Source organism: Carica papaya, chromosome 3, assembly GCF_054855325.1.
Source record: "Carica papaya isolate Zhongbai chromosome 3, ASM5485532v1, whole genome shotgun sequence".
Classification (NCBI taxonomy): domain Eukaryota; kingdom Viridiplantae; phylum Streptophyta; class Magnoliopsida; order Brassicales; family Caricaceae; genus Carica; species Carica papaya.
This window is the reverse complement of record NC_142311.1, coordinates 6,498,349-6,564,948: the sequence shown is the minus strand read 5'-3', so window position 1 is coordinate 6,564,948 and position 66,600 is coordinate 6,498,349. Positions and strand designations below refer to the sequence as shown.

The 66,600-nt window shown below is 34.3% G+C and overlaps 1 protein-coding gene across 4 annotated transcripts; it reads right to left on the bottom strand.

The window, feature by feature from the left end:
* Positions 1-7,471: 7,471 nt before the first annotated feature.
* Positions 7,472-64,949, bottom strand: LOC110813979 (putative triglyceride lipase). 4 transcript variants are annotated; one of them, XM_088215328.1, is made up of 18 exons: positions 64,496-64,947; positions 63,592-63,650; positions 63,356-63,437; positions 63,086-63,153; positions 53,878-53,947; positions 51,988-52,069; positions 35,424-35,488; positions 32,523-33,569; positions 32,326-32,388; positions 32,195-32,241; positions 31,151-31,196; positions 30,977-31,056; positions 30,567-30,680; positions 22,147-22,228; positions 19,413-19,538; positions 17,467-17,547; positions 7,880-8,005; positions 7,472-7,756 (listed from the first exon to the last, which is right to left on the bottom strand). In XM_088215328.1, the coding sequence occupies exons 1-18, from the start codon at positions 64,862-64,864 to the stop codon at positions 7,685-7,687; spliced, it is 2,679 nt and encodes an 892-aa protein (XP_088071454.1). In that variant the 5' UTR covers positions 64,865-64,947; the 3' UTR covers positions 7,472-7,684. The 4 variants fall into 4 exon arrangements, with proteins under 4 accessions (XP_088071454.1, XP_088071457.1, XP_088071456.1 ...); XM_088215331.1 differs by lacking the exons at positions 53,878-53,947; positions 63,592-63,650; positions 64,496-64,947 and having other exon boundaries at positions 63,356-63,400; XM_088215330.1 differs by lacking the exons at positions 7,472-7,756; positions 7,880-8,005; positions 17,467-17,547; positions 19,413-19,538 and having other exon boundaries at positions 22,147-24,355; positions 64,496-64,948.
* Positions 64,950-66,600: the final 1,651 nt, after the last annotated feature.

Sequence of the window (66,600 nt, the reverse complement as noted above, 5' to 3'; positions counted from 1 at the left end):
TATAGCATTATAGGTTAGGACATTCAAATTTTTAATATACAAAACATTTGTTACCAAAATTATTTATGAATAAATATATTTTTAATTTTCAATGTGAATCGTGTGAATTAGTAAAACATCATTGTACTATTTTTCAGACATAATTATATAAAAAATCTGCATCTTTCACAATGATTCATAGTGATATTTGGAGTCCTCTAGAGTAGTAACTGCTATTGAACAAATACTGGTTTATTACATTTATTAATAATCACAATAGAGTTACTTAGGTTTTTTTATTAAAAAATATTTTTTATTTTGAAAAATTGTTCAAAAGGTTTTATAATATGGTTCAAAGACAATTTAAAACTCAAATTAAGATTTTCAGAAGTAATAATGGAAAAGAGTTTTTTAACACTATGTTAGAAATTTTTTTTTGTTGAAAGAGGAGTGGGTACATCAAAATTCCTGCAACAATACACCCCAATAGAATGGGGTCGCTGAATGGAAAAATAGGATCCTCCTTGAAGTAGAAAGAGCTATAAGTTTTAAAACTAAAGTACCAAAATTTTTATGGGATGAGGATATTTTAACAACCACATATTTAAGCAATAAAGTACCTACAAAAACCTTGAATTTTCAAACTTCACTTCAGGTTTTCTCAAAATATTTGCCTACCATTCAGTTACAATTGGATGTTCCCTTAAAAACCTTTGGAAGTGTTGTTTTTTTTTCATAATCATGATCTAAAACTGTCCAAACTTGATCCAAAGGTACGTAAATACATTTTTATAGACTATCCTGCAAATAAAAAATTGATACAAATGGTTTGATTCCATTTTGAGAAAAAAAAATTGCGTTAATGGATGTTACTTTTTTTTAGAAACAATTTTATTATAACAGTTCTCATCTTCAGGGGGAGAACTTAGGTGAAGATTATGTTTTTAGAAAGGAGTATGTTTTTTTTAAAGATGACGGTTTTAGAAAGGAAGATGTTTTTTTCAATGATTCAATCTTTAATTTTGTATATGAAACCAAACAGCATGAATAAGATTCTAATATGCATGAACACAGCTCTGATGGAAATAATCAGCAACAAAATTTTAAAGGAAATGATGTGGAGATAAATGAGTTAAATAGTGAAATTACAGAGTGCAATAATAACCAAGAAACACTGCCATCTCAAAATCAAAATTCTAGAACAACAGAGATAGATGCAAAAAAAATTAAAAGTCTTGTCTACTCAAAGGAACATCAAAATGAGAGAAAAAAGGCACCATTCTTCAACATTGTCTGCCTTCTAACTTGGGGTCAGATAATGAAATTCATGAAAACTCAGTTCTCCCTCATAGCAACTCTTCATGTAAGCCAGAATCCTATTTTCCTAGTCAATTTGATCTTCGTATTGCTCTTAGGAAAGGTAATAGAATTTGCACAAAGTATCCTTCATCAAATTTTGTATCCTATAAAAATGTTTCTCCTTTCTATTTTAGCTTTATCTCACAAATGTCCAATGTAGTCATTCCCAACAGTGTTCAGGATGCTTTACATGTTCCTGAATGGAAGACACCAATACATAAGGGGATGAGATCTCTTGATAAGAATGCTAATTGGAACAATGTAAATCTCCTAACGGGGAAGAAAGTTGGTGGTTGTAAGTGGGTATTCATAGTTAAGTACAACTCGGATGGATCTTTGAGAAGTACAAAGCTCGTCTTGTGGCAAAAGATTTTACCAAAATATTTGGAGTAGACTACTTAGAGACTTTCTCCCCAGTGACAAAGTTAAACACGGTGAGAGTATGATTGCAAATCCTAACTGACCTTTAAGTCAACTTGATGTAAAAAATGCATTTCTAAATGAAGACTTGGAGGAGGAAGTTTACATGGGACCACTATTTAGGTTCACAAATAGGTTTTGAACCAAGGTATGTAAATTGAAGAAGGCTCTTTATGGCCTCAAACAATAAAGCGTGGTTTGAGAGGCTCACAAGACTTGTTAAAGGTCAATGTTACACCAGAACAATCAGATCACACCCTCTTCACACGAAAATCTATAGAAGGCAATGTTGCTATTTTAATAGTCTATATGGGTGATATATTTTAATTGGGGATGACTTGGACAAGATTATGAGACTTAAGAGGAATTTAGCCAAAGAATTTGAAATTAAAGACTTGAGCTAGCTTAGATATTTTCTTGAAATGGAGGTAGCTCGATTGAAAAGACAAATAATGGTATCACAACAAAAATCTATCATGGACCTTCTAAAAGAGACTGGAATGAGTGGGTGCAAACTGGCACAAACACCATTTGAAGCAAGTAACTAGTTTTGGGATATTAAAGAAGGTATTTCTATAGATAAAGGGAGGTGCCAAAGATTGGTTAGGAAATTGATTTACTTATCTCATACTTGCCATGATATTGCTTTTGTTGTGAGTGTGGTGAGTCAATTTATACATTCTCCTTGTGAAGAACATTTAGAAACAATTTATCGTATTTTGAGGTATTTGAAAGGTACACCTAGAAATGGACTTTTCTTCAAGAAAAATGAAAAAATAGATATTGAAGTATATACAAATGCTAACTAGGCTGGCTCACTTGTTGATAGAAGGTCAACCTCAAAATATTGTACTTTTGTGTGAGATAATTTAGTTACTTTGAGGAGTAAAAAATAAAGTGTTATAGCAAGGAACAACACTGAGGCAGAGTTCAGATCAATGGCTTCAGGTATATGTGAAGTCTTATGGCTAAAATGAGTTCTAAAAGAAATTGAAAAACTTGCAAGTCTACCTATAAAGCTGTACTAAGACAATAAGACAGCGATCAATATTGTACATAATCCAGTCCTATATGATCGAATTAAACATGTTGAAGTTAATAGACACTTTATAAAAAAAAACTTGAATAAAGGATAATATGTATTATTTTTGTGCCTATTGTATAGCAGATTGCAGACATATTAACCAACGGACTGTTGAGTCAACCATTTGAAGATCAAGTGAGCAAGTTGGGCATGATAGACATCTTTACACCAATTTAAGGGGGAGTGTTGGTAGATATAAGTTTGGAAAGTTATGATTTGTTTCTAAAATATGAAAGTTTGAAATAAATCCCAGATTTTATGGGATTTGAATAAATCCCAAAAAATTTGAAACAAATATGTTAAATATGATATTTTATTATTTTAGTTTATTATTTAATTAATTGATATTATGTAGTTAGAATTCTACTATAATAGAAATATCATGTAATTAGCATTTTAGTAGAATAGTTATTTCCTAATTAATAGATTAAAAATTCTATAAATACCATAGGTATAATAATTTAAAGAGTCAGAAATAAAATTATTTTTGCTCTTAAAATTAATATGGTATCAGAGCCAAATAAACCTATTTTAGAGTTTTTATTTCAAGATTTTTTCAAACCCTAAAACAACAAAAAAATATGCTTAATAAATTTTTCCTGAATCTTCTCTCCGATGAAGTGACAATTAACCTTGATATGTTTGGTTCTCTTATGATACACAGGATTCAAGACAATATGAAGGGCAGTCTGATTATCACACCAATGGTAAGATCAAGGTCTTGTGAGACAGAATCAGATGACGACGAAGCTAGTGGAGGACGTGTATCATTAGTTTGTTATTTTCTGAAATAAATATGAATAACTGGTGGTGGTAATTAGGTCAGAGGTACACTAATACAATCGTTAACTTACTCAACTAGGACTGGAGACACATTATCTAAATAAGTACCATTATCTGTTTGCTTAGTAGAGACATCTAGTATGAAACTATAGATGAGCCACTCATTATCCGTCCTCTAACTTGTAAACTTGTACATTGAGGATAAGAACGGTATATTATCTGAAAAAATCACATCAGTTGATATCAAATATTTATTGAGATCTGAAAAGTAATACCAGTATCATTTTTTAAAGTAAAAATATCCAAAAAATACACACTTTAAGACCTTTGGGTTCAATTTTGTCACATTAGATTGTACATCTCGAATATAACAGGTACTACCAAATATCTTACCTTGTACCAAAAATAAAAAATTGTTTAAAAAAAGAAAACTGTAAGCAACATTCCATAAAATACTATAGATGACATAGGATTAATCAAGAAACATGTCATGAAAACAACATCAACCCAGAACTATTTAGGGAATTACGTTTGGAGCAAGAGGGTTCAAGTTGTCTCAAGTAAATGTCTCCTTTCTCTCAATGATTCTATTTGAGATGGTGTATCCACGCACGAGGATTGGTAAAGAATCACACGTTAAATCATATAGTTCATGAATGAGTTTGACATATATTTCTTGACATTATTACTTCTTAATAAATGCACAAAAATATTAAATTGTATTTTAACTTTAACACAAAAAGCACAAACGTGAGAAAATACTTCATAACGATTATTCATAAAATATATACAAGTAATTCGAGAAAAGTCATCTACAAAGGTAATGAAATACTTAAACCCAGTTTTGAACGAAATAGGATAAGGGCCCCAAACATCAGAGTTAACTAACTCAAAAGCAAACTCAGCTCATCTATTGATCCTTGGACCTGATGGACTACGGTGATATTTTGCAAACCACAATGACTCGCAATCTAATGACAGGACATCATGACACTAAAAACATAGTTTCTCCAACACAGGTAAAGAAAGATGTCATAATTGATAATGTGCTTCAAATGCAGAGATAACATTGAGCAGACAACTTATCGATTAGGAGATAAGATATTTTTCTTGTGATTTGGTAAGAGCATAAATATTTATTCAAATATTCCTAATATTGAATGAATTTAGCACATTCGTCAGCTGAAATCATAACAATTTTCTCAGAAGATGTGCTAGCAATAACAACAACAATATTAGCGGTTTGTGTCATCCGATTGCGATTATGAATTTTCTTACAGTACCACTTTATATGTCTTTGTTCACGGAAATAATAGCAGATAATATTATCATCCATTTCAATCGAGGAATTACAAAAAATGTCACTCATAATACTCAAAACACAACGGTCAGAGATACTAAGAAAACACAACTAATATACCAAAAATATAAGAAAACAGAGTACCTCTTCATGTACGGTTGACAACAATCCGACCAGAACTTCACCACCAACCATTGGAGTTCATGTGCCACCACTGCTGGAGTTCACGCACTGCTGGCGAAGAGCTATGTGTTGCCGCTAGAAATCACAAAATACCTCATTTCGACCGAAAATCACCACAGAACCCAAAGACACGCCTGAATCTAGAATAGTGTTTGAAAAATCATCTCAAATTGCATCGAAAAGTTGAAAAAAGCTTGATATCGTGCAATCTGCTCCGCCTCTACTTTTTCCACTGCGACCTTCTAGTTTCTTGCTCAGACCAGGTTGGCTGAGCTTCTTTCAGGTTCTGAATTCTGGCTGAATGTGACACCCATGCAAAACGGCCGAACGTGACTCACTCAACGTTTGAAGACCCAAAAACTGAGAGAAAAAGGCTTCCTCCAACTCTTTTGCGTGCACCATTGTGTTGGTCGCAATATGAACTAGTCAGAGGACGGTGGTCGATTTTCTCGGGCACCAAGAATGGGTTCAACCCTTATTTGGTATAAAACTTAAAACCCAAACCTAAACCCTAACTCTGATACCATATAAATGGTTAGGGAAGAAAAATAATGAATATTTACTTGTCTATTATTGAATTGAGAATAGAGATATATATACATGTAGAGAGATTCATATATGGTAACCAACATAAATTACCCTATTAATTATGCAGTTGAGTCAAGCTATTTTGAGCCAAGTCGAGCTCTCTTTCTAGACAAATCTACTTCCTCCGTGTGCGAACCACTTTGACTAGCCTTTTCTGATCCTTTTTTGAGCTCTTACGCACACAATCGCCTCTGATTTCATAACTAGGCCTTCTTTGCGCGTGAATCGCTTTGACTAGCCTTTTCTGATCCTTTTTTGGCTTTTTCTTGTGCGTACGCCTTGAGTTTGCAACCTGACCTATAAGTTGAACATTTGTAATATCTCTATACCAATTTGAGGTGGGTGTTAAATAAGATATTTTATTATTGTATTATTTAATTAGTTAAAATGACGTAATTAGAGTTCTATTAGAATAGTTATATCATGTAATTAAAATTTTAGTACAACAAGAATTTTTTTAATCAATAGATTAAAAATTCCATAGTAAAGTTCTTTTCGTTCTGCACGCGTACGTCTCGGGCTTGCAACTTGGTCTGCAAGTTGCGCATGTGTAATATCTCTGCATTAACTCATATGAGTGTTGAATAAGATATTTTATATTATTTAATTAATTAAAATGATATAATTAAAATTTTATTAAAATAATAATATCATGTAATTAAAATTTTAATAAAATAAAAATTTTCTAATCAATAAATTATAAATTTTATAAATATTTTAAATGTAACAATTTAAAAAGTAAAAAATAAAATTATTACTTTTTCTCTAAAATTAAGTACCTAACTTTTGTTCTCCACAACCATCTTCAGCTCTTCCTTCACAGTAGTCTTCCATAAAATTACTTTGAGGCTTTTTCTACAGGTAGATTTCAGCAAAACAATGTGTCTTTCATAGATGTCCTCCCTCCAAGGTCCCATTGCCACTCACTGGAAAATCATCATAATCATTTCTAGAATTTAGTGTCTCCTCCTCAATTGTTGCATTTTATTCTTAAAGAGCATTCCTCATGATAAAATTGTTGCTTAATGTAACTGAACGTAAAAATATTACTTTTTGATGATCTTATTCCAATATGTTTAAGATATATAAATATATATACATACAGAGGGATCTATATAAGATAACTAACATAAATTAGTTTATTAATTTACTGCCTATGATTATACTAATATATATAAAAAGTCTAACTACCTATAATTATACAACTAACTAGCTATACCTGACATTCTCGTCCTGTCAGCTAAGAAGATCAAGAGAATTTGCTTCCACTTCAGGAACAAACACCTAAGGGACCACATACATCCATATGCATGAGATGCAGCTTGCTTGTAGCTCTCCATGCTTTGCCTTTTGGGAAAGTAACTTGGTTTATTTTATTACTTTGACAGATTTCACACACCCCTTTTCTTTTGTGGCATAAATATTTTGCAATAAATCCTTGTTATGCGAACTTTTAAGGGATTGCAGGTGGCAATGCCCAAACCTTTCCCACAGTGCAGTTTCATTCTTATAACCATATGCATGAGCTTGTCATGCAATGAGAAACATTTATTCTTCAAATACAGAAATCAAAAAAGTTTTTCATTTCTTTACATTCTTTAATCATAATTGCTTCAGAATACATTTGCCTAGTAGCAAATTGAAAAGGAAACAGTTGAGGTATTATCATAAATAGGTTATAGTTTTAGGGGCTAGCCTCTAATAAGCGAGGAGATATTTTCATTACCACCAATCAGATGCAGTAAAGTACTCGAAATAAAATGAAACCAGAAATCTTAAAGTGGCAAAAAATGATAATATGATTTTATCTGTACAAAAACCTATATTGAGATAGTTTTTGTAGGAGTATCTTAACAAATGTAACTTCAGAAAAAAATGTTAAAAAGGCTGTACAACCAGACCTTATATTAGTGGAAACATGAAATGGCTTGCACCAGTATAGGAATATTGCCTGATAAAAGGAATTTATGAACATTGCTATAGCCTCATTAGCTAATTGATGCACTGCCTTCTTCATTGTTTTGTACACGCGCAACATTTTGGTAATTAGATCTCACATTCTGATAAAAACAATAAAATTCAATGTCATATGTTCTGATTACATAATCCCACAGAACAAGTCAAGGGATCACAGGAAAAACATGGAAAGTAGTGGAAAAGATATAATTCTCTGACTACACTACCTCTAGTAATGTGATATAATAGAAATCCTCCATATGCTGCATAAGTGCGCTTCCATCTCGAATTGCACGAAATATATTTATTTCAGTTTGCAATATCTTTTCAACAAGTTCCTTTTCACCTTTCATCTGTAAAGGCATTATCAATCAGAACCAGAGCCATAGTTCTCAAAGTGGATAAACTGAAAAATATGGTAGTTGGCTGTAACAGAGGTTGTCAAAGAATCCTAAAACAGTAATGTAACATGTTCACAATCGTTTGCAATATGCTTAAAAGCTCATGCCATCTAAATTTATAACACTTGTTACTCATAAGCATAGATATTGATGCTCCCTAAATTTAACTGACCTGGGTCTATACCTTATTTTTGGTAAAATGACAATAAAGGAGAACTTAATCTTTGACTTAAAAATTGTTTTAATATAAATTTTAGTACTATAGGGTATGTTAGTCTGAAAATAGGTTAAATGAGCTGTTTGTTTACTGCCTAAAAAAGTAGGAAAGCAGCGAATTAATCTGCATCGAATTCATAAAAAAATGTGAAATGAAATACTTATATTATACAAAAAAAAAGTGCGAGGGAATTAAAAAAATTAAAAACAAATTTATCTGTTTGGCCAGTCAAACATGAGCTGGTTCATAGATTTTTAGGCTTTGCTTTTAAGCCCTACAACTCTCAACCATTCTGGAATGCATCTAAATACTCCTGAGCTGCTCCTTTTTTTCCCTTTTCCATCAAAATCAGCTTAAAGTTGGTTGGTGCAAAAGTTTAATGAATAAAATCACAATAATATTGTCTTATGCAGTTAACCTTAATTGGAACTTGCAACAGTTTGATGTCAAGAATACCTTCCTCTATGGAAACTTAGAGGAAAAGGTATACATGAAAATTTTTCCTGGATTTGAAGATGAAAGAACACAAGAAAATCTTTACAAATTAAAGAAGACCTTATATGTATTGAAACAATCTCCAAGAGCATGGTTTAAAAAGTTTAGAAGAATTATAATATCTTTTAAATATTAATAAAGTAATGTTGATCATACCCTATTAATCAATTATTGTGAGAGTAGGATTATTTTTCTTATTGTTTATGCAGATGATATTCTGTTGACTGAAGATAATACAAATGAGATGATTCGATTAAAAGAATTTTTTTCTCAAGAGTTTGAAATAAATAATTTAAAAAAATTACAGTATTTTTTAAAAACTGAAATTGACAAATTTAATAAAAAAATCTCCATTTCTCAAATAAAGTATCATAAACTTATTATAAGAAACTAGTATGATGAGTTGCAAGCCGACAGAATCTCCCATTGAAGGTAATCACAAACTACAAATGGATAATGTTACATCAGTTAACTTGAAAAGATATCAAAAATTAGTTGGAAGACTTATCTATTTCTCACATACCAGATATGATATAGCAGATGCAATTAACCTAATGATTTATTACTTACATGATTCTCATGAAACTCATTCACATGTCGTCTTCTACATATTATGATACCTAAATTTTGCACCAAGAAAATGTCTATTTTTCTCCAAAAATGGTCATCATAAGATAGAAACATTTACAGATATTGATTGGGTTGAATCTACGACTGATAGAACGTCAACTATCGGTTACTGCACATTCTTAGGAGACAACTTGATTACATGGAAAAGTAAAAAACAAAGTGTAATTATTCGTTCCAGTGCTGAAACAGAATAAAAAGCAATAGCCAAAAGAATATATGAATTATTATAGTTGCAAAAGCTAATGAAGGAATTAAAATTGTTTAAAGAAGAGAATATATCATTGTTTTGTGACAATAAAACAACTATTAGCATTATTCAGAATCCAGTTCAACATAACCGGACAAAACACATTAAAATTAATCGACATTTCATAAAAGAAAGTGATTGATAGCTTCTTACACTTATATAACGTGTCTTCTAGCGGTCAGAGACATATTTTCACTAAAGGATTTTTCAACAAATCTCTTTATAACTTGATCTACAAGTTGAGCATGTGTGACATATTTGCACCAACTTGAGGGAAAGTGTTGACTAAAATATTTTATTACTTAATTAATTGAGATATTTTGCCTGTATACTTCTTTCTCATAATAATGTAGTTAATTAGAATCTCTACCATAGGGTAATTTTCTTATCAGTAGATAGAAATTTTATATATTACTTCGTATATGACGACATAAATTGTATAAGAAATAAAAAAGAATATTCTTCTCCAAAATTCTACAATTGCAACCTCTTGTAACTAAATGCGACCGTCTCTGTTGCAACGTGGTTCTGCCATCAAAAATAGAATCAAGCTTAATGTTGCTATTGCCTACAATAGTATTGAGAGCACCATCTGCAGTGACATCTTCTTACTATTTGGATAGGGAACATATATATGAAAATATTTATAAGTATTGATCATATGATCTGTACCTATTGAGTTTACAATTCAAAAAGTTTTCAAATATTTTATTTAAGACATTTAAATCGTATGAAAGTCAAAGTATGCCTGGGTGTTTTATTACAGTTGCACCACGGGCTTCTCATGGACCTCTAGTTGACTTTATAGTTGTCCAATCTTAACTTTGAAAGCAGTGAGATCGACATGTATTCTTCTTCATGTTGGTTAGTGTAGATTTTAGAGAAAAAAATATTAACTTTATTTCTTACCTTTTATATTATTATATTTAGAATATTTATATAATTTCTAATTTACTGATAAGAAAATTATTATTTTAATAAAATTTTAAATATATCATCTTAACTAATAAAATAATAAAATATCATAATAAACACCTCCCCTCAAGTTGGTAAACAATATCACATACGTCTAACTTGCAAACTAAGTTGCAAACCAACAGCGAACGCGTGCAGAAGAGCTAGAAAAAGGACTAGAAAAGTTTGGTTGGAGGAGCTCGCCTGCTGAGAAGCTAGATAAGTGCCAGTTTGCGAAACTAAAGGCAGACACACGCTGAAGAGCCGAAAAAATGACCAAAAAAGGTTGGTCAAAGCGGCTCGCGCGCAAAAAAAGAGCTAGATTAGCGTCGGCATCGCGATACCATAGGTGGACATGTGTTAAGGAGCCGAAGAAAGGACCAGAAAAGGCTGGTCGGAGCTGCTGGTGCGCGAAGAGGCTAGATCAAGAAATCAAAGGTCGACATGCGCGGAACAGCTGAAAAGGACCAAAGAAGGCTAATCGATGCAGCTCGCATGCGAAGAAGGCCTATTTGTGTGCAGACACGGCCAGAGAGCCAAAGAAGAAGACGATCTGTGGCGGCCAGGCTCAGTAAAGCAAGATTCGAGCAGTTTCAGCGTGATTTTCACCAGATCCATGCCAGATCTGAACCCATTGGCAATTTCTGTGGTGATTTCCGATGAAATCATGGTAGATCGTGATGGCCAGCAAGGGTGCGTGTGGCGGCCAGCGGCAGCTAGTGGCAGCGCATGTAGCGGCGCTTGCAAAAATCAGTAATCTAAGTCGGGGTAGTCCGGCGGTGAGGCTGCAACTCCGTATAGAGTAGTGATAAGATTAAATCTTAATAGGTGAATCCCAAATCAATCTATTTTACTATTTTAAGATTTAAAAAAAACTCTAAAATTAAAAGCCTAAAATAATTTTATTTAGTTTTGATGTAGATTTTACAAAAAAAATATTAATTTTATTTTTCATTCTTTATATTATTATATTTTAAGTATTTATACAATTTTTAATCTATTGATAAGAAATTATTATAAACTAAAATTTTAATTATATTATCTTAATTAATTAAATAATAAAATATTTTAGTCAATAATTAGCCATATAATTTTGTGGTTCTTAAGTCTGCAATATAAAAATTCTCAAATGATATAATTAAGACATTTAAATCATATGAAAATAAAAGTACACCTGAATATTTTATTACACTTGTATCTGTGCACTTCTCAAGGACCTCCAATCGACTTTACAATCGTCCAATGTCAACTTTGAAAGCAGTGAGATTGACATGTATTTCTTCTTTCTGTTTGTTAACCATATGAACCTGTTTGGAATCTTCTACAAAAAAGGTATTGGGCTTGCTTTGCAAATTCTAATACTTTTTTTTTTGTATATCTGAACTTTCTACAAAAAAAAAAATACATTAAAGATTATCCCTATTATCTGCTCCTAAATGTGAGTTTTCAAAGCGATTCACTTCCTTTTTTTGCTAGCAAGTTTTGGAAGCTCACAACATTAGGACTAAACTATCAGTACAACGAGATTCTAACATTACTGCTCTTATGTTTTCTTCTGCTATTACAATGAAAATTACCTTATTAAGTAATGACATTTTCTATTTTTCTAAAATTTAAATTCATATTAAATCATATTTAGGATTTAATCCTGTCAGAAATTGATATGCGGAGTCATTTTTATAAACTTTTTGAGACGGTCTGCATATGTATTGCAATATATGTTCAGGCTATAGTATTAGTCTAGTTCCAGTCATCAGGTTTTTAACATGTTAGAATATTCACTGATTTGACTAGTTCTCTTATTTAGTAAATTATGTCTTGATAATCAAGTCATAAATTTCTATGACGTCCTTAACTTCAGAACAGGTTTCGTCAATTGGATCCCACACTGCTTCCGTTATGTGCAGGAACTTCATGGTCTTATTAATTTATGGAGAAAATGAGTTCTAGAGCCATGCCATAATCTCATGGAATCTTCTTCATCCCAAGCAATAAATATGGAGTCTTCAAATTTTGGCCCGGTTTCTAAAAGATGATTGAGTTTGCCATTTCTTTTTAGGATAGTCAAAATTAGTTGGAACCCGCTAAGAAAATCTTTTTTCTTGAAGCAGTATGTGGTTTGGATTGGTTAAAATTTATTGGTGGTATTCTCCATATGGAAGTGTTGACAACTATATTTTATTAATTTATTATGATGTAATTAGGATTTTATCAAAATAATTATCTCATATTATTAGAATTTTATTAGAATAAAAATTTTCTTATTAGTAGGTTATGAATTTTATAAATACTCTAAATATAACAATCTAAACGTTGAGAAATAAAATTATTTTTCTTCTAAAATCAACATGGTATCAGAGTCACATAAAATTATTTTAGGGGTTCTAATTTTAAGGTTTTTTAAACTCTAAAATAGCACAATATGTTAGGTTGGTACCCAATTATCAAGATCAACACCAGCCTAGAAAGCCAGCTTAGAGAGAGAGCAAGCCTGTTCAAATTTGAGGAAGAAGCTAAAGAGTCGCTGCACAAACCAGATCTGGTTTGGCCCTGATCCGTGCAACTGAAACTTCTCCAGCACGCAGCATCTTGACGGAACAATTCGTGCGCAGCAGGCCGAATCCGCTCGTCCATATTGGCGCGAGGAGAAAGCCATTTTTGCACGACCTCCATTGCAGATCTAAAGTGGAGGAAGTTCTGATGTGCGCGGCTCGCATGAAGGAGACAGATCGCGACGGAAGAAGCTTTGGCGCAGGGAGAGCAGAAGATTAGATCCTCATGTGCAAAAACAGAGTGCCGGAGAAGACGAACCAGTTGCGGCGAGCCCACTTTGCGTAAAGACATTTTCTGGCAGTCTTTTGGCGCAATCTCACCAGATCTATGCCGGATAGAAATCCACGGGCATTTTCTGTGGTGATTGCCGGTGAAATCGTGGCGGTGTGTGGAGGCCGGCAACGGTGCGTGGCAGTTCCCGCGGAGGTGTGTGGCAGTGCATGCTGGTTCGGTGACAGGGCATCCGGGGGTATGTGACGATGCATGAGAGCTCATATGGCACTCTGGTGAAGCTCGAGTCATTTTAGAGCCGAATCGGAGCCGTTTTAGAACTGAGCCCGAGTTGTTTTTGAGTTAGGCCGAGCTGTTTTGAACATAACTGAGCCATTTTGAGCCGAACCGAGCTGAGCTGCTGCCTGACATATCTGGTTCCAGTTTGCAATACTTTTTTGTTTGGCATCCTTTAATATTGATTAAAAAAATGACTCTTCAGAATTTGATCTACAAGTTGGACATGTATAATATCCCTGCACCTACTTGAGAGGGGATATTGACAAACATATTTTATTACTTAATTATTTAATTAGTTTATTATAATATAATTATGATTTTATGAGAATAATTATCTCATATTATTAGAATTTTGGTAAAATAAAAAATCTTTTTAATAAGTAAAAATTCTATAAATATTTTAAGTGTAACATCCTAAAATGTGAGAAATAAAATTATATTTTTTCTCCAAAATAAACAGGAAGTAAAAACTTTGGAGCTGGACGTAAACTTTGAAATCTGAGTCGAAGTTAGAAAAACAAGCTGGCACAGTTAGGGTTAATGCTGGCGGTTGAATAGCAGTGCCGCTGGGCAAGGTGTAACTAGTTATGTGGAACACGCGGTTGCATAGGGAGGATTATGGAGTGGAAAGGTCCCACTGATGCAGGTGACCGACAAAAAGGATGTTGGGACTGATGCAGGGTCAAATAGACCAGAGCTGATGCTCTGACGCTGATGCTTTAACAGACCGGTTCCTGGAGCAGACTTGGTTGCTGGAGCAGAGAGTGGCGCAAAGGAGCAAGCGGTTGTCCAACATCACATCTTGTGTCTCGCATTTGGTGGTGTGGTCGCGTCAGGGTAGCGATTGCGTCTGATTAGCAAGACAGAATAAAGATCACATCTGGACGACTATACTTCCCTCTAGTTGCAACTGCAACAGAGAGAAGGTGCGTGACTAGACGACTGGATAGAAATGTACACAATTAGATGTATGGTTGAAGGACTCTGCCACTGGCAATAAAGGCTGGTTTGGCTGTTACTGGTAGCCAGCGATGATGGCTGGTCTACAGTAGCTAGCTATATGGTTTTTTTTCTCTTTTTTATATTGGCAATAAAGATCAATATATAAAAGAATTTAGAGCTTATTTAACTAGAGGACTAAAAATCACAGAGCATGTTCTTTCTTCTTCTTTGGAAGGAAAAACGTATATGAATAAAGCACCAAGAGAGCGTTCTTCATGTTCAAAAGAATGAGTCACAACTTAATCAAATGCCAGTAACATTCCCAAGTTAAAAGAGAGAGGATAACCTAAAATAAAAATATTGAAGAAAAAAAAAAAAGACGCCCGTGATTCACCATGGAATAGAAATCATGATATCGTTCTAATTTAAACATTGTGTCTCACCTGAAATTTTTCATAGAAAAGTAATACAGATCCCAAATAAAAAATTGCACTTGGAAATACACTGAAAGCAAGAGGTGAGAGTAGGTGCTTGGGATTGCTAAAATGTTGAATTTTGGAGAAAAAATAATTTTATTTTTCACCTTTTAGTTTGTTATATCTGAGTATTTATAAAATTCCTAACCTATTAAGAAGAAAATTTTTATTCTACTAAAATTCTAACAATATAAAATTATTATTCTCATAAAATCCTAATTATATAATACTAACTAATTAAATAATTAATTAATTAATTAATTAACTAAAATAATAAAATATCATATTCAATATCCCCCTTCAAGTTGGTGTAGGGATATCGCACATACCCAACTTACAGAACAAGTTCCGAAGAGTCATCATGCAATCTACCAAAGGCGTACGCGTGCTCGACTCGGTTCAAATGACTTGACTCGGTTTAAAACAGCTCGGTTTGACTCAAAACAGCTTGGCCTAGCTCAACACGGCTCAACCCAGCAAAAAACGGTTCGAATCGTTTAAAACAGCTCAGTTCGGCTCTAAAATGACCCAGATTCAGCTTTAAAATGGCTCGAATTTGGCACTAAAATGGTTCAGGCTTGACTCTAAAACAGCTTGAAGTCGGCTCAAAAAATAGCTCGAAGTTGGACAGATCTTTGAACGTGCGCAGAAAAATGGAAGAACGCAGTCTTTTTTATCGGCATCTGTAAATGTACGGCTGTAACTTTTTACCAGCGCATGTGACGTGCGGCTGCTTTTTTTAAGTGATTATAGATGTGCAACTGTAACTTCTTACCAACACTTACGGTTGTGTGGTGGTATATTTTAACTGGCACTTTCGGATGTGCAACTACACTTTTTTTTACCAGCACCTGTGGATATGTGGCTTCAGTTTTTTACCGGCGCCTCAAGAATGTGACTGCACCTTTTTTATCGCCACTTAAACCGCCACCAAAAATCACCGTAAACACCATAGAATACATCGACGAGTTCAAATCCATCTTGGGTGTTGATGAAAGTAGATATGGATAAAAGAGTACCAACCTATCATATTGTAATTCTAATAATATGAAATTATTATTCTCAAAAAATTCTAATTACATAATATTTACTAATTAAATAATTAATTAATTAAATAATAAACTAAAATAATAAAATATCATATTCAGCACAAAACAATGCTTAAAGCACCGAGTAATTGGAGTAGAACTTAAGCTAAATAGGTGCTGATCTAAAAAATAAGATGAATGAAGATGTTTAAAGATATGTGTTTACTATATTATAAATAAAAAGAAATATATGATAATAATCGAATAGCTAAAAATGTTACAAAGATAAATAGTTAAGTCAATAAAGATAAAAGTATGAGAGGTGTTTATCTTTTTCTATCTAAAAGCTGGTTATTAGCACTTTATAAACAGTTTGCTTATTATATTATAAATAGAGTGCTCAAAACTACTTATAATCATCTAATGAATAGCCAATATGCATCTTAAATTTTGATCAGAATGGAACAAAAACAAAATAACAATAAAAAATTGCTTTAGATTCTGTTGATATAAGGGCATTGTGATCACCATATCCATGATATCAAGGATATGAATAAGTTAAACATTATGTTGGTTGACAATATGCAATTCAGAAGGATATATTCATGATCAGAAACATACATTACCAGAGGAAAATAATGATTTAAGTACACCAGTAGATTTATATATATATAAAACTTTGGGTATTGGAGATATTAGTTGATATATGATAGTGTTAGTTTTCACTCCTGCTGCTCATTTCTCTTACTTTAAGTTCATATATATTTCTTTGATAGAAAAAAACGATTATGAGATAATGAAGAGAAATAGAGCAATAGAGGACTAGTTGCCTCCCAAAGGGGAAAACAAAAGATAATAAGGAGAAAAACCATCACTACTTATAAAGTATCCTGTATATATATCTCTCTACAGAATAGACTGAATAATCCTCACAGTGCCTGTGCGCCTTAGGCAAAAAAGATGCCGAAAGGACAACATATTCGAAAGGAAAAGAAACAAAGAGAATGGTCCTTAAAGATCCTGATATTCCTCTCTAACTATAACATCCAAAGCCTAGCAAAAAGTGCCCTGCCTTTGGGTCAATATTTTTCTAATTACGAAATTCGCTTCTTCTTTTTGTGTGTACGATAAAGCTATAGATTCTGATGGCCTAATAGCTAATTTTCAAAAGTTTTGGGCAATTATTTTTATGATTAAAAAAGCTTACAATAGCTTTTCTATAGATTTGAATTTGACTACATCCATCTCATCCCAAAGCTCCTAAGCCTCTAAATATTACACAATCCCATCTTCTAGGCTTACTCAACATGAATTTCACTAATAAGAAAAAATAATAGATGATCAGGTGATGAGAAACATACAAATTCACTGACAAGGACATCAGGTGTGGACTCCCCAATCACATCACCATGGTAACCATCCTTCATAAGCTCCATATTTTCCTGAAAAACATATCAAAAGTTTACAACTAGTTACAACCATTAACTAATTGATTCATTTGTTTCATGCATCATCAGGAAAACCTAGATATCAAACACTGCCAAATATATAAAAAGAATTATTATCAGATGACAAAAGAAGGTACCATTGCCAAACAAATTGAGTTTCCAATTAAAATAATATAGCAGCAAAAACCTAGATATCAAGCTAATCTGGTCGGACCAAATGTTTCTGAAAGAATATGGAGATTTTTTATTTGAAATTGTTAAGAAAACTCTACTAGTTTTCAACACGCACACACACACACACACATATCTCCAAATGTGCTCTCGCTTAACAACTAAAACTCCGTGACAATGAAAAAGAACTAGACTATGGGGAGTGTTTGCCTTAGTTTTAATTTTTGTCAAAAGGGAGCTTATAAGTTCTCTAAGAACTTAAAAAATTTAAAAACGTATCTGCAACAAAAATGAACAGTTTATGTACATTTTGAGAATCAGAATAATTTGCCTAGAAGCTTGTATTTGCCTACACACGAGACTTTTTATTTTTATTGTGACGTACAAGAAATTACATATTTAAACTTCTGCCATCTTTACTTAATACCTAATCTAACATAAACAATTCATAGTATTGACTTACTATATAGCTGTAAGTCATATCTCCTAGGATTTGGTCAATACACAACAACTATATCAACCGGAGTTTTGTCAATGCACACCAAACTTTTTGAGCTACAGAATAATCAACAGTATCTTAGAGGTTGCAGGAATGTTGGGAGGCTCTAGCAGGACGATCCACATCTCACAAAAATCTCTGGAACGCCATCTCGCAAGCCCGACTGATATATTCACCCTTAACCCAATTGAATGTGGGAGACGATTCGTTTTGTTTACAGAGGACACTGTGCGACCTCACAGTGTAAAATAAGTGGGAATGCATTACTTCTCCTCTAAAGCACATCACACACGTCAGTACAAACAGCACCATAAGGACCACCGACTTGAAGCAAGTAATTTGTGTTCAGTGTATGATGTAGTCCAAGTAAAAATCTTCACTTTTGAGAGAACAAAAACCTTCCAGAAAACCTTGACAGCTAAGAAACAAGGAGATGTAATATTTTGGTGGGTGTTCAGAAAAGGATTTGCACGTAGAGAGGAAAGAGGACTTAATAGAGAGATAGGACAAGGATCAGGCTCCGCCTACAAGGATCCGGCAATAGAGAGATAGGATAAGGATCCTAACAATAAGGCTGCATACAATTCAAGTCCAGTAAGAGAGTCAGCAACAGAGGCCGGCTTTAGCTGAGTCGCAATGAAGGCCACATGAACAAAGATGATGGGAGCAGAGGAGAGAATGCATAAGGGCTGGTTTTGGTGTGGACAGATACACACAGAGATAGCCAGCATATGTTACATTGCAAATTTCGAGCATAAACAGCAACGAGAGCCAGAGATATTTGGAGAAGAGTAACCGTTACAAAGAGAAATTGTATATTGAGAAGCAGCATATACATGGAGATATATATAACTGTTACAAAGAAAAAAAAAAGGAAAATCAATTACAGAAACCATATCAAATTAAAGCTTCATATTAGTTGGATTCTCTATCGGTATCTTATTTATAGAACGATTAATTTCTTAATACTGAGACAGTAGATTGAAGTACTTTGCTAGGTAGACACTTTAAAGTACATCAAAACACTGTAAAAGATTGACTTTGTAAGTCAGCAGCCTTAATTTACATAGCAAAGATGAGCCTTTAGTAAACAAAATATTAGCAGATACGTCATGAGAAGCCAGGTTACACAGATTGGTGGCACAGCATTAACAATTAATCAGATGCAGAGTTCTGTGTTTTGACTCACCAAGGCATCTCTTAAATCTCCAGCTGCTAGATAAATAGGTTGAGCCACATGGCAATAACCCATCAAGCGAGGAACAGTAGGTATTATGTCTCTATGGTTTACAACTCTCCAGCTATCTTTAACTTTCTACAAGCATCAGGAACAAGATTCAGTGAAAATTAACCAAGACAAAAGAGGGATGAAAATGATTTGTTTTATGAGGCAACATCTAAGAAGAGATAAAAGAGATTGTCAATGTCCAAGCCGAGTCAAACAAAATGAATAATAAAACATTCCAACTTTCTTTCTTTTTTCGTATCCCTGGGATTTTTCCTGCCATTGTTATTAAAGCTGAATTGATGGAAAACAAATACTGAGGAGCTGAAAGAAGAAAATCAAAGACCGAAAAAAAAAAAATAGCAAGCATGACCAATTAAGCAATTAGATAAAGGAAATAAGGAACAATCAGAAAAAAACATAACCATCTGAAATAGGCATATAATGGAAAGGATGGCTAACAATTACCCAAAGAAAGTAACAAGAATATCTAGCCAGTGATGCAGGACAAGCAGTGTTGAAACTAACATGTTCATTGGTGATTTAGAAACAGAGAAAATAATATGAAAAAGCAAAGAATAAAAATAGATCAAGGTAAAAAATATGCGGAGAAAGTAGACTGAACGAGATAGGATAAACAAAATAATAACAAAATACAGAAAAAGATTATCATAAAGCAAAAGAATTTTTAATTTATCGTTGTTTACTCTATATTGTTGCTACTGCTTTTATATAAGCGTTAGTTACAACTATTAGGAAAATATTAAAATAATAAAAGAGGAAATCAAAAGCTTTTATAACTCAAAATCTACCTCAACCACCTAAGTTACTAATAACTTGAAATCTGTCTTACTATTAAGTCAACTATACTGAATAATTATTACAAAAAACTACTTGAATACAAAATTCGTTCCAAATTAGGATCCTTTTGTTCTGTATCAGCTAGGCTCAACTTGGGCATCCTTAGCTTCAAATTTTTTGTAACTTCAGCCCCAAGGCTTATACTAAGCTTGAAAGAAAGACAGCTATCATAAAGTAACAAGGAAACATGACAACTCCCAGAGATTCTTACTTGATATATAATGAAACATGGGTAACAAAGATTCAGGAAAAATAGCAACAATGTCCAGCTAGACTCAACATTACCTCAACAATAGTTTTCTTCAATTTGTTAGTAACTTTGGCATATGTCTCATACTAAGCATGAAGGAAACAACAATCACAAAATCAACAAAAGGAGAGCTAGTTTAAAACTACTTGAAATAAAGATATATCAGAATGCCATGATACAAAAACAATGCGAAAAATGCAATTAGTTCTCATAAATATCTTATATGTCATGATTTATTGAATGAGAAGAAATTATTCTAAATTATTTAAAAATGAAATGTACACTCTTTATTCTTCGAAATATAACCTTACAGAGAATAAGAAAAGAATGTAAATAAATATGAGAAAAGTTCTTATGACATTAACAGTAGCAAAACTCCCTGAGGGAAGATGTACATATCATATGCCATTAAAGCTTTGTGCCCTTGTATGGAGGAGAAACAAGTGCACAATCAACTCCAAGAAGAGGTGTATAGATGAAGTCTCAAAAGAAGCATGCTCTTTTTCAATACTTCGAGGCTGATATTTTCTTTTTTTTAATAGAAGAAGATGTATCATTAGGGGGAGAATAAAAAAAAAGTACAAACAAAAGGAGGATAAGCAATCGTAAAAGAGACAAAGAAAAAAGTAGCAAGAGAAAAAGTAGAGCTTTATCTTTTTTAGATAGAAAAAGAAGTGCTATTAATAAGAGATAAAAGATAGTAAAGATGGAGGATCAGATATGCTCCCAAATGAAAAAGATTTTGAAAAAAGGAAGAAAAGAAGAAAGACCAACTATCTGATCTCTATACAGAACATACAATGATAAATCTTTAAACTGCCCCGTGCCTTAGACCAAAAGGATGCCAAGAGGGAGAACTTATCTCAAAGAACCAAAAAGTAAATTCATTAATAACACATCATATCAACCAAATCTCTTTGTGCAGTAAATAAAAAAATTCCCTAAAGAAACAATGGGCTTTTGGAGAAGCTAAAAATTATCCTCTCTCAAATGTCATCAAACAGTTGAGACCATTTCTGATATTTATCTCCAACCAAAGGACCCATAACCTCGTAAATATCAGCAATCTCTTAAGCATCTTTTCATCCTTACTAACTAAAACCACATAAAGACCCACAACTTGGGAGGACATACTTCAAGAAACATGAAAAAGAAAATAACCTATGTCAAATACCCCAAACTATCCCACAGTGAAGAAACAAAGAAACATGAAAAAGAAAATAATCTATTTCAAATGCTCCAAACTATCCCACAGTGAAGAAACAAACGATTACTATCTTTTAATCGTGAAAGCACATCAAACAAACTTCCAAAGGCAGCATTAGATGAGGAACATCATCTGGATAAATGCAGCATATGTTAGAAGCATATACATATACATTCATAAAAAAAAATATATAGCTACCATCATGAAGCCTATTAGGCACTTCTGCATGGTAAAAACAAATGAATGTCAGATTTATATCACAAAAGTATCTCAAATTAATAACAAGGAACAGAGAATATGAGGTTTTGACCTGAAACTTCATCATAGATAAAAGTGCTACAAAACCTGACTTCAAAATCACATAGTAAAATGTTCCTTACCTCATTATAAATGTCTGCAAATCTTTTGTTACCAACTCTAGGAGATCCAAAGTTATACATAGTGACAGAAATTACCCCATGCCTAATACACAGAAAAACAAGTTAGATCTAAAGTCGCCATTGTTATAGCAAAACACAAACAGTGCATTGTTTCTAAGAGAGAGAGAGAGAGAGAGAGAGAGAGAGAGAGAGAGAGAGAGAGAGAGAGAGAGAGAGAGAGAGAGAATACACTAAATTTAGGGAACAGGAAAAATAATAATTTTAGAAATCTATAGTGATAATAAACACCTAACTTAGGCTAATAATCATGTTCTTGCAACATTGGGAGACAACCTGACCCAGTTTGATGCATAATCAATTAAAACTTAAACAGGAAAAAGATCATCCAAGTCCTCCACATATCTAAAACCATGATGTGATCTAAGTTTCATATACTGTCTATTAGAGAATAACAGAGTATTTCCAATAAAGCTTTTCCTATATAGATAATATCCTATATAGTAAGTTTATAGTCTTAGTGTTCCTTTTCCTATTCATAGGTATCCCCTTAACTATCATGTAATATTACATCAGCTCAATAACAAGAACGATATTTAAATTTATACTTGGTAACTGGAGTAGTAGGCCACAGAACTTAGTAAATCCAACAGTTCGTTCCCGACCTCACTTTCTAGCCATTCCTAGCCCACTACCATGAAGAAAAGAAAAAAAAACATACCACTCAATTTTCTTTCATTAAAAAATCATTCTAGTTCCCTTTGCATTATCTCTGTCCAACTTCTACCCACTAAAAGAATTCAGTTCTTTTGTTTCCATATATTTCTAAATTAAAAAAAAAAAAGCTGAATTAGACAATAAGAATATAACTAATATACTCTATTAATGAATAACAGGATATTTCTCACATAATCTTTCGTATAGCTAACATCCTATAAAAGTAGCTTCTAGGATAGTCAATGTCCTATCCAGATAGATTCTTAGATTACATTTTTTTTTTTTTAAGTACTTGTAAAAATACGAGTACAATTTCTCTAACATAACGACAATAATAACATTTTAATTGTATTTCTCATTTAAAAAAAAAATTATTTGTATTTAAAAAAAATAAATATTAACTTTCTATTTGATTCATTTAGCTTCTAATCAAAGCATTAGGTTGTACGTTTAGAAAAAGTCACTGTTGTATTCATCCTGATATACAGACCCCCATCAGATTTAGACATGCAACACAAATTCCCACCTGATTACACCACCGTCATGATTTCGCACTACCCAAACCAAACGAAATTTCTCATCATCCTCTCATTACTCTCAATGACACATCTAGAAAACTTTAATAAATAGATAATAAAGAGGGCACTAAAGACAAACTTGAATAAGAGTAACTCTACCACGAAGGAGAAAAAGAGCTCTTTTTCAACACTTAAGCTGCTTAGGAATCCTACCACACGAATCCCACAAGGAAATAAGCTGAAAATTGCCTCCTAGGGGATAGCCAAACAAGTAATGATAGCAAAATGAGCGACCCACAAGTTGGCCCACCCAGGCTGGGTAAACTCAGCCCAGTTAACAAAGTCAACGGATCCAGACAAGCCCTGCCTGTTATGAGCTCGGTAGAGGATAACTGGACCAAGCTGATCATTTGGGTCAGCCTGAGACCCCAAGTTTACGGCTTGTGCCCAAACTGGCCTAAAAGAATTGAAAATTAAAATTCTATAAATAAATAAATAATAAATAACAATAAACAAAACTAATAAAATCAGTAAATTACCGGTAAAAGTATTAAAAAGTATCAAAATAGTGATAAATTTTTTTTAGAAAAATAAAAGACTAATTAAAAAAATTTGCTTAAGTTACTCAAATGGTTTCTGCACTATTTCCATTTTTTCTCTATAAGCCCTTATAGCATTTCTTATCCATTTTCGTCCTATATAATAGCCATCAAATACCTATTAAACAGCTTCATGTGGTGTTCTAATTAGACGAGTGTGTAACTTTTTTCTAACCTAGCATCCACGTGGCTGGCACATTGGACGAATACATCTGGAACCCTATTTCTTTGTCTTCCTCCTTCCTTTATGTGGATGCCACATCAGACAAACGCAAACCTATTTCTTCTCCATCCTCGTTCATTCCTTCCTCTATTATTTGTTCTCTTTTAAATTGTCTCTAAAATCTATCTCCAAAATCTCCCTATGGACCTCTCCCTCTGTAAATCAGAAGCCTCAAAGGTTGAAAAATTTTACCTCCTACCATCATTAATAATATAAATCGTAAATATATGTAAAAACAAAAAGAACAAAAAAGAAAAGAGGAAAGTGACAAAATCATTTCACTATTTCTCCATCATAGCCATCAAAATTTCCTGGGGCATCACTAATCTTGGCTTCTGGGCTCCCACGGCCATCACACACATATCGGCATATCTCATTTCTGTTATGTATTCAATAATAAACACAACACATCATTCTTGGTATATATTAAAATGCAGACACTAGAAAAGAACCAAATATTGGAAGTGGTGAACTTGTCCAAATCAAAAAACCTATATGATACAAGAGGGTGTTCACAATAAAATACAAGGCTGATAGAATGACAAAAAGGTACAAAGTAAGGTTGGTAGGCAAATGTTATACCAAAACTTATGAGATAGATTATTTAGAAATATTCGCACCAATTGCTAAGATGAATCCAATGGATTTTGTCATCTCTAATTGTCCACTTTAATTGACAACTACAATAATTTGATATAAAAAATCTCAAGTGTGTAAATTAGTAAAGTATGTAAATTGAAGAAAGTACTTTATGGACTCAAGCAATGTATTAGACTTTGGATATAAGTAGAGTCAAGGATATCACATCTTATTTATCAAGCAATTAGATCCAATGAAAGTTACAATTTTATAGTGTATATTGATGGTATTATTATGACAAGGGATGATGAAAAAAAAAAAATTGATGCCCAAACAATATCGACCAAGGAGTTTCATATCAAGACCTGCTAAAGGATATTGGTAAGGTAACATGTAAACTCATTGATCTTAAGCACAAATTGAAACTAGCAGAAGAGGATACAGAGGCAGCTAAGTGGATGTATCGGAAACTAGTTGGAAGATTAATATACCTATCACACACAAAACCGAACATTACCGATACAGTAATTATGATAAACCAATTCATGCACAACTCTGAAGAGGTGCACATAGGCAACCTACATAGTGTTGTATTACCAGAAAGAGACTTGATAATGGTATCATGTTCAAAAGGAATGACAGATTACTGATTGAAATCTATAATAATGCAAACTGTGTAGAGTCAATGGTGAACAAAAGATCTACCAAAAATTATTGTACCTTCTTTAGGAATAACTTGGTCACTTTGATGATCAAAAAACTAAACCTAATAGTGAGACGAAATTAAAATTCTGAGTAATGACACATGAGATATGTGAACTACTATGGTTAAAGAGAATCCTCGAAGATCTAAGAATCAAATAGGATAGGTCGACTATAAGCATAATTTATAACCCAGTATAACACGACATAACAAAAAGTATTGATATTGATAGACATTTCATTAGAGAGAAGTTAAACAATGGCCTAACATGGATATTGTACATATCTACCAACTCACAACTTGCAAACATATTGACCAAAGGTTTGAATAACTCAACATTCCAGACTATCATTACTAAGATGGGATGGATAATATCTATTTCATAACTTAAAGGGAGTGTTGAACAATGTAATTTATATGTAATTAATCTATGAGAAATAGGTTGGAGGACATTATGCTAAATTATGTCATATGTAATTAATTATTAGTTTCTTTTAAAAAACTTACATATATAGGGTCATATTATTCAATAATAAACTAACACTTTATTCTTGACAAAACCAATACTAACCGTTGAATACCATATTTTATTATTTAATTAGTTAATTATTTAATTAGTTGTTAGGATTTTATGAGAATAATAAACTAATATAATTAGAAATTTATTAGAATAAGAATTTATCTATTAGTAAGATAGGAATATTATAAAATATTCTAAGTGTAAAAACTTAAAAAATGAAAAAAAAAATTATATTTTTCTCCAAATTCTACATGGTATCAAAACCAAATAAAATTATTTTAGACTTACAATTTTAGGGTTCTTTTCAAATCCTAAAATAGCACAATATGTTGGGTTAATATCCTTTTATCCATATCTATTTTTATCACCACCCAAGATGGATTTGAGCCGATGAGTTTTGTGGTGTTTACGGTGATCTTCGACGGCAGTTTACACGCCGGTAAAAAGGTGCACCCGCATTTTACAAACACCGGTTAAAAGGTGCAGTCGTACTCTGCAAGCACCGGTAAAAAGGTGCAGCTGCACTCTAGAAGTGCCGATAAAAAGTGCAGCCGCACTCTAGAAGTGCTGGTAAAAAGCTGCAGCCCCACATCCGCAGACGCAAGTAAAAAGTGCAGCCACACATCTAAAAGTATCGGTAAAAATGTTCAATTGCACATCTACAAGTACTGGTAAAAGGGTACAGCCGCACATCCAAAGTCACCAGTAAAAAGATACAACCACACATCACAGGCACTGGTAGAAAGTTACCGCCGCACATCCACAAATGCCAGTGAAAAAGACCGCGCCATTTCATTTTTTTGCGCATATTTAGAGATCTGTCGGACTTCGAGCTGTTTTTTGAGCCAATTTCAAGCCGTTTTAAAATCAAGTCTGAGTTGTTTTAATGCCAAACCCAAGCCATTTTAGAGTCTAACCCGTGCTATTTTAGAGCCTAACCCGTTTTAGAGCCGAACCCGAACCATTTTAGAGCCGAGCTGAGCTATTTTGAGCCGAGCCGAGGCAAACCGTTTTAAGCCGAGTCGAGCCGTTTGAGCCAAATCGAGCGCTCGTACACCTCTTGTAGATTGCATGATAACTCTTTAGAACTTGATTTGTAAATTAGACATGTGCGATATCCCTGCACCAACTTGAGAGACATGTGGTACACCTCTAGTAGATTGCATGATAACTCTTCAGAACTTGATTTGTAAGTTGGACATGTGCAATATCTCTGCACCAATTTGAGGGAGGGTGTTGAATACCATATTTTATTATTTAATTATTTTATTATTTAGTCAGTTAATATTATAAAATTAGGATTTTATGATAATAATAATTTCATATAATTAAAAGTTTATTAGAATAAGAATAAGAATTTATTTATTAGTAATATAGGAATATTATAAATATTTTAAGTGTAAAAACCTAAAAAGTGAGAAATAAAATTATATTTTTTCTCCAAATTCTACACTAACATAGACTGATGCATACATATTTGAACACTAAAAAGTGAGTAAAAACCACATAAAAATATATATTAATTTAATTCGAATATAATTAGTTGAAAGAAACTTTTGCTCTAGTCGTAATACTAATATTACTATGTTTCTATAATGCGAGTGGAAGCGGAGACTTGATAAATTGGGGGACCTCAATCTTGAAGATAGCTTGTCCACTAGGAAATAAATGAATCCACTGCTGGAATGATCATAAACGACCCAAAACTCTTCCCACAATGCACTGTCATGCTGGCCTGTAACTTGCATCAATTTCCTTTTTAAGACACATGAAGAGGTGGGTGGGATTGGGCTACTTCTTGTGGGGTTCGTCTTGCCAACGAAGGCTCTAGCGCACCAAATAGCTCACTCTTGAATTGACGCATGCATATCAGCCAATCTAAGTCATACTTTTAAATCAATGGCTAATATTGCTAGCTTCACCTCATCGGCTATAGATGGCTTTTCTCATGGCCAAAAGTGCTAGCATGCGTTCAGGTGCACACGATAGTATCTCCATGTTATTCGCCAATCTCCTTCTTGGAGCATTCATTCTCTCTTTAGTCTCTATACAGAGTTGTGAGAAAGAGAATGAGAGAGAGAGATAATTAGCAAAAAATATTTAATGTAAGTATTTTATTTCTCATTATGTCATTGAACACTGAGAACCAATCTAATTAATCTTCAAAATGCAATAACCAAAAGAGAAAATGACAAACCCAATTGTAAGAAACAATGATTTCCTTCCTCCACCTCACCCTATAAACAAAATGCAATACATAAACCTCCATACTCTCTCTTTCCTACTCTTGATTTGATATACGGGTCATCTAACATGACATCGACATAGATGTAATGTCGTGGATGCCACATTAGAAAAAAAATCGATGGCCATCGACTCGAATGCCATGAGGCACTGCTTAAATGGGTGTTTAACAACTATTAGTTTACAACCTCATTTGGATTTTTTACAAAATACAGGAATCCAAAAATATTATATGTAAGAATGATAGTAGTAGAGCAGCAATTTGAGTATTTAAGCCTAAAAAGATTAATTAAAAATATGAGTCATTTGATGCATTAGGCCCAGCAGCTCAAGCCCATGTGCATCCTGTCATGGGCTACGCCAATGGGCTAAATTGATTTGGGCTTCTAAATTTTCTCTAGCAGTTGGGTCCGGCCTAGCCTTTCCATAGAATTTGACTGGCTGAACCAAGCTAGCCTGGCCCACCCATTTTTTTTTTTTGTGAAATAAAAGAGAATGAATTGTATTAATAATTACAGGTATCAAGGATGTACAAAACTTGTATATAAAAGGTATTCACATATCAATAAGGACCTCGATAAGATTACCAAAATCCTCCCTGGTGTTTAAGTAATAACCATTTATCGAACAACCCAAAAGTTGATATCACCTATCCCTAACAATATCCAAATCCTCATCCACCCCATCAAAAGTCTTATTTCTTTCCTTCCATATTACCCAAAAAATAGTAAAAAGTATGAGACCTAATTGTTTTTTCTATCACTCACCCACTTCCACGTCCAAATATCCTTCCTTACACTCCCTGCCATAACCCAGCTGATACCCAAAATTCCATACACCGTACACCAAAGTTTAGAAGTTAATGGGCATCAAAGTAAAATATGATTGCAAGTCTCCTTAGCATTCTTATACAAGTAGTACCCATTAACCAAAAACTTGCCATCAACTTGTCGATAGTCAATATGTTATAATGTCTTGCTTCCCAGGCAAAGAAAGCAATTATGAGAGGAGCATTCACTTTCCAAATTTACCATGAAGGGAATTTAACATCTAAACTATCATTCTTAATCAAGTATTTATAGAAAGACCATACAAAAAATAACCCATTTGGTAGAGTTCCCAAAAAGGTCTGTCATCACTATCCCCCAACTCTACAAAAGACAGAACTTCCAATAAGGACACATACTCCCTGGACCACTCATTCTTGTACTTGTACAAAAATAAGCCACTCCAGAGCATCACAACCCACCAACTCAGCCAATTCTCTAATCTTCTGATACTTCACATTGATGTTCACCAAACAACTCTTGCTATTGTTAACATATAGACCCAAATACTGTACACAAATGCAAAATGTTAAGACCATAAACAAAATTTCATGATCACTTGAGAGGAAAAGGATCTTGTCATTAGAAAATTGGAGTTGAGAGACCCAGATCTTTCAAATATCAACCATGATTATCGAGCTTCGCTTATTGTTGCAAAAAGAATCCATGCATATATGGAAAAGAGTATTCTAATAAGCAACATATTATTTATACACAAAAGACATGCCTATTAGCAAAATTAGACCCCATAATAGAATTCCTAAAACCAAGAATTAGGAATCATTTCATCCAAATAATGATTAGAGAAAGATAAAGAGTTCTGCATAATTTCCTATCAATAAAAAATGCGTACATGTCATCATTATCATCTTGATGATACAAGAACATGTTTCCTCAACTTTATAAAAATGTCAATGTCAGTAGTTTTCATTATCATACTTGCAAACTTAGCAAATGTTATCATATTTGCCACTAGACACCAACTACCAGAGTGAATAATGGAATTGAGGATCCTCGTCTAGCCGCTCCTTGACCCTTGAACTATGCTTTAGGTTCTCCATTAATAACAACAGAAAAGCAGCAAAAGACAAAGCAGCTTCTACTACATGCTTTCCACCTTGAACTAAAACCTTCCCGATCCATAATCTTATCTAGTAATCCTTAGTTGTACTTATCATAAGGCTTTTCAAAATCCAACTAAAAGAATAGGTGGCCAGTCCTTATTCCTCTTGACATCCTCAACTACTTCATCAAACATAAGAGAAGCATCCAGAATTTGCCTCTCGCAACAAAAGCACTTTTGAGTGAAGGAATCAATATTTCCTAGGACCTCATGTTGTGTGATAATTAGCAGTTCATGTTTTCTCCTTTTTCCAATTACATTCATAATCATAAATAGTTGATTAACTACACATGCTAAAAGAACGATTTTTGTGGTGAAAGAAAAGAAACTACCCTAGTGAAGTAACAGAATAAAGGGAGAAAGAACTCACTTTGCTAATTGACTTGATGCAAGTTCAAGCGCGAGGAGGGTAGCTAATGCACCACCCAAACTATGACCAGTTACATAAACATTCCATTTGTGTAGTGACTGAGCAGCATCTTCCCTGTCTCAGAGTGGGAAAAAAGGAAAGAAAAATTTCTCTCCTGTCAACAAAAGGGTTTTCATCTACTTGTATAGAACAAAATATGATAGCAATCAATAGTTAATCATGCAGCTAGCGTTATAGATTGCAGAAGTGCGTTATATTGAATCAGAATTGGGCTCCAGTCATGAAAGATTCCTATCATTGTGGCTTTTGACACTTAATTTTCTTCAATTGTGATTCTAAAAGCAGCAATGAAATAGCAAGACCTATAATATCACAAAAAAGGAAAAAGTAAAATAATAAAAAGGACTTACATGTAGCCAATTAACAATTTTATCAGAGAAATAATCCTCATCCTAACCGAATCATATGCACTTAAAAATCCACTATGAACCTGCAAAACATTGGAGCAGCACTTACTATCAAAAATTAATGCATCTTTTTACATATTTCTAATACAAAATCCAATCTCCAAATTCTTAACATACTTGCACTTCTTGCTTAAATTCTCCACCAATTCTCTCGGGGTTTAACCTACAATAGCAGGGAAAGGCTAAATTAGAAGGCAGCACATATAACTGTGATGAAAGCAATATAAGTTTTAAGGGATAATTCAGTCAACGGACAGGAAAATATGATGCAAATTATATCAAAAGAACTTGTCCAGGATAATAATCTTACAAACCTTAAAGGAAATGGGGGAAAAAAAACTGCTCAAATGCACAATGATATGTAAGAAAGTGATGTTTGATATAACCAACAAACATTTCCTCAAATTTGACTGACTGAATTTTAACATGCATGTCACTATTCTCCTTAAGATATTAAGATATGTTTCTCTATTCCCGATGGATGTATTAAAGGAAATACTCTTGAAAGCAAAAGGACAGTTTGTGTTATGCCTCGGCAAAACAACAACGCCCGCAGAATTATTCGCTGCAAATATTAGGGAACTATAAAATACTTGAGTTGAATAAATAATGCTTAAGCAGAGAATAGCTTAATTATGTATGTACTTTAACATGCCTCATCATACTAAATTCTATCAGGGGTAAAGTCTGGAGAGAACACAGAGCTCAGAGCACAGTACACTTTACCTTCTGTAGATTTATTTTTAAAATACAAACACGACTTAAGATTTGAACTCGAACTCTTAAGCTCCAGTTCTGATATTAAGTGAAATAATATAATGTAAACATTTTTAATCAATTTAGGTCAGGTCACTGATTGTTGCAAAATCTAACTAATTTTGGAATAATTGCAGATTTAAATCTATTGTTTCAACTGGCATTAGAGTATGAGATTAAGAGTCTAAATCGTTACCGCTCCATTCCATTAGAAGTTTTAAACGCATGGACAAGATATAATGAATGAATGATTTTAGCTAATGGGCTTGTGTAGGGGTTAATAGAATTGGAGCCTTTCCTATTCATTTAAACTTTTGAAATAATTGATGATCCAACATGCACAAAGTATGGAAACCAAACTGGAAAGAACACTAAAAAAAGAAAGATGTGCATGGATGTTGTTACCCAGCAGGAACTAGCATTAAATCAGTTATCAGATCCTTCCACTTTGACTGCAAAACAATTAAAGCTACAATTATAACTGAATATTAGGTATCCAACTCCCAACTTATTAGAAGAACACAGATATAACCTACTTGTTCCGTCCCCCTGAAAGCAACAACTAGTCTTTTCCGTGCTACATCACGCCAGATGGCCACCTGCAGCTTCCTGTGACTTAGTACTTGACAAAAAAAATCTGCGGCAACACTTCAAGATATACAATTTCTCTCTGCTCAATTAATAAAATGATCATAACCGAAGTTGGATTATTACTGAAAAGATAAACGCTCACCTGGGTGTCTGTGGTCTCATTATCTAAAAAGCATATTTTCTCAAATTCGGACTTAATAAAAGTTGGATGACCCAGTGAAGTGGCAAGCATTGCCCAAGCCTCCATGGCACTTTCTGCCGTTGAAAAAAGTGCTTTCATCTCCTCAGATTTCTTTTCATCCAATAATGTGCCATCCAGTTTTCCAGGAAGTATCTCAGCCCCTTTGTTCCCATGGATATCACCTTCTATTTTGGTGGAAGACTGTTCTTCAGTGTCACTCTTCCTCGCAAAAAGTGCTTCCTTGTTAAAGTGAGGAACTGCTGCAGTTAAAACCATTAATGCTCCTAGAATGGTATCAGTTTGCCTCAACAGATCCTGTGTTGCTTTCTTTATATCTGGAAGTGAAGACTGAACATTGCTAATGTCAGGTGGGACACCTGCTTTATCTTTACCAACATCCTGACCACCTGGAGTTGCAAGCCCTGATTCAATATAACCCGCTTCTGCAATCTTTAGTGACTGTAGCCCAATTCTGTTAAGTAAATCTAGCCCATCCCACTTAAATTTCTCAGGAAGAGGAAGATCAAGTTTCTGGACAACATTATGATTGATAACATCTGCAAAGTTCTTCCAGAAATGTGTATTTGATTTTGTACTTTCATCAACTTTAGTCATTGGTTCGGTACAATGTCCGCCACCCATGTTATCATTTTCCCTGTCCCCTAAATTGCTCCCTTTAGCACTGCTTCTATCATTCAAAGTGATTTCTGAGCTACTCTGCACCTGCAAAAGTTGGTCTGATGCAATAGTGGAATTGTTGAATGCATTAACAACTTCATTGTCATCCTTATTACTGCTTAAAAGGCCATCCTTCGGAAGGGAAGCATCATTGAATGCCTTTAGCTGTCCAAAAGCATACTGTACAAATTGACTTGCTGGTACAGTCTCGGATCCAATTAATGTTTTCAGTGACGCGTCAAAACCCTTCTCTTTAAGAAACTCTGAAATAAATGGGATCCTCCACCACTTCTTTTCTTCATCAATTACTTCAAAACTCTTATACTTAACCTGAGATCTCAACAAGTAAATTTGTCGCTTTCAAAATTCTATTTTAGTAGTTTAAAAATGTTAACAAGCAGTAGGTTTATGTGCTTTAACACCCTGAACTCCTTTTGAGCAAAAACAAAGTCACGTGAAACACTCCCTAATCACTTTACTTGCCACCTCCTAGGTCGTGCTAGATCATCCACCTGCAAAATTGTAGGGAAAAAAAACTTAGGGCATTAATAACAACATTGGCTAATTCCAGAAAAACTGGAAGGTAACGGCTAAATGAACGGAATTCATTTTGAAATTTCGCAACTTCAGAAAAATTGCCAACAAAAAGTTGTGAGAAAATAAAGAATCAAAAGAAAGGCAACCCAAGCATTACCTTCAGTTAAAAGAGTGTCCTAGACTGCACATCATTAGTGGTAAGCATATATATTAACCGCTCCTTACATCCACATTAAGAAACCATGTGTTAAATTGTAAAGGCCAGAAAAAGAAAGAACAAGAAGTGAAGATCAAGAGAGTGAAATATTGAGACATGGGTACATAATATAATCCATCAATAAAAATTGTTCGTGCTAAAATCCTTTATACATCCTAAACATACATATTCTAGGGGATGCATATGTAAAGTAGAAGAAACAATTTAAATTTTGATAGAGAAACATGACAGACAAGTTTGAAATCTTCAGGACATGTTACCGATGTTTTTCAACATAAATTTCCTATCCTACAGCGCAGGAACTTGTTCTGGCAGGCAAAGAATCTTACAAAGGCTACAAAGAACTAAGGTTCAAAAACATACACTACCAGGCAGTATTTCACATGAGACCTAAGAGTACCCTTTCTTTCACAATAACTCCAATAAAACCCACCTCAGAGGTCAATACAAACACAATTAAAAGAAAATGCAGATGGCGAAAAGTTAATGAGAAGAAAAATACAAAAACGATGTGATAAAAAAATTAACATTAAAATTGGACCTAGAAAATGGAAAAAGTCAACAAAGACTAGAAAGATAGGAAGTCCTAAAATAATGACTCCATAAAACTTCTCCATTTAATTCAAACTAGGAAGCACAAGAAATAAAAAGATGCTTTTATGTTTTTTTTTATTTGAAAAAGACTGATAGCTTGTTAGTTATTCATACTACACTGAAACGCCAAGGACAATATGGAAGTGCAATAAAGTAAATGAATTAGCTGATGATTATTATAAGTTTCTAGAAAATTATCCAACTTTATTATTATATTCTATCACACTCCATTGCGCACAAGCAGGACACAGTTTTATTATTTGAATTCCAATATACTCTCTCACATGCAAGAAACGTGCCAAACTTGCCTGTAAAACAAAATTAAAAAAAAAACTCAAACAGGGGCCAAGTTAAGCATACACTAACAAGAAAGAAGAGGTAAATAACAATGAAGACCCACTGTAAGCAACAAATGAGTGAACAATTGCTGGAAAGGTGAGGTTCACAAGATTTAAACATATAACCTCTTACTCAAATATTATGTGAATTAATCAATTGTTTGATAATCGTTAGAAAGTGACCAATCTTTACACATTTATATTCTAATAAGTAGACACATCAACAGCAAACTTTGTAAAAAAAGCACTTAGATGCAAAATAAGACCTTTCGACATCTTTCACCTGCAGGAATTAGGAGACCTCCTAGATCTTACATAATATGGGACATCCATTCCAGATATTTCTGATGCTCATACAATCTACTACAAAAGCGGGTTTTTCTATGAGATCAAAATGATATTTTTGGTTAAACTTCATCCACTCGTAAGGCCTTATACACATATACACACATGTTTCTTTTTGCAACAGTCAAATTTTGCATTCATTTGGAAACTTACCTCTAGCTCTAACTTTCCACCACCTCCCATTCCCTCCAATTCCACCAGCAGCTCGTGCAAGTATCCTAGGAAAATACATGTTTTAATATGTCATTCAGGACAAGAACTGCAGAATCCATATGCAAACTTTATCTTCTCAGTCAGTAAACTAAAATTCAATACTTAAGTTCCTAAACATTACTCAAACAATCAGAGAGGTGCAAATTCCAATGGGATTTTCACTTTCAGCCATTATTTTAACGTAAACATAGGTGGCAAACTACTACTTTTGCTTGACAATGTTATGAATAATCCCAATCCAATTTCAAACAAAGAAATGACAATATACATCTTTTTTTGCTGTTTTTTTCCTCTTTTCTTGAAAAGATTGTTCATCGACCTGAAAACAATTCTTTTACATCAGTGGTTTATTAGCAATTTCTTATCATCAGTGAGGCCTCCCACATTCTTGACTCATAAATAGGTACAAACTACTATTTTTGCTTGACAATTATCCATATCAAATGCAGTTTCAAACTGAGTATTTGTTGGACTGTATGACAAGATTGTCCATCCATTTGGAAACTGTTGGGAAGTGTATTTATCTGAAAATTAGGGTAAATGCAGTTTCAATATATAATCTTTGCAATCTTTCTAATCTTTGTAATTAATTTAATTTCCTTATATGATTCCTAGGGACTTGTATATATAAGTTCCTAATGCTCAATAAGATATATAACAATTCGTTCTTCCACATGATATTAGAGTTAGGTCTAAAACAAAATCTAAACTCTTTTGTAAATCCTATTCAGTTTTCATTGCTGCAATAGAAAAAAATTTAAAGAGGTGATGCTAGCCTTCATAGCCAGCCACCCTAGACCAACCACTGCCACTGGCCACCACCAGCAGCCAATTGGCTTTCATTGTCGGCGCCAGCATCCTCCATTCACGTGCATATCTATCCACCATCTGTTGTGCAAATTGTCCAGCCCTCTTTGTCGTTGCTCCTGGCCACCACACCACCCAATTGAATTTCTGCCCTCTGCCGCACCAGCCGCTTCTGCACCTCTATGCATAGCTACAAGCCACACCTGAATCTATCCAGCCAGCCACCACCAGTCTAGTAAGCCGTAAAATTTCTTGAACAATGTCGGAGGTTAAGACTCAATCTATTGGCACCAACTTCCGAATGGGAAACTCAATATAAAACAACGGCGAATTTCAACCGATTTAAACTGCCTGCCTTTCAATGGTAAAGACTACCTGAGTTGGTCACAATTAATTCGAAACACTCTCAAGGATCGTTGAAAGCTAAGCAATCTCCTAAGCGCTGAACCAAAACCAGGAGATACCACTTTTGATACTTAGGATGATGAAGATTTTATAATTATGGCTTGACTCTAGAATCTTATGACCAGATATCACTAAGCCAATTATGTGCCTACCCACAACAAAACGTATTTGGGATTCAATCTGGAAGACCTATTCCTAGGGAAAAGATTCGCGCACATGTCTAATTTAAGTGTCAAAGCCTGGATAGCTAAGCGAAGAATAAGACAGTCACAGAGTATTCAAACTTTTTGAGAGGAATATGGCAGAACCTCGACTAGTACTATGAAATCAAAATCGAAAGCAGCAAAAACGCAGCCGCTTTGAAGAAATCTTTTAAAGAAGATAAAACTTACAAATTTATGGCAAGACTCGATGAGGAATATGAGCAGGTAAGAATCCAGATTCTGGAAAAAGAAGAGACATTGCCTCTCAATGAAGTAATATCCTTAATCAATACAGAGGAAAGGAGAGGAGAGTTATGCTTGAATCCCACACAACTCAGAAACCAAATCACAGTGAAACCTTCACTGTTGGTGGGGCATAAAAGAAAACTTTTAGTGTTTCTTCTACAAGAAACCAAAGTTATACCAAGGAAAAATGTAGGAAGCTCCATAGTAAGCCAACCACCTCAAGCAAGGACTAGGGATACAAGAAAAACTAGTGACACGTACATGTACCTCAGGAGGGAAAGAACATAGAAACCTGTGATTTCAAGGTAGAAATTCAGTGACAAAAAACCTAACTTGAGCGATTTGAAAAACCTAAAAAAGTACAGGTTTTGTAGCATGCTCATGTATGTTTCCTATTTCTCATTGTTTAAATGTTTCAGATAGATTCCTTATTATCATAGATAGTGAACTCATGAGCTACTGATGATATGAAAAACTCCTCCAAATTGTTTGACACTTATACTCTATGTCCCAGCAATAGGAAGATTGTCATTGTTGATAGTTCACTAACCATATGAGCAAGAATTGTACCACAAAAATTAATCTCCACCTTAATCTTAATCTTATATCAATCACCAAATCATCCCATAATCTTTTTTTTAGATAAAAAGCATGAGTAAATTAAGATAAGGCACCAAGGGGTCACCGCCCATTTACAAAATTTACAAGTGGTCAGCAAGTATATCTTCAATGACCCCGAGATCTCCAGGACTATATAAATCATGTCTCAAACCATAGAACCAAAAAAAGTATAACCATCGATCCCTAATTTTTGACAAGAGGTTCTTCTTGACCCTCAAAAGCCTTATTGTTTCTTTTTTTCTAAGTGACCCACATGATAGACAAAGAGATGAGACGAGGCATGCCCTTGTTTTTACACAGCCCCTCCCAAGCCAACAGTTCAGTTCTTACGGTTCCAGCCATAACCCAGCTAATGCCCAAGAGGCTAAACACATAACACCATAAACTGAAAGTAAACGAGCACCCAAGCATAATGTGGTTGCTGGATTCCGCATCTCTTTTACATAGAAAACATCTGTTTACAAAATTTTTCCTCTTTTCATCAGGATGTCTATAGTCAGAATATGTTCCTTTACAACTTCCCAAGCAAAAAGAGAAATATGGGTCAGTGCTTTAGACTTCCACACAGCTTTAGTAGGGAGATCAACATGTTCCATCCCACCCACAAGATGGTTGTAAAAATACTTTACAGAGAACCTTCGATTTTTCCTTTAAGTTCCAAAGAAGCTGATCAGGGTCATTGTTGAGGCTGACAGTGTCAAGGAGTTGAAGGAGATCAATATATTCACTAACTTCTCAATCTTGAAGGTGTCTAGAAACATTCACAGACGATGTGTCATTGTAATAAGCGTCTTTAACAGACATGAGCTTGTTTTGGGCGATAGCATAAATTTTTGGGAACCTGGCCATGAGTCTAACCGAGCCACACCAACTGTCAACCCAGAAAAGTGTTTTGTTACCACAACCCGTCTGCCATTTAGTGCAGTCCAGTACATCTTTTTGCAGTTGCAAGATACTCTTCCAAAACCCCATCGTGCTTCCTGTAACCTCGGAGGTTGTCATTGATTCCCTCTCTCCTACAACTACCCCATTTGGCCTCAATAATTATCGTCCACAAACTGTCCTCTTTAGTCCAGTATCTCCAGGTCCATTTTCCCTGTAAGGATCTATTTAGGTCCTTTAGTGATCTCAGACCGAGACTACTAAAATTCAATGGGCGTTTCACCTCCTCCCACCTAACTAGGTGATATTTTTTCTTTGTCCTCATTCTCTCCCCAAAGAACCCTACATTGAATGGTTTCCAGTTTCTTGGCAACATTGGAGGGATGATGAACACAGACATTTAATAGATGGGAAGTTTAGAGAGAGTACTTTTTATCAATGTCAATCCCCCACCTCTGGAGAGGAATTTCTTTTTGCAACCAGCAACTATATTCTCAAAATTTTTGATGACAGGCTCCCAGGATCTTCCATCCTTGTATTTTGCACCTAATGAGAGACCAAGGTATTTGAATGACAAGTGTGCAGCAAGGCATCCCAAGACCCGGGCAAGAGAATACTCATCATTACCATTTCCAATTCTTACAAGTTTGGATTTATGCATGTTACTTTTTAACCCTGAAACCGCTTGAAAGCAGAGCAAGACACAATGCAGGTTAAGCAACATGGAAATCTCGGGCTGGCAGAAAATGATGGTGTCATCTGCAAAGAACAAATGAGATAATCCAAATTGTGACTTGCTGCCACCAGTAAAGATGCCTCTGAGCATGCCTAGCTCCTTATCTTGTTCCAAAAGACAATTTAAGGCCTCCACTACAATAATAAGCATGAGAGGAGAGAGCGGATCGCCTTATCTTAGGCCCCTTGAAGCCTTAAAAACAGAAGGCCTCCACTGCAAATTAGTGGTAGAAATACACCATCTGATCCACTTTCTCCACCTCCAACCAAACCCCATTTTTGTCTAGCATATAATCAAGAAAATCTCAACAAACATGGTCAAACGCCTTCTCCATATCAAGTTTATAGAGAATACCTTCCCTCTTGTTGTTAGCCATATCATCAACAACTTCATTGGCAATCAAAATAACATATGTAATCTGGCTTCCACCAATGAAAGCATTCTGACAATTTCCTATAATCTGCCCCAAGACTTAATCTTGGACATAAGTTTGTATACACAACCAACCATGATGATGGGTCTAAAGTCCTTGACATTATTAGCGCCTTCTTTCTTGGGGATCAAGACCAGAAAAGTGGAGTCGAGAGATTTTACAAAAGAACCAGTTTTGTGGAATTCATTGAACATTTCAACCACATCCTTTTTAATTACAGGCCAGAAATCTTGCAAAAATTTTATGTTGAAGCTGTCAGGCCCCGATGCCTTATCCACATAACACTCCCGGAGGCAACAAGAGATTTCCTCCTCAGAAAATGCAACTTCAAGCTGGTTACTAGCCTCCTCATCCAGCCTCTTAAACTGTAGATCATCCAATTTGGGTCTTTTGGTGAAATCTTCTCTGTACAGTTTCTGGAAGAATCTTTTATCTTCTTCTCTAATGTTATCATTGCCAGAAATGCATTCAACAGCGACATATAAATCTTCAACATAGTTAGATCTTCTTATGTGGTTTGCAAGGCAATGAAAATACCTATTATTCTTGTCACCGTCCTTCAGCAACTTTTCTCTGGCTTTCTGGTTATGGGGCACAGCTTCCCTATTGAGTTTATGTGCAAGATCAAGTCTCATAATGTTCCTTCTCTCAATATCATTAGGTTTCAGGCCCCCTTCTCCCTCCAGCGTATCCAACTCGTCTAGATCATGCATTAATTCATTAATGTTACCATACTCTTTCATCCCAATCTTATGGGTCCAAACTTTCATCTCAGCTTTTAAGAATTTTAGTTTTTCAGCAATTCTAAAGCTAGTTGTACCTTCAATATATTAGAAATCCAGACTCTGCTGACCATATCTCTAAAGCTGTCAATTTTGATCCATTATTGTCGAGCCGGAAGGGTGATCAGAGATAGCATAAGATATTACCTTTTGGCATAAATCTGTCGTTGTGAGGATGAGGTCTGCTCCTACCAAGAAACAGTCAATACGGGAGAAAGAAGGCAGAGTTCTAATTTATGAATGTTCTCTTTAAATTCTTGTGAACAAGAGGTGGAGTAATGGTCTCCAATTTTTTCTATCTGGCTCAATACCATGTTGAAATCACCACCAACAATACCTTTTTAACCCATCTAATCTGACATTCAGCCAGCTCGCTCCAAAGTTGAGAGCGTTCTTCAGAAGTATCTCTACAATATGTCCCCGCAAAGAACCACTCCTCTAAACTTACTTTGTTGGCAAAGAGACATGAAAGAGATGTAATGCCAGACATAACTTCCTTGCAGACAATTTTCTCGTTGTTCCATATCACCACAATGCCCCCAGCCGAGCCTTTAGCAGCAGTAAATTGTCATCCTGGGTCATCCAAATGCCACAAGCTCTTGATAATTTTCATATCCACTACTTCCATGTTTGTATCTTGAAGACAAACTATAGTGGGTTTCCATCTATTCAAACAACCCCTGATAGCATTCCTCTTTTTCACATCATTTAAACCTCTTAAGATTTTATGAAATGATTTTTTCAAATATTTACAGCAAAGTTATCTTTCGTCTTCCCCCTCTTTACAACACTTCTGCTTTTCCCTTCATAGTTAATAGAGGACTAGAGTCTTTTGAGCTCCCTCATCCCTCCCTCCCCTCGTTTCATTTTAGTTTTCCCAACAGTCTTCAGCCCTCCTCTTCTCCCTCATTCTTTTTTCAATCTCAGAAAACAAACTCATAACTTGATCTTCGAATCCCTTAAAAGACATCCCTAAAGATTTACTGATCTTTTGGACATTTTTCAGTGCCTATTTCGAGTATCTTTCCTCATTCCCATCAGAGTCTTCCGTCCCACAGTGAATAATGAATACAAGGTCAGGAGTACAAGGAAGAATTAAGCCACAAACCTGGTTTTCCACAAGCACTATCTCGAGGCCGGTCTAGTCATCGAGCTGGACTCCCCCGTCATTAGTATTTTGCAGTTCCCCATTATAAGGCGACTAGGGTTCCATATCACGACAAGAATTCTCATGAGCATCCAAATCCTCCCCAACCTAGGATTATCAAGACAGAGAACAAAGTGATGAGTGGTCCCAATTACTTTACTTTCATGGTCATCCTCTTTTGGCTCCACACGGGAAACCAAGACCAAAATATCAGGTGACCCCTCCTGGCTTCCACTTGTGCCCTTGAGTTCCTTAGCTTTGTTGAGTCCTTCATCCGATAGAGAGGGGCCTCCAAGGAAAAGACCCCAGGTGAGTTTGGGGCTTTCTTTTTGGGTCTCCAGGCCCACTTGAAGCCCGAGCCTTCATCCCATGATCTTAATTGCAAAGTGATCTTTTTTATTCTCTTTATGAATTTTAGAATCAAAATTGGGAGAAAATAATTGGACATGTTAAGGCTCGGGACATATTATATTTCCTGGAGACATCTAACGTAACCAACATTGCACTCTCTACCACCACATTAGAGAAACTATGGTTGTACCACAAGAAATTAGATCACCTTCTTTCTCCATCTTTAAGGTCATGTTTCCTCTTTATTTCCTAACTCCAATAATGACAGTGCACTACAATGTATGTGAACTAGCAAAACACCTGTGTGTAACTTTTGTTCCTAGTAATAAAGGAAGTGTTTTGCTCTTTCAGCTAACTTATAATGACATTTGTAGTCCTCTAATATTCCTAATATCTCTTGGACACGATAGTTTATTTTTTTTATTGATAAATATATTCAGGTTATCTGTCTTTTTCTATTGAAATCTAAATTTAAACTTAGTCATATGATTCTCCAAACTCATACTATGATTAAAATTCAATTTAGGACTACAATTAAATGTTTTAGAACTGATAACACCCAATATTACTTTAACCAGACCTTAATTATCTTCTTTTGAAAAGAAATTTGCTAATGGAGTTGCAGAAAGAAAAAAACAATCATTTGCTTACTACCGTACATGTCTTCTTATTTCAAGACCGTGTATCTAAACACTATTGGGGGGAAGTTGTGTTAACAGCTACACATCTTATCAACTAGTTACCATACAAAGTACTAGACTTTCAAAATCCAATGGAAATTATACCTACTTTCTAGAAGTACGCGTCATCAATAACCTTATACCTCGTCTCTTTGAATGTATTGTTTATGTTCACATACATCAGTTCCAAAGAAGCAAACTTGACCCTAGAGACAATCGGATGTGTCTTTGTAAGATATTCCTCCACTCAAAAAGGAAACAAATGTTCTCATTCATCCATAAAGAAATTTATGTGTTCATATGACCTTTGTTGAGACCGAATCATTCTTTAACCAACTTTATTTCAAAGAGAAACTATACTAGAAAATAAGGGAGGCTCGGAACACTCGTTTCTTGCGTTGCTCCATTGTCCTCAGGCATTTTGCCATTAGACACTTGTCTTCATTATTTAAGCCCATCACCTAACCAAAAGATCATAATTCACAAAGTGAGCTTAAAACCACACAAAATAAGCCTGACCCACAACCTATACAAGACTCTCAATTTGTCCATGTGTATTCAAGAAGGAAAAACTCCGATTCTAGTTCAAAACAAGTTCAAAAATGCGAATCTAGCATTCGAAGTGAGACAAACTATGAAAATCGCTATCTTTCTGACACTGATTTACATATTGCACTTAGAAAATGGACTAGAGAATGCACGAAGCATCTAATCTATCCAATTTTAATTCTATATCATTTGAAAACTGTTCACCAGTTCACAAAAATTTCTTACCAACATAATATTCATTCTAAAAAATTTATCTAAAGTTTTAACCAGTGAGAAGTAAAAAATGTTATGAATGTTAAAAAATGCATGCACTTGAAAAAAAACTAAACTTTGGATGTGGTGAATCTACCTAAATAGAAGAAAACCTGTAGGCTATAGATAGATGTACAGTATCAAATATAAATCTGATGGAACTACTGAGATAAAAGGTAAGATTAGTGACTAAAAGATATATCTAGACATATAGAATTGATTATCAAGAGATCTTAGCACATATTATAAAGATGAATACAGTAGGTATTCTACTATTTATAACTATTAACTTTAATGGGCATTTGCAACAGTTCGATATGAAAAATATCTTTCTACATGGAAATGGGAAGAAAAAATTTATATAGAGATCCACCCTGGGTTCATCAAATGATGAGAGAAAAATAAAGTATGAAAGCTCAAAAAGCAACTACATGGACTTAAACAATCTCCCCAAGCATGGTCTGGGAGATTTGTCAAAGTAATGCCACCCATGGGCCATAAACAGAGTCATGGAGACTATACTCTATTCATCAAACACTTGGAGGTAAGGGAATCACAACATTATTGGCGTATGTAGATAGTATAATTGTTATAGGAATGATAAAAACAAGAAGAAGATCCTCAAGCAACACCTGATTAAGGAATTTTAGATTAAAGGGTTGGGAAGATTAAAATACTTCCTCAGAATAAATTGGCCGACTCTAAGTACAAAACATGAATATCTCAAAAGAAATATATTCTAGATTTCTTGATGAAAATTGGCAAACTGATATGTAAATCTACCAATATACCAATAGTCAATTACAAATTAGGACTGGTAGAGGAAGACCCCGAGGTGAAGAAGGAATATACTAATGGCTACTGGGAAAATTAATATATCTATCACATACAAAACTAAACACTGGATATGCAGTGAATATAGTGACTCATTTATGCACAAGCCAAGAGAAGTACATATATAAACTGCTTATAGGATACTCCACTACTTGAAGGGTACTCCAAAAAAGGAAATTATGTTCAAAATAAGCGATGTACTGCTCCTTAAAATATATAAGGATGTTGATTGTGCAAGTTTATTAGTTAACAAAAGATTTACATCTAAATACTGCAACTTTTTTAAAGAAAATCTAGTGATTGTGTTAATTTGTAGATTATAAAAAGCAAGAAATTTAATTTTTTTTGGAAAATTTGATTTTTATTGAATTCCAACTTCAAATATATAAACTTACAACAGAACTAAAACTTGCTGATATATTTGAAAAATATCAGCTACTTTTACAACAGAAAGATAAATTTAAATCTTCTAAAAATCAGCTAAATACTAAGACTAACTTCAACAAATATTTGAAAAATAGATCTTGAGATAAATCAACATCTCCTCCTAGATCAGGAGCTGCAAATTCCCAGTTTTTCTCTGAGAAATTCAAATCTGTTAGCATGAAATGACTTGATAGAAATATCTACCACCTGATTTTATGTTTTGCAATAAACTAACATCATTTCACCATTTCGCTGCACTTCCCTTAGAAAATAAAACTTAATATTAAAATGTTTAGTTCTTCCAAGAAACACTGGATTTTTGGATATAGCTATGAAACTTGATTATCCACAAAAATCTCAGTATTTTCTTCTTGCTCCAACTGCAAATCAATCGGAATTTTCCTTAACCATAGTGCTTGATTAACAACAGCAGCAGTTGCGACAAATTCTACTTCAAATGTTGATTGTGCCACCATTTCTTGTTTCTTTTAGCACCATGAAAAACAATCTGATCCAAATGTGAAACAGTACCCAGAAGTACTTCTCATATTATCAATTGATTCGACCAAATCACTGTCAGAATATTCATAAACTTAAAACTTTGACTTTTACTAAATTTGAGGCCATAAATTAAAGTTCCTTTGAGATACCTAACCACTCTTTTAGCAGCCATCATATATAACTCATTAACACAATTCAAAAATCTAGATAAAACGCTCACAGGAAACAAGATATTTGGCTTTGTTGTTGTGAGATACATTAAACATCCAATTAAGCTTCTGTATATTCTTTCATCAACAAGTTCAGATTCATCTTCTTTATGCGGCTTCTCCTTTTTATTCATAGGAGTCTTCACACTCTTGCATTCTTCCATTTCAAACCTTTTAAAAATCTCCTTCAAATTTTTCTTTTGGCAAATAAAGACTTCATTTTGCATTTGTTTAATCTCGATACCTAAAAAATAAGTCATTTCTCAAGGTCTAGCATCTCAAAGACCATCATCTCCTTCTTGAATTCTTTAATCTGCATAACATTATTTCCAGTGACAAGTAAATCATCTACATAAAGAGAAATGATAACTATGTTAGAGCAAACTTTCTTGACATAAATAGTTGATTCACTTAAACTCTTTTCAAAGCCTAAGTTGAACAAATGTTCATCTATCTTGCTGTACCAAGCTCTCGGAGCTTGCTTCAGTTCGTAAAGAGCTTTCTTCAATTAATTGACTTTTTCTTCATTTTCGGTACACTGAAACCTTATGGCTGCTCAACATAAATTTTTTCTTGTAGTATACCAATCAAGAAGGTAGACTTCACATCCATGTGAAAGATCTTTCTTCCCTTTTGTGCTGCTAAAGCCAAAAGCATTCTAATTGTATCCAATCTGGCTACTGGGGCAAAAGTTTCAAAAAAATCTACACCGACCCCAAAATTGTGCATAACCTTTTACAACCAGCCTTGCTTTGTGTTTGTTTACTGAACCATCAGGATTTAGCTTTGTCCTAAATACTCATTTAACCCTAATTACCTTTCTATCTTGGGGCCTCTCCACTATCTTCCAAGTCTGGTTCTTTTCTATCATCGTCAACTCCTCTCTTTCATTGCATCTATCCATTTTTTATCTGTTTTTGCTTCATCATATCATGCAGGCTCAAAAGCAGCAACATTACATTTTTGATAAATATTTGAAAGTGATCTTGTTCCCCTTACAGGTTGTTCATCATCTAACTCATCTGGATCCAATTGGAAGATATGATGTTTGATTTGAGACTCCTCATTCCAGTCTCATTGCTCATGTTCAAGGAATTGAGCATCTCTGCTTATCACAATCTTCCCGAACTAAGGTTGAAAATTTTGGTAGGCTTTCAAAACCAAACTATAGCCAATGAATATTTCAGGTTCAGCCTTCTCATCAAGTTTATCTCTTTTAACCTAAGGAACATAAGAAAAACAAAGACGTTCAAATATTTTAAGATTTTTTAAAATAGCTTTAACACCGTGCCAAGCCTCAAATGGAGTCTTTCTTTCCAATGCTCTTGTAGGTAGTCTATTAAACAAAAAAACAGCAGTATTTGCTGCTTCTGCCTAGAATTTCTTTGGTAGATTCTTCTCATGCAGCAAGCATCTAGTCATCTCCATGATTGTCCTATTCTTCCTCTCACTAACCCCATTTTGTTGTGGAAAGTAAGGAACAGTGAATTGGTGCTCAATTACAGCTTCTTCACAAAACGAATTGAATTTTTCTGATGTATATTCAGTTCTATTATCTGATCTGATTACTTGAATCTTGCAGCCCCTTTGGTTTTCAATCCAGTTTTTGAACTTCAAGAAAATTCCAGCAACTTCAGACTTGAACTTCATAAAATAAATCCAACACATTCTTGTTAGATCATCAATAAAAACTATATAATACCTGCTGCCATTTAGCGATGGAGTTGTTTGTGGTCCACAAACTTCAGTATGGATCAGCTGCAACTTCTCTCTAGCTCTCCAAGTAGATGTTTTGAATGGAAGTCTAATTTGTTTGCTAAATAGACAAGCCTTACAGCTTGAAACATTTTCTTCTAAGTTTGGTAGTCCTTTTACCATTTCTTTTCTTTGCATAAACAACGAGTCTTTGTGATGAAAGTGTCCCAACCTTTTGTGCCATATTTCTGCACTCCTGAGTTGACTAGGAAATGCCACTTGCTCCTCCTCTAATGGATTCAAAGAAAAGCTTTTACCCTGCATCTTAATTTTGAATAATTCTTTACCATTTGGATCAATGATTAGACACATTTTATTTTCAAATAAAAGTCTAAATCCTTTCTCTAGCAATTGTCCAACACTAAGTAGATTTTGATCAATTTTAGGGACATACAGAACTTCATAAATAAGTTTTGCACCTGTGAAACTTTCAATTGCGACAGTCCCCTTTCCTTTACCTAATATGTATTCTCCATTTCCAATTCTTATCCTTGATGTTGCTGATTTATCAAGTTCTCCAAAGAGACTTTCATCACTTGTCATGTAGTTTGTATAACCACCATCAATGAGCCACCTATCACTTGAAATGCTGGATGCAAAGCAAGATGCAACAAAGAGCTGTTTTGCTTCTTGTTGATCTGCAACTTGAGTGTCTCCATGCTGCTGCATCTCCTTTTCCTTACAAATAATCTCTGCATGCCCAAGCTTTTGACATTTTCTGCATTTCATATCCGGCTTTCTCCAACATTTGTAGTATGGATGATTCTTTTTGCCACAATGCTGACAAGGAGGATATTTTCCCCTTTTATTTGTAGCGTTGGTGTTGTTCTCAGCTGCTGTAGTTTCAGAGTTGCTGACACTCCCTTTTTTTCTTTCCATTTCTTACTTCTACCTCCAAAATTCAGCAGTAACTTGGCTTGCAAAGCTCCTTCAATAGTTCCCTCTTGCCTCATCATCCTTCTTTGTTCTTGTGCCTGGAGTGCACTTAACAATTCTGCCAAACTAATTTTTGACAAATCTTTTAGAGTTTTCTAAAGAAGCAATAGTGGCTTCAAATTTTTCAAGCAATGATACAAGTATTTTTTTAACTATTCTACTGTCGGTGACTTCCGCTCCAAGTATTCTCACCTTATTTGTAATGCCAATCAACCTATCTGAATAATCCTTAACAGTTTCTGCATCCTTCATATACTGCATCTCAAATTCTCTGACCAGATTCAGCACCTTCATTCTTCTAATTCTTTCATCTCCTTCGTACTCATTCTTGAGAAAATCCCATATGGCTTTAGCTGAGCTACATGTCATTATTATCCCAGATGGCTTTAGCCTTGGATTTTCTTGTCTTCTTCTCCTTGTGGATTTTGATCTGAGCAACAGTTGGATTTCCTGGTAGAGTACTTCATAATCTTCTTCTACAGCTTCCCACGAGTCACAAGCATCCAAATAAGCTTCCATTCTCACTGCCCACACTTGGTAGTTTTCTCCATCAAACAATGTTGGAGCCATGGCTTGAAAAGAACTCTCTCCTTCCATTGTTTTAATAGTATTTTTTAGAAGCAGATTTGGTTGTTGTTTTGGGTGTTTCATTCAGCCAAAATTCTCACAAGTCTCTCACAAGTCCCTTAAGAAAAAAGCGCTCTGATACCGATGTTAATTTGTAGATTAACAGAAGCAAGAAATTTTATTTTTTTTTTAGAAAATCTGATTTTTATTGAATTCTAACTTCAATTATATAGACTTACAACAGAACTCGAAAATTAAAAAAAAAAGGTCAAAAAATCTGCTGATATCTCTGAAAAACATCAGCTACTTTTTCAACATAAAGATAAATTTAAATCCCCTAAAAATCAGCTAAAAACTGGGACTAACTTCAACAAATTTTTAAAAAACAGATCCTAAGATAAATCGACAGATTTGGAGAAGTAAAAAATAGATCCTAAGATAAATCGACAGATTTGGAGAAGTAAAAAATAGAATGTAGTATCCCGATCCAGTATCCAATTAGAGTTTAGGTTTATGACTCAAAGGATGCGTGAGCTCCTCTAGCTGAATATGATTTTGGAGGACTTGAAGATTCTGTGAGATGCACCTTCTGAGACTTTATTGTGATAACAAGTCAGCAATTATCATTATTCACAATCCTATATAGCATGAAAAGACAACGCATATTAAAGTTGATCAACACTTAATCAAGGAGAAGCTGAATAGTGAATTGATATGCACATTGTACACGTTCACTACCTTGAAACTTACAAATATATTGACTAATGGATTAAGTAATCATGAATTTTAAACTATCACTGGCAAGTTGAGAATAGATAATATTTATTCATCAGCTTAAATGGGAGTGTTGGGAAGTTCATTTGTATGGAAAGTAAAGGGTATATTAATAATACACCTCTTGTAATCTTTGTAATTCTTTTGGTTTCTTTGTATGATCATTAAGGACTCGTATATAAGGGTCCCTAGTACTCAATAAAATATACAACAATTCAATCTTCCACATAAACAGATTTATCATTGCTAAAAGAATAGACTGAAAAATTGTTCTTGTTATTCTTTTGATGAAATTATATATATATTTATAGAGATACCTACAAATAAGAAAAGAAGAACTAACAATATGAATCTAATTTATTGAACATTAACTACAATCAAACACATCTTCATAGGGCATTAACTATATAGAAAAAGACTACAAGGAGAAAAGCTTACTATTCTCTAATAGACTATATACAAAAGATTCCTCTTCTCTAGCCAAAAGAATGGACTTCAATCTTCCACAAACAAATTTATCATTGCTAAAAGAATAGACTGAAAAATTGTTCCTATTATTCTTTTGATGAAATTGTATATATATTTATAGAGATACCTATAAATAAGAAAAGAAGAACTAACAATATGAATCTAATTTGTTGAACATTAACTACAATCAAACACATCTTCATAGGGCATTAACTATATAGAAAAAGACTACAAGGAGAAAAGCTTACTATTCTCTAATAGACTATATATGAAAGATTCCTCTTCTCTAGCCAAAAGAATAGACTTCAATCTTCCACATAAACAAATTTATCATTGCTAAAAGAATAGACTGAAAATTTATTCCTATTATTCTTTTGATGAAATTGTATATATATTTATAGAGATACGTACAAATAAGAAAAGAAGAACTAACAATATGAATCTAATTTATTGAACATTAACTACAAACACATCTTCATAGGGCATTAACTATATAGAAAAAGACTATAAGAAGAAAAGCTTACTATTCTCTAATAGACTATATACGAAAGATTCCTCTTCTCTAGCCAAAAGAATAGACTTCAATCTTCCACATAAACAAATTTATCATTGCTAAAAGAATAGATTGAAAATTTGTTCCTGTTATTCTTTTGATGAAATTGTATATATATTTATAGAGATACCTACAAATAAGAAAAGAAGAACTAACAATATGAATCTAATTTATTGAACATTAACTACAATCAAACACATCTTTATAGGGCATTAACTATATAGAAAAAGACTATACGCCACCCTCCCCCCCAAACAAGCTGAAGCTTACAGGTAAGCTAAAGTTTGTCGCAAATAATAAGGTAAAGAAAGAAACACTTAAATTAATCAAAAACTTGTAGCTTTTCGAATTCTCCGAACTGCCTTGCAATAATGTTGATGAATTCCATTAACCACTTGGAACATGGTTGGTAAATTCCATGAACCACAAATTCAAAACAAGTTCAACCAACTATATAAATCATTGCTTGTTCGAAACAACATATTCCAAATGACACAACCAACAGTAGGGACCATGTTTTATTAGCAACCGTAAAGCTTTCTATGCACAACAACCACAAACTTTGGCAATAAATAGTCACCCAACTTGAACAACTATGGAAAAACAATTTTTTCCCAAGTCCTGTCTCGGATATATACACCAACTTGAAACTCCACTGTATTACCCATGACATCATCGGGAAGAAGCACCAAAAGATACAGTACAGTTCACCAGAATGCTACAACAGAAACACAACTGTAGACTACCAGAAAGTACAATAGACCACTATAACTTAGGCAAAGAGATTTAAAACTCACAACTTATCACAAATATTTTTTTTTTTTTCAAAAAACTTTTTATATCCTTTTTTTTTATTTCTTTTGCATTAAACACCTTTACCTTGTGGAACCCACTTAAGCTCCAAATCCCAGAACTTCTCTACCATCAATATCTTCCTGATTCCATAACAATCCAGAAGTAAGCCCACTAACCTACCAGTCACACCAGAACCCTTTACTGTAACTCCAAATGATTACCATACACGCACCACAGGACAAGAGAGATCACCTTACGCAAACTTGAATATAGCAGTATTAAACATCGAGCCTAAGGTGAATAGGCTGAAACTCGCCTCTACAGATGCAATCCCAATTTTCTCTATCCTAGAGCTTTAGCACCAAGCAATTTTTTTGAAGAACTTGGTTTTTTTCACAAACTATGAATTGACGGCAAAAGGAAATAATGAGCCAAAAAAAAAGGTCTGGACAAAACAGTTGAGAGTAAATGAAAGCAAAAACAATTTATTCTTTTTCTTTTTCAATGGTGAAAAATTGGGCAGAAAGAATAGCAAACTGTTCTCTATTGACTATATAGAAGATTAACAGTTATTTTGCTATTAATTCCTTACCATCAGTGAGGCCATCAAGACTAACGCCAGTATTGCCCATTCGCTTATGTGGAGCTACAAGATTCGCATCCCAAGCCGCAACCTAAACACAAATACCAAATTTTAGAAAACCAAGCAAAACTACACAATGAAGTCAATAACCATACACTATAGAAATACATCCTTCCAGGAACACATCAAGACACGAAAGTCTAGATCATGCCAGCTTGTGTACAAATAACTCTCTCAGATAGGTGCTGCTAAACTTAGCAGTAAATGATAACGATTGTGAAACAAGATAATGAGGTTAATAAAACCATTCACCAACTTCCTCTCAAAGCATGGATGCTTAACCAATCTGTTTAAGAGGAAGAAAGGGGAGAGCATGATGATTAAAAGAGGACAGAAAACATTGCCTCGTTTTCAGTGAAGGGACTGATAAGAGGAAAGAAAATAAATATCTCCAAAACCAGCTCAAAGATCTTCCATCCAAAAGAAAGAAGATATGGAAGAGGAGAAGAATCCTTATATTTTAGCCTTCAATATCAACCAATCTCTTATTCTCGACCAAGCAACCAGACGGAATCCCTATTACACCATTTGTTTTATCAAAATCCTTTTCTCCCTTTAAAAAATACAATGCTGGTAAGTAAAACTGAAATGGAAGCAAACAATATGGTGAACTCTTCTAAGAAGGATGGTAATAGATAACAGATGCTGCATGTGTAAGTATTCCTGAACAAAGACAAGTTCTTTTCATCCTTTTATGGATTATATGGCCCGACAGGAACTGTAGGATTTTTTATACCCACTATTCATCCTTCTACAAACTGTTGGAATGGGTCTTGGCCACCTTATGGGCCAAAGCGCATGGGAATTACTGCAATATAACTCTTCTGTTTGTTTCATTGCATTCATTTTGATCCTTTGATGAAGATGTCTTATGCTCTGTATTCCCACTTCTTTTCTATCTGGTTCTAATAAAACTTCTTTACTATCAGGAAAAAAAAAAGACAAGCTCTTTTCAATCAAACTCTCCCATTTTAGACTTTTCAGGAATCTTTTTTTTATTTTTCCAATTCTTCAATAGACAAGTCTACAGTGAAACAAGAGATTTTTTTGTATTAATATGAGGAAACTATTCATTTAGGGCTTGAGGATAAATTTGTATAAGAGTGGGCTTATTAGTGTTAATGTTGAGGATGAAGTGATAGACCATCTAGCAGCATCCACAGGGTGCGCTAAAATAGATGTAAGAGTTTGAGGGTATTTGTTTCTTCCCCTTCTGATAGAATTAAAAGCTCATGATTTCATTAGTATTTTGTTCATTGCGGATCATATTCTTTTGATGAGGATTTGGGAAACCTTATTAATATTTTGTCTTCAATGTTTTGTAAACATACATGGCAAGTAGTGCCCCTTGATATCGTCTCTTCTTTTACTCTAAAGAAATGAAAGTAAAACCTGATTTTAACAAACAAAATGATCAAAGAATTGTTTAGTGAATTAAGCTTAGTTGAATACTCTGGAAAACAGGGAAGAATATGGTTATCTCGAAAGTATCAAATTTCAAACAAGAGTAACCAATACGAATCTATTGTTCCCAATTTTACAGAAGGAGAAGGAGATGCTGGACTTGTATGCTCATTAGCCACATAAAGGACCTAGAAAATTATTAGTTAGTCTCTTTAACACATGAAGAGTAATCATATTTTTGCATGTCATTGCTCTCATAAACGCATTATCATCATTATTCAGCCCTGAAGGTTCATCAAGGAAATAGTTAGATGAATGAAACGACATGAAAGAGTGAAAAAAGTAATATATTGAAAAGATCTAACAGATATGGGGTTTCTTTCAGATGTAATAAACATGTACTATGAATATAAAAGAAGAGTGTTGTGTTTTGACCTGAAGAATTTTGCTTTCAGACTGCTTGATATTGAAAGTGAGATCCTCATTCCATATTGGCTCTTTTGTCCTGCCATAAATAAATTATTTTTAATAATATTAGTTCTAAATGGATCAACTGGAATTTCCTTTAAACTTTGACTTCTGCTAAATATTTAGTCATATTGCAAGTGAGAATGAACCAAATTTTATATATATAATACATTTGAAAAGGCTAATAATCTAGTTGGATCAATTTTCTTAAAAGCTTAAGCAAGTAGCAAAAGACCAAATTTTGAAGGACAGAATTTCTGTTAAATAATAGAGGGAAAAGGATTTCACAATAGGAAAGAATTCCACTTTGTTTCCCTATCTAATATACTTATTTTCTATAAAAAATATATGGATTACATGATTGAACTCTTTCCTTTTTTTATTGAAAAAATAATATTACTGAGAAGAATAAAAGAACATTACAAAGAGGATAAGATATACAACTGACGCAAAAGAGAAAAAGTAAAGGAATGAAACAAAAAGTAGAAAGTAGATAACATAGAGAAGACAATTGATCACATGACAATTGCATCCCAGTTCCTATAGAAGACAGTATGGAAAGTTTCAAAGTATTTCCACATGAGCCTTGGCCTAAAGGGAAGCTAGAGAATGATCTTTTCCCAAAGAAACGTATCCAAAGAGCAATTATCAAATACTCGCCTATTTCATTCCAATCAAATTGTCAAAGACCCGCAAACAACATCCATGGCCACAATGGTCTAGTCTTCTCTCATTTCCTGAAATGGCCAATATTGGTGTTGATGAAGCATACGAGAGAAGGAAGAGTAATCCACGATAGTTTAGATATATCTGTTGATTACCATATTTTATTATTTCATTTTAGTTTATTAGTTCGTATTATGTATTAGAATTTTATGAAAATAATAATTTTATATAATTAGAATTCTAATACAATAAAAATTTTCTTATCTGTAAGTTTCTTAGTATTTCCACATGAGCCTTGGCCTAAAGGGAAGCCAGAGAAGTGATCTTTTCCCAAAGAAACATATCCAAAGAGCAATTATCAAATAGTCCCCTATTTCATTCCAATCAAATTGTCAAAGACCTGCAAACAACATCCTTGCCATTTCTCTTTTCCTGAAATGGGCAATACTGGTGTTGATGAAGCATACAAGAGAAGAAAGAGTAATCCACGATAGATTAGATATGTTTGTTGACTATTATATTTTATTATTTAATTATTTTAGTTTATTATTTAGTATTATGTAATTAGAACTTTGTAAGAATAATAATCTTATACAACTAGAATTATAATAAATAAAATAAAAAATTTATCTATAAGTTTTAGAGTATTTCCCCATGATCCTTGGCCTAAAGGGAAGCCAGAGAAGTGATCTTTTCCCAAAGAAACGTATCCAAAGAGCAATTATCAAATACTCACCTATTTCATTCCAATCATATTGTCAAAGACCTACAAACAACATCCTTGCCACAATGGTCTAGCCTTCTCTCTTTTCCGGAAACAGCCAATATTGATGTTGATGAAGCATATAAGAGACGGAAGAGCATCCACGATAGGTTAGATATGTTTGTTGACTACTATATTTTATTATTTAATTATTTTGGTTTATTATTTGGTATTATATTATTAAAATTTTATGAAAATAATAATCTCATATGATTAGAATTTTAGTAGAATAAAAATTTCTTTATATATAAGTTAAAAATTCTATAAATACCTTAAATGTAACAACATAAATTGTGAGAAATAAAAATTTTTCTCCAAAATCAACATTCAGTGCCAAATAAAATTATTTTGGAATTCTAATTTCAAGATTTCTTGTAAACCCTAAAATAGCAAAATATGTTGGGTTAGTGACCACTTATCTAAATTTACACTCATCATCACCCTAGAAAGCCAGATCTAAGAGAGAGAGAGAGAGAGAGAGAGTCAAAGAAAAACATATCTGGTGTTTTTTCTTCCATCTCTGACCACCATCTAAAAACAGAGATGGCGACGGCAGGACTTCCCAGAAGACAAAACGTCTCCGGCGCAACCAGATTTGTGTAGTCAGACCAGTTGCGGCAACTGTTGGGGGAGGTCTGCGGAGAGTAAGAAGACGCAGTGGCTTGAATGAGACAAACCGTCGGTGACTAGATCCAGGCACAAGTGGCGACCAACAGGCAAGGCAAAGCATGCAAACGGCTTTTCTGTGGCAGATCTAACCAGATCTGCGTGAGGACGATTAGAGAGAGGCCAGACGAAGCCTTATGTGTGTGAAACAAGAAGAGCCGGAGAGAGAACACGCGGCAGAGCTCATCGGAGAAGAAGAAGACCATTGCAGCCGAATCGAGCGAAAAACCAAATCCCGACAAGTTTTTAGTGCGTTTTCACCAGAGTCGTGCCAAGTTTGATGAGTCACGCGGTTCTATGGTGTTCCGGTAAGTTCACAGCGGCACGTTGTAGTCCGATGATAGGGCGTTCGATGGCACGCGGCAACGCGTGAGAGTTTGTGTGGTACTCCAATGGAGGCCGAGCCATTTTTAAACCGAACCTGAGCCATTTCTGAGCTAAACCTGAGCAATTTTGAGTCTGGCCGTTTTGACCCAGACCAAGCCATTTTGAGTCAAATCGAGCCGAACTGTTGTCTGACAGATCTGGTTTTAGTTTACAGCACTTTTTTGGCATCGTTTGGCACTGGTAAACTGCAGAATGACTCTTTAAAACTTAGTTTGCAAATTAGGCATGTATGATATTTCTACACCAATTTGAGAGAGCGTTTTAAGTATCATATTTTATTATTTAATTAAATTATTTGGTATTATGTAATTAGAACTTTGAGAATAATAATCTCATATAATTAAAATTATAATAAAATAAGAATTTTCTTATTTATAAGTTACAAATTCTACACATACTCTAAGTATAACAACATAAAATGTGAAAAATAACATTATTATTTTTTCTCCAAAATCAACAATGTCAAATAAGATATTTCATAACTTCCATGCCACCTCATATTGAAGAAAAAGATGATTGTGTGTCTCCCTCCTTTTAAGGCACATTACACACATGTAACGAGGCAAGGCTTGGTTAGGGTTACGAATTTCCAATAGCTCGTTAGTGTTAAACTGGTCCAGAACTATTGTCCATACGAACACATTCACTTTCGAAGGCACCTTGACTTGGCAAAATGCTATCAAGAAACCATCTACTATAGAAAGAATGGCAAAAAGGGAAGTTCACATACAGGGGTAAATTAGTCATTTAGAGTGTACACATTAGCGATAGGGTTTGGGTTGACCAACATAACCATTACCATCACAGTCGTGTCCGTCGCTGTAACCAAAATAGCCAAGCGGCTCCGCCTCCTCACTGTTTGACTTTAATATGTGTAGCCTATAAATAGGCAGATTTCCATGATTGTAAAGTATCGAATAAAATTAAGAAATTTACCTCAAATCTCTCGTTTCCTTTATTCTTTCTCCCTACATCCTCTCTTTCTTTTATCAGGTCAGAAACCATGTTTAAGGGTTCTAACAAAATAGTATTAGAACCATCGGAGCCAACCAAATCATACATCAGGGTTGTCTCGCGTACTCGATCTATGGTGAAGGCAGTGGCCACAATAGAACAAGCAGACCCGATAGTGAATATGTTAGACCAGCAACTATCCAATCTCGTCGCTGAAGTTCACGAGCTCCAGAGAAAATTGCAACAACAATTTGAGCTTCTGGTGGAGATATTGTGCGGCGGCACACTGCAACTAGAGATGATAAGCTCGGTAACCCAAACCATAGCCACCCCGATCAAGCAGCAAGGGGTCCTACCTACTCCCCTCTTGCTCGAAGAAGAAAAAGAAAAAGGGATTCAGGATCCACTTACCTCGTGCACAAAGAAGAAAAAAAGAAAATAGGGTTTTGGAGTTAAAGGAAACCTTAAAACTAATTCAACCGGTTCAAGGGTTAAAACAACTGAATCTGATCAACCCAGTTTAGACCGACACAGCTCCGATCCATCTGCTCAGCTGCCTACCTGCCCTGCCTGTCTAAGGTGGAAGTTCCATTTTTTAAGGGTATCAAATCCTCCCTCTTGGATCCAGAGATGCAAAAAATATTTTTTAATGTATGGAACACCGAAGGAACAAAAAATGGAAGAAGTATCACTCTTTCTAAGTAACATAGCAGACGTTTGTTACCAGGGATGGTTGGTAGAGCTTGATTGGCATTTTTTTGTAAAGTAACTCTCTCAATCAGTTGGGAACGCCTCACAAAAAAATTTATTGAAGAATTTAACAAACTGATACACACCAGAACCGTATCAAGAACGTTTTGAATATTTGCGCGCATTAATGAATATTGACAAACTCACTCTTTCTAAGAGATTTTTTATTTCAATTTTTATTAGTTAACCCAAACCAAAACTGCAACCAATGAAAGACTACTTAACTCACGCTCATTCAACCAAGCCTTTGAACAATCCTACTTCAAGAACAATCCATAATGGAAACGTCTCGAAGTTCATTTTTCACGGGCAAAGTTGTCCAAAGTTCAGAAGGATCTGGAGTAAGAAATTATGAACAACTTTGCCAAGCTACGAGAAAAGAGAAAAAATCCATAAGACAGCAGTTGCCTGCTACAAGTATGAAAATCAGTATTTTCCGGATACCGTTGCTCAAGCAAAACAGTAATGACCTTAAAGAAAATTATTACGAAAAAGACTTCAAAATAAAAAATTCTTAAAGGACCATTAGGAAGGTGTTCCAACTGGGGAATGTACAAGAGGAGACTATAAGTATCTACAAAAACAATTTCCACATTTCAACCTTGAGGACAAGGTTAATGTTCAAAGGGAGAGGTATTGTCACAAAACCATTTACTACAAAAAAAAAGGGCAAAAAAGGAAGTTCACACATGGGGTAAATTAGTCCTTTCTAGTGTACGCATTAAGATTAGGGTTTCGGTTGACTGAAACAACCATTACCAGCACACCCAAATCCACACATGTGTGAATTTCAGGACCTGAACTCTGGGAAGAGGATTGGGAATGCTGAGGTGTGTATTGGACTGTATCTGTTGAGAGCTAAGGAGATTCAAAAACTACCAATCAAGATTGTTTATGTAGTTAACAGCCCTAGTACCCAACCTAATAGTGTTGTTATGTTATGGCACTATCGATTAGGCCGTTCAAATTTCTTGTATCTCGAAAAATTATATCAAATATTATTCAATAAAAGTTCCATAAAATTTCATTGCAAAATATGTTAGTTGTCCAAACACACTCAGAATTCCTATTACATTCAACCTTACAAATCATCTATCTATTTTCCTTGATACACATTAATATTTGGGGAGTCTCCAAAATCAACAACATTACCGATTCTAGGTAGTTTGTCACCTTTGTTGATGACTATACATGAGTGACTTGGGTATTCCTCATAAAAGAGAAATCAGAAGTAAATAAAATATTTGAAAACTATAACAAGATGGTTCAGACGCAATTCCAAGCAAAAATTCAAGTCTTTCGAACAAACAATGCTCAAGACTATCACCACATACTCAGGTCATATCTGTTGGAAAATGGTATCGTACATCAAAACTCATGCATTATCTACTCCACAGTAAAATGGAGTTGCAGAAAAGAAAAATATGCATTTAATGGAAGTGAAAATGTCACTCATGATAGCTTCAAACGTGCCAAAACAATTCTAGGGTGAAGCAGTACTTACAGCAACCTATTTGATCAACTGAATATCCTCTAGAATCCTCAAATTCAAAACCTCATCTCAAATCCTTCTCACTACATACCCAACTTGAGGGGGAGTGTGGAAATATGGATTATGATTAAGTGCCAAGATTAGTGGGATTCAGGTTATGAAAATATGAGATCACGATTAAATGCCAAGATTAATGGGATTCAGTTAGAATCAGTTTCTGATTTTAAGGAAGAGAGAATATCTCTTAATTAATTGTTGTTTTTTTTTTTAGTACCTACAGATATTGACTGCATAACTTGCGACTACAATTTAGGAATTCAACTTGTATATATACCTTCATTCTGTATCCAGAATTTACACAAGAAATAAACAATATTTTTACAACGAGCAAAGTTGTACAAAGTTCGGAAGGATCTGGAGTAAGAAATTATGAACAACTTTGCTGAGCTATAGGAAAAGAGAAAGAATTTAGAAGATAGCAATTGCCTGCTACAAGTATGGAAATCAGAATTTTTTGGGACACCGTTGCTCAAACAAAACGGTAATCACCTTAAAGGAAATTATTACTAAAAAGACTTTAAAAGATATAATTCTTGAAGGACCATTAGGAAGGTGTTCGAAGCTGAGGAATGTACAATAGGAGACTATAAGTGTCTGCAACAATAGTTTCCACATTTCAACATTGAGGACAAGGTTGATGCTCAAAGGGGAGAGGTATTGTCAAGAAACCATCAATTACAAAAAGAAAGGCAAAAAAGGAAGTTCACACATAGGGGTAAATTAGTCATTTCCAGTGTCTGCGTTAAGATTAGAGTTTCGGTTGACTGAATCAACCGTTACCATCACACCCACATCCGTTATTGCAGCCAAAACAAGAAAAAGAAATGCATACCAACTTCACTGCTTTCAAAATTGAGATTGAACGATTGTGAAATCGATTAAAGGACCTTGAGAAATCCACAAGTTCACTAGTTATAAAACACTCAAGTATGCTTTCCTTTTTATACAGTTTAAATGCCTCAAATAAACCCTTTGAAAATTCTTAAACTGTAAACTCATAAGTCACAAATCATATGACCAATACTCCTAAACATTTTCATTCACATGTTTCTCTTACAAGTAATAAAAGGATTGTCATTGCATATAATTCTCTTAACATTAAACTTAGTTTTACCATTATCCTAAAAAATATGATACATGTTCCCAAATTGTGTACTAATCTTGTGTCAGTCAATAAGTTATCACAAATTAGAACTACAAAGTAATATCTAACTCTTTTTGCTAACACACAAGATTTCTTTGTAATATTATAATTTTATAATATAGAAGTGCTAGCTTGTATGTGTGAGTTGCTCTACATACTCTTATTTCGCAAAACAAGGCATCTTTGAGAAGAATCAAATTTTCGAGTTTGAAAGGTGAACTGGTTTTGGCACTGACAATTGTAAATGAAACAAGAAAGCAACCCAGCATTTGAACTAAATTATAGAGGTCATGATCTAGGAGAGTAGTGATTTGCTCCCTCGGGACGTCCATTTTCGGGAGCAAAGATCGTGGCTTCTTCTTCTCAAAAAGTGAAAGAGAAATTTAAAACAAAATTAAAATCCCATAAACCCAATCAAATGGTTTCATATAATTTGGAACCAATTGGGGAGTTCAAATCTGAATTATTTCCTCTCCTTCAGCTCCAGCAACAAGATCAAAAGTAAGATATATAACAACTTGTTTTCATGCAGAAAAAGATTCAGCAAGAGCAAACTTGAGTTCGTCCGACGTTTCGACAAGATAACCTTTTCCTCTAAAAGCCTCAATAAGAATATGATATGCTGCCCCAGGAACCAAGGAGGTAGGTGCTGGATCACCTTTATGAGGCCCTACAATTTCTTAAAAACTATTACAACCATAGGCAAATAATACCGCACCAATGTCTCAAAATTCCATTTTGCTGAACCCAAATCCAGAATGTCCTTCAATAGAATTCACCACTCACTCAGGTGACGCCAATGCAACAGCAATGCAATAAACAAACCAACTTGTGTTGTATTTAGAGCTTGAGTTGCATCCAACAAAGTTTCTACTTCTCTCTGCATTGATCCAGATGTTCTTGTACTCAGTCCTGTTGAATTACTCCTTGAATCAAAATGGTTATTAGATTTAATTCTCTTTCTCTTGATCTTATCTGATGACATCTTCCTCTCCACCAACTCCTGCCTCATCTTCGATCCCATCAACCTTATTTTCTTCTTCTGTTTCTGCTTCTTCTTGGTTTTCCACTTCATGTTTGTTCCCTTCTTTATCAACAGGGTCCAAACCAATTCGGTTCAGTGAACCCGTCCACTTCGAGCTGGGTTCAATCTGCTCCCATGCTTTCTCCACTAGTTTAGTAACTGAACCAGTTTTGGGGTTTTGCCATTTTCATCCGGTTGAGTTTGTTCATCTCCCATTTTTTTCCATCTTCTTCACATAGCAGAGACAAGGACAAATGATTCCTCTTTGCTCTTCCATTTCATGTTCGTTCCCTTCTTCATTAGTGCAGACCAAACTAGTTTAGTTCAGTGAACCTGTCTAATTCAAACCGGGTTCTATCTACTCCCATGCTTTCTCAATCAATTTAATAACTAAACCGGTTTTAGGTTTTTCCCATTTTTCATCCAGTTCATCTCTTCTTTTCGCATCTTCTTCGCAGCCGAGGCAAGGAGGAAAGGATTCCTCTTCGCCTAACAACTTCCCATGCAATTGAAACGTAAGGTTTCAACATGTCTCTAAGGAGAGCTCTATCACGAATCATGTCCACAATTACATCCAGCCGCTATTGGGACGTCACTATGACTCGTAGAACTCTGCCATTAACTGATTCAAACACTGATCTACTTATTTCATGGTGGGCTCAACTACTATTGTTTTGTTGGAATCCACCCTCACTACCTTCCCTTTGGATCTGGTATATGAAGCAACCAATGCATAGGATACGGTCAACTCTGATACCACTTTGTAGGAGCTTAGTCCATGGCTTGGATTTGGAAGAAACAGAGAGAAAGCCAAGAAGAGACGGCGAGAATGAGAGAGAAAATTCATCATAATTTTAATTTTTTTTTATGCTTCATTCATGGGATTCATGCATATTTATAGGCTACAATGGTGCGTATTCCATCTACGCGCCTCACGAGATTGCAATGGCCTTGAAAGGTTGGTAAGGCCATTAGATAAGTGTCCTCATCATCCTTGTTTTCTCTTTCCATTCAACTATCCTAACCCTAACCCTATATACATATTTGTTGGAAAAGATTAAACTATCGTCATGCAATTTGTCTCTTTTAGCCGTGCATATTTTCTTTCATATTTCACTCTTGAGTGGTATCCTTACACAGACCTATGACCAGATCCTAGACTTAGGATCATAGGAGAGAGGAGATGAATGGCTATGGAACATAAAGAAATTTTGATCTTATGAACAAGTACCAGATTTTTAAGAGATACGTGAAACTGCAATAACTTACCCCCATTTAACCTTGCTTTTGGCCACCTGATCTCCCAACTGCATCACCACATATGGATCGCTTGTTCCCTGGAACCACATTAGAAGTCATGTGTAAGGGGAGGACTCACAACATGAATTGACATAAAAGGAATAACCTTGAGTTGTTTCAGATAATTTATGGACTCAGGAAGAAGAAAACAGTTGCAAGCCAATGGTACTTTGTTATATAACAAGTAGATTATTAAATAAGTAGAGTTGGAAGGCAGATATGACGAAACGAAAAACTTACCCAGGGATCCATGGCAGGGAAATTAGAGCCCTTTCTCAACTTTATAAGTAATTGACCATCATATATCTCACGCACAAATGACCTGGGAGGCATCAATAAGTATGACAAGACAAAATTCTGTGTGGATAAGTATGTCCAAACACAATCTATTGCCAAGTGAAGTAAACTAATCCAGAGTCTATAACAATAACTAGCAAATAGGAATAATCAATAGAACCAAAGGAATGTTGACATACTCTGACAGATACACTGTCTTGCAACTTGCGGCATCAACTTCTTGCTGTCCAATGTTTTCCTGATTTGAAATTAAACAATTACCATATTTACTAAAAAGAATTAATCAATGCTGATCATCATTTTATACGTACAGAAAACTCCATCCTCATGCCACCCAACCTTCAGGAATATAACAAACAGTAGTGAGAGCGGGGGAAGGGGGAGCAAGATTGAGGAATTTGCACCTTATGCATTCTAGTCACTTAAATACTCACCAATTTCTTGTGAAAAAAAAAAAGGATTTGAACAAAAATTCAGAAACAAAATCATAACTAATTTCAATACATCCTTTTCAGGTCATTTATTCTTCCAAAAACATTGGATTCTCTGCCGTCCTCCTCCTTTCTCTTTAAGCTTCTTTCCCAATTTACTCTAAGAACCCGTACCCTAGTCCTCTGTGGAAACTGTCAAACACAGTTTCTCAAAATCTAAGTTGGACAGCGTTCTCCTCGTTTAAAAAGGTTTTGGTTCTGACAATAGGTCCAAAGTCCAATGTTAAGAAAATTTCAGAAGATCGACAGTATTCATGGAAACTGAAAATGCTCCAAAAACTCTTTCCAATGATGGATCACGGTCAGATAGCGGTGATATGGCGCAGAATAAATAATCGCTTTATTTCCTCTTCTAATCAATTTTCTGAGGAAGAATTTTCATGCATCCCTTGTCCTATATAGTTAGTACAATGGAGATAAGTTAGAAGTTTCATTCTGCATACACCCTATCAATCAGGAAACAGAATTCTGGTCGAGAAACAATCTAGAAAATCCCGTTTCTTTACAGTTCTTGATTTGCCGATAACCAAACCAAACTCAATGGAGCAAAAACATAAAAAGAAAGCAACAGATCAGTATCAGAATGAATTACAGGAGGGCTCGCGTATGCTTCGAAAGCGAAACCTGCAAGAATGACAGCAAGATTGATATCAAATGGGGTCCTTTCCTCTTTTTCCTCAACCAAAATCTTCTCGGTTTTAGCGTTAGCTTTAGAAAAGCAATGAGTCGAGTACATTCCACTTCTGCCCCTAAAACTATCCCGGAATGCGAGAACCCCCACCTTACGGGGAAAAGGAGACGGGAAACGCCAAGAAATTTTCCGATTTCTGGGACGGTGGTGGGGAAATTTAGGGGAGAGAGAGTAGATAGAGTAGTGAAACTGCAAAGAAGCCATAGAAGATGCAGGAAAGGTGAAAGTGGAAGCTGATATATTTTGAATAAGCAGTTGCGCGTGACGCATGGAGAAGATGGAAGAAGATTTGAGAGAGAGAGAAGCGTCTAGCCGTTGTTTGAAAAATCTAGAATGAATCGGTGATACTGACCGTTACAGATACTTTAATGATAAATAATCCGGATCCGAACTCATCCGATTCAAATGGGTCCGCCTGACTCCTATAACTCCGGTCCAGTTCAGGGCATTCTCTTCTTTATTAAAAAAATTAAAAAAAAATTATGATTGAGTAGTTTAAATATGATAATTTTATTTTGAATTTTACTAAAAATTGATATATTCTAATAATTAGAATTATTTATATTAATAATAATACAATCAATTTATTAACAAAAATACATATAAAAATACATTCTATCTAAAATTTATATTATTAAAAAAATAATAAAAATATTAGTTAAGAGGGTTAGTATTATAATTTTTTTTTATTGTTATTATTATTTATGAAATTCTTTTAAATGAATTTTTTTTATTTTACTTATTTTAAATAAGATCTTAAGATCTACCAAAAGAATTATTAAAAAAATTAACTCATCATATTCATGGAGGCAACCAACAATGGTAATTATACTAGCAATGGTAATCTTATTCTACCTATAAAGAATATATTTCACAACATTAAATATTTAGAGTAATCTAAATCTATTATTTTAAATATAATATAATGACATATTTGTTCTACTTAGATTATAAAATTCTTTGAAAAAAAAAACAAAATTAAAATTAATAGAACTGTTGTAAAATTACTAAAAGTGTTTAAAATAAAATTTTGAATTAGATTTATAAACAATATTTAATAAATGTATCAAATAATATACAAATAATTTTTTAAAAATTCAAAACTTATTATGCAATGTGAGTTGAATTTAAATTAACAAAATAAAAGTATTGTAGAGACCCGAAATTTAAAAAGAAATAAAGTTATGAATTAAATGCGAAAACAAAATAATAGAGTTTAGTGTTTACATTCCTTACACAAAAATTTAGAATGCTCAATAGGACTACAGGAATGTCTATTCTAAAAGAATAAACGAAAAATTAAAGAACTAAATAAAAAACAATGTACTGAGCATTTTAGAACGACTTTCACTAGCTTTTAAAGGGAGTTTGGGTAGTGAACTATTCACAACCCTCTTGTTGATCGGGATCTGAGTCTTGATCCTTTTGATATGAAATAGTTAATCAAATGGTGAGTTATACTAGCGCAGTAAAATTATCACACTACTCAACGATACAAAAACTGAAAATTGATAAAAATCATAAAAATAACTAATAGAACTCTTGATTTAAATAAATTAATTTGTCTTAAAAAAACTATTTATTACATATATTTACCATTGTAAAATTTTCAAAATCGACCTATAGAGACAATAATTTAAATAATATTCTCATCTCATTTTCAAGTGAGCAATAACAACTACTTTCTCTTTTTATTTGTCCACTGGTATCTCTAGAAACTCATAAATATGTCCCACAACACGTGAACCAATATCCAATATTGTCAACTAACCGACCGCCCTAACACCCCGTCTGATATAAGCACCAAAAATATCATCTCTCAATATCACGTCCAGTATGAAGGTGAATTGGGCTGTCTCCATAGCCCGTCTGATATGAATGCAAAAAATATCATTCTTCGAAATCCCGTCCAGTATGAGGCAACATTCACGGTAGGGTTCTCTATGCACACGGTCTGTCCTCCATCTTTTAGGATTTTCAGTAAGGCTACCATTCATTAATTTACA

Coding starts and splice junctions, on each gene's coding strand:
- LOC110813979 (XM_088215328.1), bottom strand. CDS start 64,864: ATGCGTCACGCGCAACTGCTTATTCAAAATATATCAGCTTCCACTTTC. Junction 53,948..63,085: donor AAAAGCAAGGTTAAATGGGG/GTAAGTTATTGC, acceptor TATTTATGGCAG/GACAAAAGAGCCAATATGGA. Junction 30,681..30,976: donor AAATTGTTAATTGGCTACAT/GTAAGTCCTTTT, acceptor ACTCTGAGACAG/GGAAGATGCTGCTCAGTCAC.